Source organism: Seriola dumerili, unplaced genomic scaffold (assembly GCF_002260705.1).
Source record: "Seriola dumerili isolate Sdu_G_001 unplaced genomic scaffold, Sdu_1.0 BDQW01000083.1, whole genome shotgun sequence".
NCBI lineage: Eukaryota > Metazoa > Chordata > Actinopteri > Carangiformes > Carangidae > Seriola > Seriola dumerili.
The window spans coordinates 1-51,067 of record NW_019174338.1 but is presented as its reverse complement, the minus strand read 5'-3'; the positions used below and the strand labels follow the sequence as shown (position 1 = coordinate 51,067).

The following is a 51,067-nucleotide window of genomic DNA, read 5'->3' as shown; positions in this document are numbered from 1 at the left end:
GTGCGTGTCAACAGGCCCATTGCTCTCATGATCTGTCCACTGTGACTAGGTTATGACAGGCTCATTCTTAAAGGTAATACTTATGCCAGGACCCCCCCGCCCCCAAAAAAAAACTAAAAACAAAACCTATATAGACTCTCAATTATTCACTTATGAACTGTGTTGCAGGTATTCATAAGCAAGACCGACCCTCTATTTCCTTAATTTTATTCTTTATTTTACTTGCATATTTCCTGGGCTGCGCCTCTGGCAGGTGTGTAGACCCCGAGGAATAATTAGCACACAGGGTGTGAGGCGGGACCTCGTCGCTGTCTCCTCTCTCTCCTCTGCTCTCCTTCCCTGTGTCATGGATGTATAAAGAGCTCCAGGTCTGTGGTCTGTTTGACACACAGAGCAGGAGAGGGTTTGTGCGGAGTGTGTGCTGCTGTTTTATTCCTGCGTTAGAAAGTAATGCATTTGACACTCAATGAAGTATAAAGTTTTATTTTTTCTCTCATTCAACTGTTTGTTCTTTTGTAACACCGCTCCCTCTCTAATTTTCACTCTGTAGCCACTCTGCCACTGCTGCTCTTCCTTATCTCTCTCTCTCTCTCTCTCGGTGTCTTCGCTCTCTCATATGAGCCGGGGAACAGGTGAAGCCAACTTTTGAATGGTGGTTTAGAAACCAGTGAGAAACAGTGTTAGAAGACAAATCCTGCATAGGTTTACGAGACTGTCCTTCTGTGAAAAACGATGCGACAATCATTTGTGGCAGCAGCTTATTATGATCTCCATAATTACGTTTTGTTGTGTAGGTGACAGCTAATGGTCGTTTAGTAGATGACAGGAGCAGAGGTGGTGGAAAAGTGTGGTGATGTTTAAAGAGCGACAAAGTCCGGTGGTTAGGAGGAGCGTTGGGGGTGGATCGGTGGGTGGGTCAACAAGGACACAGGACATCGTGTGCGATTCTCATCGTTGAAAACCATTACTTTATATTGTTTCAGTACCTGATTAACTGTTGTGACTCCACCTGGTGACTCACATGCATCCCAATGACCGTTCGCTTGTTATTATTTAACCACGACAGCAAAGCGACAACATGTTAGCATGCTAACACTGTGATTTGGTAGGTATAGGGTTGTTTACATGTAAGTGTGTTAGCATGCTAAACACTTTACTAATTATGCCTAAACAAAAGTACAGTCTGAGGGCTTAATGGAACGTCAGTAGATTTTGCAGATAAATCTAGTCAGTAGACCAAAGAAAAATTATATTTAAATTTAAATTTTGATTAAAAAAAGATTTGAACTGATGGTGCGGCTGGATGAAAAGTCAGAGGATCTGATTGCACCCTGTTACTCACTGCTAGAGCACATACCACGAATGCTTATTCCTAACCACAGCAGGGTTCAAGTTGATCGTGGCCCTTGGCTGGCAATCACTCCGTCTCTCACTCCCTTGATTTTTCCTGTGTCTCTCTGTAGCTATCCATATAAGGGCAAAAATGCCAAAAAGAAAAAAACTGACTAAGAAAAATCAGAGGATTACCAATGTTATCAGAGTGTCATCATGAGAGGGGCGTGAGGCGTCTGAGTCAAATTTCACTCGAACCTATCTGGTCTAGAGTAAAAGTCCAGAACAGTTCCATCCTCAGTGTAGCTAAAAATAATCCCCTTAGAGACACAAGTATCAGGTTATTGTATAGTAGGCTATATAGCCACACTTGCGGGATGTACTATATTCACTTGCTGTGTTGATTTCAAAAAACGTCATACTGTTTCGCCTCGATCGTTCTCCTGTGCAGGTGCAGTGCACTTTGCACTTTGCTGCAAATTTGCGTAAATGGAGGAAATTGAGCACACAGCGCAGTAATGCGGACCACCTTCAAGATGAAAATGTGGAAAACTGTCATTTTTGATTATTCATCAGTCATTTTTTCATTTTCCCTCTCCATGTAGGAATAGAAATAAATCTTTATCAAAGATGACATACGGCCCCCATGATACTGATTCTGATGTTTTGTGCGTTACATCTCCCCTCAGCGTCCACCATCACTTGGTGACAGATAAACAGATGCTGGCAGACCAGGGGTTATAATTGCGACTCAGAGGAGATCTTGGAAGCGAGGCTTCAGACAGAAGTCTGTTTTCAACTTTCACCACTTTCTCTCACCTGCAACTGCTTCATATTCATTAATGAATAACCCACAGTTTGAGATATCATCTCCAACGGGTTACAATAGCTCATCCTTGTATGCAGCAAAGTTGACAAAATTGAGAAGTTTTGAAGCTTTAATGGAACTGTTGCAGGTGCAGGACTCAAGTCCCTTTTCTTAGTCATACCCTGATCAGAGAGCTCGTAAGTGTTAATGAGGGGATTTTACTGTCTTAGAGAAAAATGAACATCATTTGTTGCTGGAAAATGTTACACTTTGTTGAGCATCTATGGCATCTATGGGCCTTGTGCAAGGTGCCGTCTCTCCCTCTTGGAGATGCAATTAGAAAGTTTGTTGATGTCAAATGATATTAGATGGGATTTTGCTTGCAGGCACACAGAGGATTGTAGGTAGGGGATGTTCTCCTCCGCATAAAGGATTATGCAATTTTGCATTTAAAAGAAGTAAGCCCCTCTGTGTCTTTCCAGACGGACAATGGCAGCCCTGGAGTTTTCAAACTTAAAACGGTCCAGCAGTGTTTCTCATAAGTCAGCTTTTAGGGGCTCGAAACTGGTAGTGCGGACGCCAGACCTAACATAGCAACAGCTAAATGGTATTAGTGTGGCTGTAGCCTAAAAATAACAAGTAATATCCTGTGTTTAAAGTGTTACTTCAGTAAAACTATGCAAGTATAATTAAGGTTTTAAGTAAAAAGCACCACATATGCAGAAAAAATGTTTTTTTCGCTGCTTCAGTTCAGGATCCTTAGTGTTCATTGTCACCGCCCTGTCATGACTGACTGGGACACGGAAGCCACAGTTATGTTATTAGCAACGCTTCGTTGCTTTTCACACTTAAGACAAATCAAACATTTGTGCTTTGAAAGGTCTATTCACTTGCTGGAATATAGAAAGACCCTTTGACAACTCTCATCCATTCAACTTATTTTATCCCTTCTCTTGGCTTGTGCCATAATACTTGCAGATGCACACTAGAAACAGGAAAACAGTCCACTTGCAACAGCGCCATTTGTCTATCACATATGCCACCACGTGCTACTTTAGAACATATTTTCTGACTTTATTAATACATTTTAAAAGGAAAGAAAACTTCATTATAATTCCTCTTAATGCCATTATGAGCCATCTTTATCTGTTCTGAGATTCCTCAGATGATGATTGTAGCTTTTAAACTTCCTGTGGAGATCAGGGCTGGAAAATCATCTCTCAAATCCAGTCTATATAGGCTGTTTATCCATGCGCTATATGCACACATTATATTATGTATTTTGATACAAATTCAGAAATCTTTATCTGTTAATTATTTACCCCCTTTACCTAATGTATATTTACCCTCTACTACATGTTGCTCCTTAATATTTTCCTTTGTGCACTGTAAACTATATAAAACTATATACCGTTTTCTTACCCATTTTATGTTGTTTACTTTAATCTATAAACTTCAATGAAAACACCTCCTGAATAATAGTCGCCTTATACAGTAGCATGCCCACACTTCTATCAGCCACTTTAGCTCATCCCCTTAGCCTATGAACTCGAGAATTGGTGGGACTGGAGCAGAACAGTAGATTAAACCAACCCACCTTTATCCCTTAATTATTCAGGAACACAATGAAGAATAGCGCGAGAAAAACTGCTGCTGGTTTAAACAAACCAACTATTATCTACTCCATTACAAATATTTACAAAGAAGCAGCTTGAAGAGCAAAATAACAAAGGTACATTTGTGTGACAGCCGCTCGACGACTACAATCATGCAGGTACACAGGGATTCAAATAAGAGCTAGTAGCGCAAGAGAGCGCGGTATGTCTCAGAGAAATTTGCATTATCTGACTCGTAATAAAAAGGAAAAGTCTCACCACAAGGTCAGTCAACAATCATCACGCCACCAGCACTCAGCTTATATATCGTAGTACTCACAATAGTACATATTAAAACACAAAGTACACTCGAGGAATGATGGGAATGCCCGTGCTTTGTGTTGGGACCCCCTACGTGTATTGTTATCATAAAACAAAGGTAGGAGTAACACTAATCTCATTCTGGAGGATACGAGAATGTGTTTCCCGCTGCTAAGTAACACTTTGAGTTCGCACTAGTGCTAACGATCAGGAAAAACGCAGGATCACCAGGTTAATCGTCTCGGACTACTATGAATGTACATCGGTAGAGCCCATCCCCATACTACTGCTGGAGTGTCATTCAGGTGTGGGTGTCGACTGCACCAACACAGTACCAACTCTTCCATCGCAGAGCCCTGCTGCTAGTCATGGCTGCTGACCAGACCCTGCCAACACAACGGCAGTACATGTTGTCAGCTAGCAGACACTAACATGACAGCTCAACCTTAGCACATAAACATCACTTTCGGACCACAGCAGCGACAATTATTAAAAAGAATATTGTCACTATAGCTCACTAAGAAATTAAGCCCGGACAAACACAGTCTTGAAGCTACAAGTCAGGCCAAAAGTGCTCAGAAATTGTCGGTACAGTCGAAAAGCTGCAAACAAGAAATACAGATAGTTTTGTGGAACAGGGCAAAGCTAACCGAGTCATCTTGAAACAGATGACTGTGTGGCTATTATATACAGTCTCTGCAGACTTATACTCAATCTTCCTGTGGATAATCTGTACTACTGACGACCTGTGTCTCTTTCACGCGTGTCGGTCACTTAAATGACACATGCTTGCGACATTGGTGCTATTTGTATTGTTGGCCTTCATTAATATAGTCCTGAAAAATCGTAGTCCTCGGAGTGTTGTAAGGACTAGTGGCTATGAAAAACCTCTAATGAGACCAGGCACTATTGCTCTTTGCATATGTAGGAGAGAGGTGGTAGGACATTGTATTGGTACTGCTTCGCAGTGGGTACTCGTATAATCTACAACAAAAATCTGTTTTGGATCCATCCAGTCTTTCTATTGTACATTCTTATTTATAATATAAATCAATAATAATTCATTACTCTGGTCTTGCAAGTGATGAACCAACAGTACAACAGAAAGTGTTTTATATATTAGTGAGTAATTAGTTTTTTGCTCATTGAGTTTCCCTTCTTCCTTTCAGATGTGTACATTAACGGTATATGTTCTGGGCCGGGCATGTTTTGCTTTAAGCTGCCAAAGGAAATGACTGCAAAATGGAATTCAGATTAGATAGCAGATCTTCAGTCTTTTTGACCAAAGGGACGATTTATTCTTAAATTGCTGCTGTCATTTTCATTGTAAGTCACACGGTCCACTTACATGTGGACTGCAGGAATGCCCGAGCCATTTTCCAGGTGCTTACCTCAGAAATGTTTGGGCTTTTCTTACCCTTTATTTCATGGTGCCAGTTTCATTTAATTGTTACCAAACTTTGAAAAAGTAAAAGCACATCCGCTGGAAAATACACATTTCTGTTATTTCATGAAGAAACAAAAAACAGGGCGACGTGTGTTGTATTTAACACCACTGAAATGATCCTGTATATTTCCCACAAAGATGCTTGGAAATTACATTTTAGCACTTGAGGCACACACACAGGATGTTGCTCTCCATCTTTTGATACTGTATGGCTTTCATGTTGAGTGACTTGAATTTTCAGTGCAGCTGATGCTCGAGGGGAGGAAAGTTTGATATCTGATGTCCAACTTTTGTTTAGAGGTTGGAGTTCTTACGAGCTGCGACAGTGTGTGGCTGGTGTTGTTTTCACCTTGTAACCTTGTGTGTGTGTGTGTGTCATTGACACCTACTGTAGCAGGAACTACCACAAGAGGTGGTTTTGAGACTTCAGCAGGTGTTTATGCATCTGTCCTGTCTGTGGACAGATTTGTCATCATGTTTAGCGCCACAACGGTTGCAAGATACAGTCACAAAACTTTAAAGTATGTAGCTGATATCCAAAATGAGGCATAGTTCAGATGCCCCGGGGGCTCACCTGAGTAAGGAGCATCCCCTGAAGGCTCAAGTCCTTACTGCAGCAGCCCGGTCCAGTTCGGCCCGAGGTCCTTTGCTGTATATCATCCCCTCTTCTCTCTGTCCCTGCAACCTTCCTGTTTCTGTCCCACTGCAAGCTACAATAAAGGCAAAAAAATAGGCCTTGTTCAAAGAATGAGAGGGTGGTATATTATAATTATATATTATCAGAATGTAAAATACATGGCTGCAAATGTAACCTAATCCTACTCCAGACGTGTGAGGTGATCTGTGAGCTGTTCTTCTCATGAGTCCATTGATGCTCAGGACTTCTTTATAAATCCCTTTGTAACTCTTATAAATAAAGATAAATAAATCTGTTAACACATACAGTATGAGTACAGTAGCCTACAGAGTAAATTAAGATTAAGATTAATTAATCAAAATGAGTCCATCTCATGTTTTGTTTAATATCAGTTTTGCTTGACTTATGAATTCACTGCACGGTTACCACACAGCCTCACTGTCCAGCCAGTGTGTGCTGGGTTATCAGATGAATTCATTTGTGACCCTCATAATTTATTCATTGTACATATTTGTGATGTCACAACAAATCAGTCACCACTCTCAGCCACGCCACAAGCCCCGCCCACCTGCACCCAGCGTCCAACCTTGTAGGATTTGGTTTCTCTGAGTGTTTACCTGAAATCTGCTATTTTTTATTTTCATTTAACTTTTATTTAAGTCTGGGATTGGCTTATCAACCTGTTGTTGCTACAGCTCCAGAGAGAAGCCTGAGAGAGGAGATGTAAAACTACATTGAGATGGTTTTTGGTTCTTAAAACCACAAAAAAATAAATATCACCACTTCAAATAAAACACTGGAAAAGTGGAAAATATGTGACCTTTAAACAGCTTGAGCACACCAAAGTGCTGTAGAATGGAAATTAGAATAAATAAAAGTAAGTAAAACAATAATGTATTGAAATACGTAAAAACAAAAGGAAACTAACAAAACAAAAAGGCCAGTGAATAAAACTGTTTTAAGCTGAGATTTAAAAAATAGAGATGGAGGGAGCACGTCAAATTAAAATACTACTAATAAAAAGAGGACACCTAACACCATGGGGGCAATGCCTCACATTGTTCCGACACAATTTAACTTGAATTTACAAGAACAGGGAAATATGTCGAGTGTGTGGATATGTTTTTGTTTCTCTAACCCAACCATGCAACACACCACTGACCCCACAGGGAAGTGGATAAGGAAAAACCATTAGTTAAAAAAAGACATCCTGTCCCACAGTAAACGTCAGCGCAGAGATTAAGTTTGTACTGTACATCCACTTATCCTCAACTGGAAACAGACCAAACTGTGACCAGCTGACGATTATTATAAGCAAGTATCTGCTTTTATTCCTCCGTGATGGCCTGTCAGCCAAAACACATTGAACTCCGAGACATTGGCCCCGGGGCCCCGAAAACACGAAGAGATTTCCTATTTAAGAGGAGGGGCATTTCCTCACTGTGTGAAGAATGTGAACAGCAGGTTGCTGATGGCAGGCAGCGAGATGAGGCTTTATTACAGCAAATAAACACACACCCACACACACACACGCGCTTTAATGTGTCATAGTGACTGTGCGTGCCTGTCCATGCAACACATGATTAATACAGGAGCTTCCAGGCAGGGTTGAAAGAACTGAAATTATATGTATAAAAGAACATTAACTTCTTTAGATGAACCACTGTGTGTTTAACTATGTGTGAAATGTGTGTGTGTGTGTGTGTGCGGGGTGGGGGGGACCTGCTCTGCTCTGCTCTGCTCTGCTAGTTGCTCCTTGCAGTGGCAGCTGTTGTGCAGTAGCCATTAGAGTGATATTTCCTCTGAGCCTGTCCAGTGATAACAACACTGCTCCACGCTGAGACTGGATCATCAGCACTGAAGACACAATCTGAAATGCAGCCTTGAGCACCATTTAATATAGTGTAGTGGGGTCTCCAGCTGTCGCCTAACATTATTTCTTTGCACTTCTGCGTCTGAGGGATTGAGGAGGAGAGAGGGAAGGCTGGTGTACAGAGAGAGAGAGAGAGAGAGAGAAATCAGGGTCAGAGGCGCTATCAAAAGCTGCCACTGCATTTGAAATTTTCATTTTGTTGGTCCTTCGCGTTATTGTTGGTTTCCGAGGTGAAACATGAATGGACAAAGTGGCGATTGCTCCACTCACTGAATGGCTGTGCGTCATCGCAGCAGCGCCAATAGCGAGAACGCCTCCTGCGCTGCCAAATATTAAAGCTGCTCTCCTCCGACTTCCACACACTGAACCTGTTTTACTCCGGGTCATCAATGTCTGCTCAGTCGTATTTTCAGTTTTTATGCTTTCACGTTTAAAAAAAAAGAAGGCGCAATGGATTTAAACTTCACGCTCCTGGGGCGCGATTTGTCCGGCTGGGGCGCGCTGGCGCAGAGACTCTTTGGGAATAACTCACTGTCCCCGTTTGATAACAGCACTGCCGCTTCCAAAACGGACGAGGAAGACTTGGAAGTCAACACGGATGTTTACTCCAAGGTGATAGTCACTGTCATCTACGTGGCTCTGTTCGCTGTGGGCTCTCTGGGGAACTCCGTCACCCTGTACACACTGCTGACCAAAAAGACCCTGCAGAACCTCCAGAGCACCGTGCACTATCACCTGGCGAGCCTCGCCGTGTCCGACCTGCTGATCCTCGTCCTCTCCATGCCCATCGAGCTCTACAACTTCATCTGGTTCCACCACCCGTGGGTATTCGGGGATGCGGTGTGCAGGGGTTACTACTTCCTCCGGGACAGCTGCTCCTACGCCACCGCGCTGAACATCGCCAGCCTGAGCGTGGAGCGCTACATGGCCATCTGCCATCCGTTCAAAGCCAAGAGCATCATGTCCCGCAGCCGCACCAAGAAACTCATCAGCGCCATGTGGCTCGCCTCCTTCGCGCTCGCCACGCCGATGCTCTTTATCATGGGCCAGGAGACGCGTAAAGGCGAGAAGATATGCACCGCTATCGTCTCCCCCGTCACCATGAAAACTGTTCTTCAGGTGGGTGTGGATGAAGTTTTGTATCGCTGGTTTGTTTAGGCTACAGGTTTTTACGCACGCGTCTCCATCGCTGCTCTTTACGCACCGACACGGATTCAAATGCAAATGTTAATATAAGACTCTGGAGTCCTCGGCTAGTAGTAGCCTACATAAGGAGAGTTTGTTTTTTTTGTTTGTTTTTTTGGTCTTTTTTTTATTACCGTGTCCATAGTTGTGCATATTGCGCTTGACAAACCATGCGGTTTTACGCGCGAATGTGTCTCTAGAATTCCTGTCTGTGCATCTGTTGAGTTTCACTGGAAACTAAAACAAGAAATTAAATTATAGCCTCCGCAGAAATGTATTATTTTTAATTTATTAACCTATTTATGCTTAATTCAATATAATAAAACAAATTAAGCCAGCGGGTTGTGAGTAGATCCATTTCACTGCAGGTTAATTTCTTCCAGGAAATGAACAGGGCAGACTCGAACCAACATCAACATCATTGCGCTTGTTTCAGTTTAAATTAATCAAACAGGAAATTATCAGATCCTCAGTTTTCATTTTCAGATAGAAAACATTGGTTGTGGGAGAAAATCTCTGGAATCACAGGGAAACGATCATAAAGAGCTAGAGCAGAGCGAACAAGCTGACAGCTACATGCAGGGTGCTGTACAGGTGTGATGTTTGATGTTTGAGTGTCCTGTTGGCTCAGTTGCTTTTTATATGTGATTAATCTATTAATCGATCATCAATCAGTCATTGAAGATAGTGTTTTCAAGAAAAAAAATTTATGGTTTCAGCTTCTTAAATGTGAGGATTTGGCTTTTGGACTGTAGCCGCAGTTAATGCCTGTTAAAGGTCACACTTTTCCTGAGTTTCATTTGAAGCGCTGATATCCATAAGACAATATATTTCTGGTTTTAAGAACCAAAAACCATCTCAATGTAGTTTTACATCTCCTGTCTCCGGCTTCTTTCTGGAGCTCTAACAACAGGTTGGTGGCTGACTGCTTTGATTAATCTAATAAAAAAATATGTCAGATTTCAGGTAAACACTCTTAGAAACCAAATCCTGCAAGGTTGGATGGTGGGTCCAGGTGGGCGGGGCTTGGTGCATGACTGAGAGCAGTGAGTGCTTTGCGGTGACATCACAGATCTAATGATCTGGATGAAATGGATGATAAAATGTCTCCTAAGTTTCCTAAGTTGCAACTCTTCTTCCTTATCCAAACAAAGATAGCAGTCAGAAATAACGATTAGTGAAAGCACTTTGTAACTACCTCAAGAAAAGAAAAGTGCTATACAAATGAAGTTATAACAACAATGATCAAAAAATCAGGGACGTGTCATTTCTTGCTGCTCACTCCTGTTGTAAAGAGTTTAAAAATAATTGTCTTTGTGCAGCAGACTGAATATTTTCTTTCTTTGAGGGTTTTAGAAATACCTTTAGAGCAGCCTTGTGGGTGTTTCAGAGGAGGTATTTATCTTATAGAAAATGTGATGCTTTGAGCTGAGTAACATGAATGTAATGATGATACATAGGCACAAACTGGGGCCACTTGAACTCTAGGAAATTGTGAGGGGCAATTTTATTTAACATTTGTTTTGACATTTCACAGACCAAATGATGGACGAATTCATAGAGAAAATAATCAGTAATGGAAATTAGTCATAGGTTGCAGCTCTTCAGTATGTGCTTGTTAAAGAGACATATGGCTCAATGAGTCATCAGCAAGTGTGTGGGTGAGAAACAAAGAGACAGACATGCATAATACTCTGAGCACCCCCCCCATTTCTCAAGGCTGTCCCTGCTGCTCCCCAAGATGAATGGTGCTGCTCTGCAGGTCGTGGGTCGTATAAATGATTAGGTCAATCCCCCCGGCTTTGTTTACAATGAACATACTTGGCGTTGACTCGGAAGGCCGGCAGAGTTCTTGGTGTTGTGATTTTGCTCTGCGAGAAACTGGAAATAATTAGGCGAGGTGTTTGATGGACGCTTGGCGTGACACAAAAGCAGGAGGGGATGTGACACCATCATCATCATCATCATCATCATCATCATCAGTATCATCTGCCTCTGCGTTCGCCGTGTCTGGCTTTACTCTCGCCTGCTTTTTGACAGCACAGATTTTGTCCCTGTTTGCCTTTATGTGTCTTCTTTTGTGTGTGTGTTTTCGCCTCCCCTATTCATCACTCCTGCATGACGATAACTAACTGAAGCAGTGCCAAGGTTAACAATTCTTATCTTCTGATGCTTTCTTTGAGTATATTGGCATTCGTGAACCAGCCTGCCACAAATAGTCTGGAGAAATTTTCCCACACTCGAGATCTTCCCCTATAGAAATCACATAAGACATTGTGTTATTTTTTCCACTTAATGTAAAGAAAAGAACAACAAATAAATTGAGAGTCTGAAGAGATTATGTGACACACGCTGACAAAGAGGAAACAATCCAAATTCTCCCATAGCATTTTATAAGTGCATGTGTTTGTTTGTGAATGTACTGTACTGTGCATGTGTGTATGAAAGATGCAGTATGAGCTGGTCCGAGAGGCGACCTGCTGTCATGGAGGGTCCCCAAACACTCTGGCTGTTTTGACAACAGTGTGTGACACTGAAGGGGGAGAGTGCGTATGTGTGTGTGTACTTGTGTGAGAAAAGATGAGGAGGTCAGAGAGTGAGAGAGAGGCGGCGGCGGGGGGGGGGCTGATTATGCGTAGATTTATAGGAGGAGCATGGCACCAACACTACCTGGGTTAGGAGTTAAATTCCCACAGCAGGTAGCCAGCAACTGCAGTACTGTGAGTAAAACTGTACTCTAAACTGCAAACATGAATAATGCAAAACATCTGAAAACAATTTTAACCTCTTAAAACCTTCAAGGCCAGACTCTGTTGGGCTGTAGAAATGTTAGTTTTCTCGTTCTTTCAGTTTAAAGTGAGACTATGCAGCTGAACGTAGGCATGGCTTTACACTGACTAACAAAAGCCACAGCAACAGGCTGTTAGTTAGTTACCTAACACCTGAATATGTTCTTCTAATGCTACGATTGGTCTTCACACTCTATGGAAAATACAATCTAGTGGCTGCCTGTGTACTGCTTAGCTCCCCTGATAACATACTCTTTGTTTCTATGGTTTATGGTGGCTGGCAAGCTATGAAGTGAGTAACAACCGCCACCCACTGCTGTGGAGTGTATCACTGGTGTCTTTGACTTTGCATCAGAACCGTGGTTCATACATTGTTAATTGGGGACACGACGGTGCCTCTTAGTCCTGATATTTGGTCTTAACCGACCACTTTACAAAAAGTAGAATTTAGCGGCATAAAACAAAACACTATTTTGTTACTCGGAAATGTTAATGTTAATTATTTTTATTTCTTGCTGGGAGTGGGTAGTGGTGATTGTCGCTTGAGCTTCGACCATCATTGCATTTACGGGAGGTTATAATCTTCTGAGCCTCAGTGCTGCGTCTTCAATATTATATATATATATTATTGATCAATTAATCTTCTCAGCACATTTTCATGCAAATTTAGACTAAACAAGACATTTGGCAGTGCCACCATTGTGGCTGGCATCTTTAAAGTGTTGATCCATAAGAAGATATATTTGTTTATATTTTTTACATCTCCTCTCTCAGGGTTCTCTCTGCAGCTCTAGTAACAACAGGTCGGTGAGCCAATCAGAAGAGAGGAGGCTCTGAGCCTCTCTTCTGTGTACATTCATATGTGGACTGAACACTTTGATACTTACACAGTATTAATTTAACCATTAAAACCTGCTTTATAATCAAAAAAGAGATGGGAATCTCATTTTACACAAAATGGGGCCTTTAAAAGATTAAAAAATTAGTATATTAAGCAATAATTAAAACAACTGTTGGCTGTGGCCCTAGTCTGATGATGGCTTTCATACCAATGCGAAATTATCTGTACTAAGTAAAATTTTGAAGTACTTTCCATTTTATATTCTGACATTTCTACTGCCTACATTTTACAGTCTTATGGTTCACATTTTTACATAATGCACACAACGCAAGAATCCTCTTATTAACTCTGAATGTCTATTACTGACTGACGGTGTGGTGAGATCATCAACTAGTTTCATGTTTCAATATTTTAGAGTCAAGTGTTATTTTTCTTCATTCTAGAGAAGCTAACTCGTTTTTAAACTTTCTCACACTGATTTCTGGAAAATTCTTGAAACATTTTCTATTAACAATCTTCTACCACAGATGAAAATACAACTGTTACAAATGTTTTACACATCGTCACGTGTGTAAAACATCTACTGAGACACAGGGTGAGTGGATGAGGGAGGAAGTGTGGGTCTGAATGAGAGGCTGAAGGACTTAATGGGGAAGAGGATTTGGATTTGAGTTTAATTTCTTCAAAGTTGCAGGATTTGAGCAAAGTGACAGTGAGGTTAACTGACTGCAGCTGACAGTCAACTCAGATGTTTCCTGTACATTTAAATTTGACACGCTGTGGGTTTAGCCCGATGCTGCTGTGTGCCCTCACCTTGGCCTGTGTATCTGTGAGCTTGTCAGCTGTTGTTGCACTGAGTGATCTCCTGCTGTGCAGGAGTCTCCGCTTGGGTTGCACAGGATCATGTTGTTTGTGCAGCAGGATGAGTTTGTTTGAAGTGCAAACTGCAAAATTCAGCCAGGGGAGAAGGACATTTACGATAGGCTATTACTTTATTTCATTGTCTGCTGCATTGCAAATGCCCCTTCTCTATTTACACCTGCATGATGCAGTATAGTCTATTTTACACACTGTAGGCAGGTTTCATTCTCTTTGCATGAATCAACTGATGGTTCAACTCACATGTGACGTAAACATCTTGGAGAATTAGAAGAATGTCATTAGTATTGATATTTTTCCTTCAGTTGTAAGAATATTATAGGCTACTGACTCCCCCAATGAACTGGAGGACCAAACAAACTGCAGAAAAAACACAATCAGCATGATAAAAAATACTACGTTAGGCTCTTTAATTGTAATTTTGTTATTAATTGTAGTCTATTTCATAATAAAAATTATGCAAAGCAAACAACAACTAGAGTCACAAAAAATAGGCTTGCTTGGCAACCAATTTGTGAATATACTGTTTTCAAAAAATCCATGAATCAACACACTTAATTGACTTCTAACAACAAGACTAAGAATCTACAGACATGCTAGCAGCTCGGTAAGGCTGTTAAGTACAGAGGTGCTCTGAGCTAAATGCTAACATCAGCATCCTAACATTCTCACCATAATAATGCTGAAAAGCTGACATTTAAAAGGTATATTTACCATGTCTGTTACTTTAGCTTAGCATGTTAGCATGCTAGCTAGTCTGCTAAATAGCACCAGACACAAAAGCTTGTTTTGACTATATGATGGCGCACAATGACAAGTCAGAGGATTATCAATGTTATTTCAATTCACCCTGTGGGGAACATGAATGTCTGTAGCAGATTTATTGGCGATTGATCCTATAGTTGTTGAGATACTTCAGTCTGGACCAAAGTGGTGGACCAACTGACCGACCAGCATGGCCAGCCTTATAGCTACGGCATTAGCATGGCTATGAAAGAGCATTTCATTTCACGGCTTTGCTTCTGTCCAGCCTGCACTCTGTTTGCCTGTAGCTAAGCAACTTTACTGGTCAATAGTTCACACTGCCATCGGTAGACATTGAACAGTTCCTTTGTTTCTACTATGTACATTTTAGACATCTGAAAATGTCACGGCATTTATGTAGACTGATGCTACAGCATGTCATTTGAAATGTTACAGTAACAGTAATAGACATGAGTTAGTTTAATTGAAGCTACTGTATATAAACTGATTTTGACCAACTAGCAGAGCGGCCCGATGTCAGAAGGCACGGGTCATAATGCAGCCATACTGACTATACTGCCTATATTTTCATCTCTACAAACCCAACCCCCTACATCATATCCCCACATATACACTATACATTATGTCACATGCTCCCGTAACTATTTCTGTCAAACACTCAGAATAACAACCATGAAAATGCACACAGATACCCTCGGTGCATGACACTGACTGCAGAACTCAACACACAAGCTGCTGACAGACGCTTCAAATATTCACTATTCAGACTGAAGATTGCACCAGGTGCATCCAGCAGCTCAGCAGGTGAAATGACAACTGATGTGTGTGTGTGTGTGTGTGTGTGTGTGTGTGTGTGCTGTAAGGCTAATATGAGCACAACTTTATGTTATGCGTGTTCAGGAATGTGGTGTGAATGTAAGCTTTTGTTCGCCTGCTGACAATAGTGGCTAGTCAGGTCAATTCAGTCGAGCTGATGGACTTAAAAATATCTACTTGGGATTTTTCTGACAATATCCAAGACAATTTGCAATTACTTTGTATCACCGATGGCAGCTCAGGCAGGAGACAGGGAACTGCCTTCACCCACCCTGGATCTGGACATGCAGGACATGTGCAAATGCGCTGCCACAACGCTCAGCATCAAATGGTCTGACGTCCAAGGCAAGGCAGTCCAGTCACGCTGCGACTAGAAAAAGCTACCCAAAGTGAAGAGAATGGGTGAACAGCACCTGCCGATTTTCTTTAAGCTGCTCGAGGAATTTTTCGTTTCCTGGCACAACAAGCCGTATAGAGAGAAACATCCAGTGGCAGGCAGCACCGTGCTTGACTGTGACAGAATGAAGACTAATGGTTTCCATCAGATACCCCTGGTGGAGCTGCCACCTGCACCTGAAGACAGGTTCAGTGGCTGAATCTCACCACCATCTCAAGGAAGAAGACGGAAGACCTCCTCGATACTCCCATAAGGTGCCAGGGTTTCTTTCAAGTGGCCGTTGTGTGCAGAAGAAGTGTGAGGAGAAAAAGAGGGATTAATGAGGCCAATGTACTGAGACGAACGCCCACCACCATAGACCCTCTGCTTGAAAGCCAAACCTTTACCCCGGCTGCAGCAAAAGAAAACAACAAAATTATTATTGCAAAAAAGTTTGGTCACTTGTTCCCCAGACATGAAACAAACCTGCAGAACAAGCTGTGAAGAGCAAGTTGTTCTGCACCTCTGTGACAAAAGACGCCTTATTGGCAGACTAGCCTGTCAGCCCCCTGTCACTGAGAGCACAGAGTTGGTCAGATTTTACAAATTCAGAGACTTTTATGAAAGTGGTAACAAGGGATTGGGGCTTCAGTTCGCTGGTATCCCTCCACAGTCCAGGGGAGTGATTCAGTCACAGGCTGGGGGCCACTCACTTCCTGTGGGAGGAAATTTCCTCTCTGTTAGCGAAAAGGAAGGATAAGAATAATCCCTCGCACAGTCGGAGAGGCTTCTCCTCAAGATGTTTCCTGGACCCAACGGCAGGGTGAGTGAGATACACATGATCCTCCGTGGCCCAAGTAAGGAGTTCAGAAAATACAAAATGTTCAAAATGTTAACACATGGCTCGCTGCTGTGTTTCCTCTACATCATGAGTATCTAGTCCTCCTTTTTGGTCTCTCACTAAACCCAAGAGTGTTTGTAAAATGCACCAAGGCAGCTGTGGGGCCACTCAGGAGGTGAGGCACCTGAGTAGACGACTGCTGCCCTGATGGTTTTGATGAGAAAACTGTGGGACACCAGACCCTTGGTGGGCTGTTTCCCATCCCCAGTAATGAATTCACCTCAAGTAATGAAGGGGGAATTATCTATAGTGGTTGTAGAGTTTTGTACCAGGCAAAAAGTTTATTTCTGCTGTAAAGTTGGGCTTTTTAAAATGGGAGTTTAAAGGCTTAGGCACCTCTGTGTTGGCTTCAACACAGAGCCGGAGGTTGCTGCTTGGGCTAAACCAATGGGGGAGATTCAGATTACACCCCACATGCATCATGTTCTCTCCAGGGAAGGGTGACCTTACAACATAATAGAACAGAAAGCTATACGAAAAGCTTCCAGCTGTTTATGTCTTGGGCAAAGAATCACCTGGTGAAGCCACTCAGTATGTAGCCCTGTGTATAAGATTGGATTGCGCCACAGTTGGTCTTCAGTTTATGTCTGAAGAGAATCCGTATTTCCCAATTAGACATGAAACAAATGCTATGGAAGACAACTGAGTGGCATAAGCGGGAGTCTCACCGGATCACCCTCATCGCTCATTGGTAGTGAAGAAAAAGGTGAGTGGGATCAGGTCACGCTGAAGCAGCTGCTACTGTGGTTATTTAAATATCCCAGAGATTTTAGTGTAGTTTTAGTTCAGCTTGTTGCATCTTGCATAACTGGGATTGTGCATGTTGTATTCTGATAGCCACTCTTGGTTCCAAATGGTTGAGCCAAAATAATCCTTCATTGTTGTAATTGGTAATTTTCACAGGGACATTTTGGCTCAATTACCTCCATTATATTTGGACAAACTCATAGTTAATCCACATTCTCATTAACTCCAAGGGTTACTTGTAATATAAAAGTTAATTGCTGAACATTTTTCTAAATAATTTAACAATGTAAGTCCCAAAATAATTCAAACAAGCCTTAATACACAGTTCTGTACCATTACCTGAGACTGAGGTCATGAGAATCGGTAGCCTCTATCTCCATCTCACAACAGTGGCAGTGTAAGTGCTTCTAATAAACATTTAGCCTCCTGCTTTTTCACAGAGCTTGTCTGTGCCAGTCACTGCATTCGCTGAGGAGAGCATGTTGAAGGGGATTTTTTTCCAACAGCCTTCTCATTTGACTCATTTCACCACCTGCCATTGCCAGACATTTTGGAAAACACAGTGTTTAATGCAGTGCATGGGCCAGAAAAGACAGCAGATGTTGTTTACAGTAATTCCACAGCTACAGTATGCTCCCAAAATCAACACAGTAATGATTTATTGAATTTAAAGTGTCAGGTAGCCAAAAAAAAAAACAGAGGTGCTAGACTGAACATGAAGGAACGGGATGGTTGATAAGCTCTACCCTAATAAACATCTTGACAGCAACTCAAGTGTCTGCTCAAACTCAGTGTTGTCTAATATGTTACTCTGTGATGTGACTCTTCTTTTAAACATCCTTCTTGGCTACAGTACATCCGGTCTCCCTCTTGGTTATCCTCTTCAAAGGGAACCAGTCCAGACCTTGTTGGATCACAAGCAGAACAGAGCCCAATGTTATGTTTACATGCCCAGAGCAGCAGTTGCTGGACTCCAGTGACAAATGGAGCTTTGGCCTCACAGACAAACTCTCTACCAGCCAATCAAGTAATGTCCTGCCTTGAAGCTTCTACATTTATTAGATATCTAATGACTTTTGAGCTACGTAGTTCCACAGTGAAGGCACTTAATGACAGCTGCTCCAAAACGATCTCTCTCTACAACACTGGTGTTAGCATGTCTTTCACTGGGTATTGTGTGAGCAGCAGGGGTATTTTAGTATTTTTAAAAATCAGTAACTTTACTCATGCTTAAGTATTTCTTAACTCAAGTATTTTTCTTTGCTACATTTTAAAAACACAAGTAAAAACACAAGTCACATGAAGTTATTAACTGTGTGAGGATGCAACAAATGAAAAGAGTCAAATCAGCAGCTGCGGCAGAGAAGAAGCTGCTGATTGAATGTGCCGGCGATCACAGCAGGTGTCCCAAATCACTCCTGCCGTGTGGCGTGATTAACAGGTGCATGTTGGGTCTGGCTTACCCTAAATGGAAAAATACTGACAGTGGGTCCTTCAATTGTGACTTCTACATTCACTTTCATCATCACTGAGGTGTGCACCACCTCGCTGCTGCTCCTGATCGTCCCTGTTGTGACTGCGGCTCGTTCAGCTCAGTGTTTGAAGACTTGGAGGAGCACAGTGAGACAGACTGGTTATATTTTGCTTCGAGATCTAGCAGAGAAGATGGATTTACAGCAGATTATGTAGAACTAGCATGAGACGCAGAGTGACATTCAGACAGGTGTGTGCAACACTGTACAGCATCAACAACCGGCGCGCTGCCTAGCAACACAGCATTTTATCTGTCTTTGTCAGCTGCAGCCACTGTGGAGTTTTTGGTGTTTATACCTTTCCACTTTTTCTGCTGCTTTATTCTGCTGTTACTTCCAAGAAGCGGCAGCTGTTTGATTTATGTAGCTTCATATTGCTGCATAAAGTCTATGAACTCCTGCTGTGTTCTGGTGTTTCTATTTTGTCCCATTTATAGAAGGTAGGCTTAATAATAGGAACACCTCTCTGTGTAATGCAATAAAGCTCAAAAGCACCTCACACTACACCTCAAAAATGATCACACAGACAAATCAACAACTCTCCTCCAATCCAACAATTGATAATATTAAAATGTTGTTCCACAAAAAAAAAAGTAAACTGCCTGTATATTTGTATCAGTTGTATGCACAGACTGCTGCAGTCTGCCTGGCTGGAATTTATTGTTTGCTTTCACAGCAAACTGAAATATCAATGCATACACGCCTAGTAGCCCAAAGTTTTTAATAGTTTTGTCATATGTTATTATCACAATATTTTTTACCCCTCCCCCTTTTAATAATGTAACGCAATAACATTTAACAAGTACATTTTAATTAACGTTCTTTGTACTTGTGTCTGAGTACATTTTACTTGTACTTGAATAAAATGTCTTTTAAGTAACAGTACTTGTACTTAAGTAAAATATTCCAGGACTCTTTCCACCCCTAGTGAAAGAAAATACGATATTACAATGTTTGAGTGTGAGAAATGTCCAGTCTTTTAAAAAACTGTGGGTTTGCTGTGAGGTTTGCTAAATCACCACCTACTGATAAGACAAGAGATATTCTTGCATCTGCTGACACACTGGAACCTGAAATCTCATGTAATTCAAACATGACTTCAGTATTTCTGCGACACGTGATGTTCTACTACTCTGCATGTCAAAGACGACACATGACAAGAGCCAGATGCATTTACACTGGTGACTGTTTCTGTTTGCAGTTATAAAACACCAAATGGCACGTGGCATACAGCCTGTGCAGAGACTTAGGTCTAAACAGTGTCAATGTGATACAAATATTTGGATTATTCCCTGCTGAAAGTGAGATGGATGTTTGTTTAGATATGAAGAACTTAGGCTTGGCAATTATGGGAGGAGTGTACCGGAGGAGAAGATGGCTCTCCACTGTTGTAAACAGCTTGCAAACACAGTGGTTAGTTACTTAAGCGTCATAATTATAATACATTATTAAATTGAAAGGCACCATATAAGGTTGTCAAGTTTGCAAAATAGCAAACAACAATGATACATCTGTTTGCAGTATTTTAGTGCCAGATTAAAAAATTGCAAATAAATTTATCGTTGCAAGTTAGGCAGTGTAAGAGATTTTGTTTGCTAATCTGGAGACGGATAGGACACAGCTGCAGCTGATCAGTTTGATACAGAGTCAAATAAGAGAACTCAGTCTCAATATTACCGCCACCGTTTAGATTTGATTTGTTTCTGATTCACAAGTTATAGGATCTGTGTTAACTGTAGATCTGATTAACAAAGGAGTCACAGAACAACTTTGATCATTCATCAGGACGTTTTGACTTTTGTGATCTGTCATCTCAGTGAAGGACTCTTTTGTTATTGACCGATAAAACACTGTCGTCATCTAATGGTGTCATTTCCATTCGGTCACATTTGACTCACATTGTATTTTTTGAGGTGAGGTCTTGAGTCTGGATTATTAAATAGATAAATTACCAACAGAATCTCAGTAAGAGCAGATGCAAATAATGAATTTAAAAAAAAACACATCACTGCCAGTAGAAAATAGCTCATGTACAATCACCATCCCACCAGTGAATCCATCTAGCTGTGGTTGTGCTCATCCCTTCACAGTAGAAACACAGAATTACGTGGGTTTTTTTTTTTTGTCTAACATGTCATTTTAAGAGGAAACATGCAAAGACTAATAGCCCATGTCCTGTTTTGGCAGAGTTGAGTGAAAGCTGATCCGGCTGTGCAGTCGTTGACAGAAACTGACTGTGCCTCATATGACAGTTCAGATTAAAGGTTTCATCTAACTAAAAATGTGTTTCCTCTGTTCCTCTTTCCTCACATCTCCTCCTGCATCTCTCCCTTGCTGCTCAGCAGGAGGCGCAAAGACACGAGTGAGGAAAACATGGGTGCAATTAATGGAATTTAGATGCACCCTTGGTACTTTCCTCTTGTTACTTGTCGTTCGTCTTTTCTTTTATTTCTTATTCCTCTTATCTGCACATCTCCAGGCTCTCCCAATTTTAGATGTGAGAAGGATGCAGGGAAAAGATGTGAGGAATGGGTAATGAAGGCAAACATGTTTTGTGGAATGAGACGTGCTTTTGAATTAATCATCAGAAGCAACATTATGACGTCATTTCTATAAAGGTAACCTTACCTGATGCATCAGATGGTTTGTTACACAGAAACATCAGAAGGCTTAGTTGGAAACTGTTTGGAAAACAGTATAACAGGCTGACTTCAACCAATCAGAGTCTACATCCTTCCCATATGGAAGGAGTCGAGTCAGTTGGTAAATCAAACTCTTGGCTTAAACCTGGATAAAAAAAAGTCAATGTTGAGCTTCTGGCAAGCAACCACAACACTGACACATGAAAGAAACAGACCGTTACCATGATTAAAATCACTGACTTCTCTAGCTGTGAGAATTACTGGGAACATTTGGTATAACAACAACATATTTAACATAGGTCCAGTTGTTTTAATTGGGGAAAAAGGTGGAATATAACGTGGAAAACTCACATATTGTAGCTTTAATAGAACAACATTTCTATTGCGTTCAGAGAGAAAGAAAGAGCTGAAGTGCTCCAGAATCACACGGTGAATACTGAATGGACTTTCGAAAGAACAACACTGAGAAAATGTGTGACCGGGAAGTTCTGAGTGAATATGTCAGTGGTAGTTAATTTATTGTCTCTCGGCCGTTTGGGGGTAAATTGGCTTTGTGTTTTCCCTTCTCTGTTCCTGTGATAGAGAGGTCAGGGGTGCAGCTGTTTATTGTTCCACTGTGGCTCTTCCAATTTAATGTGTAGATGGAATATACACGAACACAAGACTTTATGTGAAGGTCTTGTATAAAAGTGTTCAGGAACTATTATGTAAGCAAGGATATAAAACATTTCTGAGGAATGCACAGCATGTCCTTTCGGTAAATGACTGCCATCACTAAAACTGTATTGTTGAGCAATGGCATTGAGTCCAGAAACCATTTGAGAGAACAACAGAACGTGTGGTTGCAGACTAAATGACACAGATTATGAGCTTTTGGTAAACAACATCAGTAATTTAAAAGATAGTTTAATTGAATATGACAGTAAAAGTAGAAAAACTGAATTATACTTTTGGACTGAATTTCCTCCCTTGCCTTTTTTCTATGACAAAGCAAAGTAATAAATTGTTTAGCAACGGCAGGCTGAGCTTGTGAGAGTGTCTGCTGTTACTTTGTTTCAGTTGTATAAATAAAGATGGATGGCATTGCACTGCCATCAAATTAGTTCTGTGATTATAAAGTAAAAAACACAATGAGGAAGTGCCTCACATGCACTTGAATGTAATTAGAAAATGGGCACAATTTCTCAGGAGGATAATCATACTGTCATCTGCACTGTCACTAATGCCAGTGTGTTTCTTTGACTGAAATCGCTTGTTGTTTTTCCCAGTAGAATCTTGGTAGAAGTTCTGCATGAAGTCATATTTTTTTCTAAGCTTTTGTACGAGTTGTATGGGCTAAGAATGACCTTACACAGGGTTCACTGTGTACCGTGGCAGTATGAACATGACAAATAATGACGCTTAAAATGATTAAGGGCGGCACGGCGGTGCAGTCGTTAGCACTGTCGTCTCACAGCAAGAAGGTTCTGGGTTGGAACCGGCTGGGCGGTCAGGGTCTGCATGTTCCCCTTGTGCCTGTGTGGATTTCCTCTGGGTACTCCAGCTTCCTCCCACAGTCCAAAGACATGCAGTTAAGGTTAATTGGCGACTCTGAATTGGGATATATGTCAGCCGTGTGATACACTGGAGATCTGTCCAGGTTGTACGCCGCTCTCGCACCATGTCAGCTGGGGTTGGCTCCAGCGGTATGGCTAATGAATTAATTGAATAATCTTTGAATCTTTTCATTCGGTCTTTTAAAGATCGAATGAAACTGGATTTTGGATGTTGATACCGGCATATTGACATTGGAGAGTTTTTCATATAATATAAACATATTGTTTGGCCACTTTCAGTTTCAGTTCAACATGTAAACACAACATTGATCTATAATCACCTTATAAAGTTGTTATAATGATTTGTTTTCTCCACATCCACAGTCACAAAGCAACCTTAGCATTCATTTGGAGTCACGTCTCTGACAACCTGTTGAATGAATGCATTCTTATATTGATTCACCAGCTGGTTGCTAACGACGTCTGTCTGCTGTTTGGTTCCTGCAAACCAAAACAAAAAGGTTCCAGCAGACAAAACCAAAACAGGAAACTGAAACCAGCTAAAAAATAAAACAAAACATTTATATCTGTAGGTGCTGCAGAGCTGGAGATAATTCTCTGTGTTTCAGATTACTCGCAATCATTTGATCCATCGTTGATACAAAACTATGTATTAGAGCAATTTTGAAGAACTGTGACGAAGACATTCACAGGATATTTTACATTTCAAAGATAAACCTGGCTCGCTGGTGGACAAACTACGCAGTTGGGCTGGGCTGGGTGCACACTGCTTCGCACTTGTGGCTTGTGTTTGTTTGTAAGCTACTGTATAATCTCTGGTCACCACAGGTGAAGCCACAGGACTCATATGAACTGTGTGCCGATGCTACTAGCTAATGTTAGCTAGCAGCTGGTATCAGGCTGATGTCTGGTCAAGAAACAACAGCAGGAGCGTTGAATTAGCAAGTTGACTTTTCTGATTAACCTGTGCTGACACTGATTATTGAAGCGATTAAGCTGCGTGAGATAACCCTCACCCGTTTTTAAAATATGTCATTTCTAAAAAAATATGATGTTTCAATTATGTTTTTACACCTGGTCAGTCCAGAAAATCATAATTAATCCGTGTATCTTTCCATATCATAGATTGAACTTGTGGGGTTAGTGGTGAATGTAAAAGTGTCTGGACACTTTTTCTATTGTCTCACTATTGATTGGTGAAAGTTATTGAAGAGTGAAACGAAGAAGCCTCCTCACACTTGTTTAGGAAACTTGTTATCTTAGCTTGACGCTACATTCACACAGTTTCCTCAAAAGGCGTATTTGTACTGTTGACTCCCGTCTCATAAATGTCTGCAAATCACAGCAGTTTATACTCTGACCGAGGTGGTTAAATATCATTAATTACTTAATGTTAATGATGCAAGATAATTTTCTGGGTTTTCATTCCCTCAAGACAGCGTGCCATTGTTCAACACTTCATCAAAATTCACAATCTGATGTACTTTGCACCTGCCAGCAAATCCCCTGCCATGTTGAATGCTGGTGTGACCAGACCTGCAGTCTTGCTGCATTTACCAGAAAAAAAACAAAGGTTCAAAATATGAGTCGTCCAACTTTTTTTGTTCTCTCAGCCTTATGTTTGGCGTTTCTGCACTACATCGATGTGGCCATGTACTGACGTATTACACGTATTATTTACAGAGGATACCATAACAAACAATTGTTGATTTTTCTTTCAGTACTTATGTGACACCGTGTACCCATTGTGCTTCGCATTTGAAAGTGTTATCCTTTTTCAAACATACTGTTCCATCTGCATGTGGCATTTAAGAAACATGGAGCAAGGAGAGAATTATAATACCACACATTTTAGAAAAATGACTACACCTTTTATGGCTGTTTCCACACTGTGTTCCTTCTGCACAGTAGTCAGCATTTATCTAACTTTTATTTTCTTTCACCGTGGTTATATTTACATGTATTGCATCCATCATTGTTGGGTATGAGCTTAGTAGCTTGTGCTGCAAAAGCCAAGCTGGAGCCCTGACATCACAGCTCACCATGTATTCACAGACCATTCAAGACAAACCGTAGCTGACAGATCAATTTTAACGCTGCCTTATTTACGCAGACAGCTCACAGGCATGAAAGCAAGTCTGTTAACAGCGACCAAACACCCACCGTTTCCCATGAGAGTTGTCAAATCGATGGAAGGTGAAAGCTGAGCAGTGCGGGAGAAACATCTAAAGAAGGTGTGAAACACAGTGATCAAAACATTATGTACAAGGAGCAAGTGGAGCCCTCGCCTCTTACTGTTGGTGCATGGTGCAATCTCATCTGTGTTGAATGGTCTCAGACTTCAGGACTCCAGTGTTTATACAGCACAACTAACAAGACTGAAAGTGTTCCCAACAAAAAGTTTAATAATTGAAAAAATCTGCAGGGCATGAAGACTGAGGCAAGAAATAGTCGCAAACATTTAAAGATTGTTTTACTCTCATCTCTTGTAATTGTTTGGTCTAGTGCTGCATCATTAAGTGACATCTCATCAGAGCATCGATGCTGGCCTGTATGCTCTGCCCCGCTGTGCATCATTCATTATTCAAACTGAATCAAGCATAAACTTTATAGCAATGCAGCGACTGCAAACAGTGTGAATGTACATCTGTGCATGTGTGCGTGTGAGCGCACTGGTGGTGATTGCTTGAGTTCATGTTCAGGTCGGACACCACAATAAATCTGCTGCTGTGTAGATAACACTTCAGAATACACATTATAATTGCCCAGACACAACAACATTAAAACTTTGTCACATGATTTTCAACAGATGACAAACAGCACTTATTCGTAGACAGTTGAAAGGAAGAGTCAATGGTACAAGTCTCAGAGCACTATTTTACTACTTATTGTGCCATTAGCTACCATGTTTGCAAACTGTCAGTTAGCTAGTGTTGGGGAATAACAAGTTGCATATAACAGGATTACGTAATTGAATTACAAAATAAATGTAATTGCAATCTGTTACAGTTACTGAGAAAATAAACTGTAATTGTCCTCACAGTGAAGCTTTGGGGTTCACACACTCTGTCGCTCTGATCAAAACCAGGTGACACCTGAATGGCAGTGGCTAACATTAGCAAGCAAGCTAAAGGATATAAGTTGTGTCTCAATTCAGGGGCTGCATCCTTTGAAGGACATGGTCTATGAAAGTGTAGCCCTTCGTTGCTGTCATAGACCGCAAAGGCCAAACCGAAATGATCGGGTCTATGGAGGATTTCTGCTTTGCGTCACCAGCTGTGGCCACCCGTACCACAATGTGTGGCTCTTGTCACCTTTACAAAAACTGGCCCTGGGGCCCTGGTTTTTGTTGTACCCCATACTTACATTTTAAAGTGGAATCCAAGGGTTCACTGTTGGTGTTGGAGCCTTCAGGAAAAGAAAGCAGCATTTCTCAGTGAAACAGTCGGACTTCAAATACAACCTGAGAAGATTACGGCCCTTGAATTGGGACACAGCTATAGTGTGTTAATAAGACGGTTCTGGAGTTACCAGGAAGCACTTTTCTTATTAGTCGCTCTGCGAGTTTGCACTGTGTTGTTTTTGCAAAGACATGAAGAGGCTGTGCTTTTTTCTGATGGGATTGGGCCTTTATACATTTATTTCATTTGACGTAAAAACATTTGCAAATTTAGAATATGATATATGTCATGTTTTATCCAAATGACATATTAGAAATAATGTGCAAAGCAAAGTACCAAATACAGTAACTTTTACTAATAATTTATTCTGGCCTTTCTAAAATGCCATCGTGGCCGATTTTTTTTTTTTATATGCAAATGAAGTGAAGAGGGCAGGTAAACAATGCAAATGACCTTAAAATACTGCTCATAAATAAATGCACATGGCTGAAGTTGCTAGGTGACAGGTTATTGATGGCATACAGCAGTAAAACAAAAGAACTCTGGAGCTGTAAGCTGCATGATGAGCCACTAATACAGCACCATGTTTTACTTGATATGTAACTAAATGGTCAGTTTGTTTATTAAAGTGCGGTGAAGCCAAGTCAATAGCACAAGAAGGCCTTTATTTTGTGGTGTGTGCTTGAGGCAGAGCGGGAGAGATGTATGCATACATATACATACGCATATGATGTTTTAGCAACGCCAACAAGCGGCTACCACTACTATATAAGAGATATGTGCTGTATTCTAGTTGTCTTGTTAATTTGGTTGTAACAAACTACTTCACTGCATGTACATCAGGCCTCTTGTTGAGCATTAGCTGGGACAAAACATTCATCTTGTTGCATTTCTCAGAAGCAGAGCTCTGTCCACATGTCACCACTTTCTAAAGTGTAAGTAACTGACATTAGAGCTGATGCCCAAGAAGGATTCTTTTTGCATCTGTGACAAAACACAGGGTGATGATACCACGCTTGTTGCAAACTTGTTATAAACGGGAAGATCAGTGGAGAAAACAACTCAAATATATTGAAAAGAAATTATGATTCATAAGACGTGCAGGACAATCAGTGGAGAAGTGACAAGAAGCATATTTATTTTGAAACTGTGAAAGTAAGATTTCACTAAACAAAGTCTTTCTTCTAAAAGTAAAATCAAAATCACAGCTACTTCTGTCACACAGACACCTGTTGAAGGCCAACCAGGACAGTCACTCAGCACTGTATGATTTTATCCAAAACTGAAATACACATGACCATAAAAAAAGAGCAACTTATATAATTTCAACAAGGACTCCAAATGTTTCACAGAACTGCAACAACCCCAAAAATCTGTTTGCACAGGCAATAATACAAAACTCTTGCTGTCAGCTGTCTTGTTTTGACATGCAGAGGAAAAGTGATTGTGGTGACTTACACATATAGACGTGTCACAGAAGAACTGGAGCCAGGACATGAAGAGGACAAACATAAAGAAAAGCAGCAGTAGGGGCGGCGTACTACAGCAGTTCTTGACAGCCAGCAGGACACCAGCACAATGGACTTATAGCCACACATTCATGGCTTCGAGCCTCAGAGCCACTGTTCAGAGTTTTGTTATTCACTGCAAAAATGCAGTACTTATTTTAAGAAATCTTATCAGGACAAAATCAATTCTTTTTCTAACAAAATAAAGCTCAAATGTTTTTACACCATTTTGATGTAAGTCATGTTTTTCTGTCGGTAAATCTTGCAAGAAGAATATGAAATTAAAGCTGGGGCAATCAAAAGTTAAAGCCCTCCGTCTTCTTGAATTGATTTGAACTTTTGTAATGTTGATGCAGTGAAACAGGTGGATCTCAGCTTATAGTTCATATTTTATAGTATAGTTTTATTTATTACCTCCTATAATACTTTTCTGCTGAGTACTTCGCGCTGTATTACATAAGGCAATGAGGCATGACTGAAAAAAACGACCTGAAAAACTGCCAATATTTCAACAAATTGTCTGAATGTTGCTGATGTTTTCCAGTTGTCTTTATCAAAGTGGCTTTGCTGGATGCTGTTGTGCTCATCCACCATAATAGCCCCAAACACCACGGACACAGAAACATAATGGGGTAATGATGATGGAAACCATGCTAATAGTCAGGTAGCGAGAGCCACCAGGATGCTTCGGTATTCAGGCAGCACTCCAGACGCTCTCTGTTCCTTCCCTGTTCATTACTCACCACATTCAAGCCTCCAGAGGTTATCATATGATGTCCAAACAGAGGGTGTGCTTCAGTGAGAGACGGTGTAACCCATTTTAAGTCAATGCAGTCATAGAAATAACACAACAACACATTTCCCAACTGTTAGCATTAACACGGCTTGTTAGCTAGAGGTTTTCTCAACATTAGAGACACCTCAGACACATCAAGTATAAAAGTTCTATTCACTAAATTAACTAAATTGGTTGGTGTCTGTATTGTTCTTTTTTCTCACTCCTCCGTGCTTCTCATAAACATGGATGATGCTGTCAGCGACACTGTGATGACTAGTGTTGACCATGAGGGCGTGGATGATGAATGATCAATCGCATTCATCTGTTATAAATGCTTTTTTTTCAACCCCAAATTCACTCAGGAGGTAGCAGTACTTTTCTCATCTCCTCCTCTGTGGCCGCAGTAACTTCCACCAGTCGGAGTCTTAAGCTGGGAGCATGTTTGAGTTTGTTCTAATAGGGCTAATAGGTACACTCAAAGGCAGGCTGAAATACCTGGGGCGCAAGATGCCATAACTGCTCAAATGAGGATAATGGCACACACTTTGGACAGTCCGTCCTCAAAGGCATTCCTAGTGTTGCCCTCAGTTGTACCTAGATGTGGAGAGCTTGACAGGCTCCTTTCTAGCCCCCTCACATCTGACCAATCACTGCGTGACGATGGAGTGCTTCGACTTGTTGGTTCCGACAAAATTCTGACAATGGAGAGGTGTGAGGGAAGACGTTTCACTTGCTATTTGACCTTCTAACAAGCACTTCAGTCACTGCTTGAATGTAGCCTGGAGCCTAGAGTAATAAAAAGAAAAAAGTTCACAGTGCATTTCCTGCTAACATGAAGCCTATAGAGGTTTTGACTGCGAGGAGCTATTTTGTGCGCCTCTAATCCCTGAACTAAAACGTCCCATTCGTTTTGTTACATGACCCAGGGTTGGAGCTTTGCTATGGATTGAATACTCAAGAATCATCTTTACAACTGCATTACAAAATGTCCTGTTCTTTGATAATGTTCAAAAAAAAATCTATGGTGTAAGCCTGTCTACACAAACACTTTGAGGGAGAGGTTTACTATGATTTCCAAGAAAGAAAACATCCAATCACAGAGAGCTAAAGGTTCTGCTGTTGAGAAAATTGACAATACACTCCACAGGTTAAATCCAATTTACTTTTGAATTCTGGATCATTTCAGCAACTATGGTGCTTTGCTTTGTTTACCAATTCAAGGACGAAGCATTTTGAACTCGCTCCCTCTCTGGTTCACACTTCTGACTGGTCTTGTCTCCATGGCACGGGTGGCCGAGGTCCATGTGTATTTAGACTTTTTCATCTAACTAAAAGACAAAACATGAGATCTGAGAGGTTAAAATAATTAAAACTGATGACCATTACATAATCCTACATGATAATTTCTTATCCAGGAAGTGTCCCATGTTTTTATGTTAAGTAACATTGATTATATTGTTTAAACATGATACTGGTTGATTGTTAAAGATATGATTAAAAGAAGACAACTAAACCACTTTGTGGAGGTTAAGTGAAAATCAGCACCATGGCTAGAAAATAAAAAAATCTGTTGCTGTCTGTTGCTGGCACAGTATTCCCATTAAACATTGGCACTGGACTGAATAATGATCCAGTATGAGCTGGATGCCTCCAAAGCTGTATGTAAATTGTGGAAGTCCAAAGTGAGCCAAAGCTCAGACTGGAGGCAGTAGAGTACAGCAACTCTGCACAGTCACCTGCATCTCATGCATTAAGAAAACAACTGGCCACTGATGCTTTCTCAAGCAGAGTCCTCCCTCACAGGACACAGTGTATTTGGATGGAGGGCTCCTCCATCAATCAAACACGCCCCTCAGTACACTGTGTAGCGCTGCTTCACCAAATACAAATAACTTTGGTGGTCGAACAAATACTGTCCCTGTTTATACTAGAACTACATAAATATAGTGTCTCCTTGACAAGATCAACAAAACCAAACAAGGATATGAACCGAAGTATTTGATAGAAAGTATTCACACGCCTTCACTTTGTGTTGTAGATTGAACTTTAAATGGATAAAACTACCATTTTTGCCCATCTACACTGCCCATCTAAACATAAACTGAAATCTGTCATCCACAAAAGTATTCAGAACCTTAATTCAGTCAGTTGGTAGTCTCTGTAAGCTATGCATATGATTGATGTAGTTTATACATCTGTGGATAAACTGTCCAAGCAACTGTGAACTGCCATCTTCAGGTCTCTCCACAGATGTTTTATTGGGTCTAAGTCTGGGTTTGGCTGGGCCACTCAAAGACAATCAGAGACTTGTCCCAAAGCCACCCCAGTGTTGTCTTGGCTTTATGCTTTGGGCCATTGTCGTGCTGAAAGGTGAACTGGCTGCATTCATCCTTCCCTCTGCTCTGACCAGTCCCCACGTCCCTGCTGCTGAGAAGTTTTAGTGACATGTTTAAAAGTAGTTATGTTGCATGCATTTGCCACTAGTTCGTCACACTCACATATTCCCCTCATGCCTGTCCTGCAAGTGTCACTGTTGCATTTTAATCAGAATTTCAATTATGGATTTTTTTCCAAAGGAGAGAGAAGATTTGTTTTTTTTTAATGGCTGGGATTTGGTAATGGTTTATTTACCTTTTATTTACTTACACATACAAAATGCCTCAATTTTAAATTTTTGAAGAAACAACCTTATCTTGTTTATTTCTGTATCGTAAAGATCTAAGACCGAAATTTTGATACATGTCTGTTTTTGACGAGTTTGTAGTTAATCATGGATTCTGTATTGGTGGAGAGCATTCGGTCTCCTTTCAGATACAGATACAAATATGCGCACCCCTGGCACACATGCTTCCCTGCACAAACCTTTAGAGAATCTCAATGTGTTCATATAAACACCAATGTTCTCAGAGAGCACTTTGCTGCAGAGCTGCTACGCCTCGACAGCTCTGTGTCCACAAACATGGCAGGATGGATTTTTTAATTTTTTTTTTTAATTTGCTGTTAAATTCAAGCACCAAATTTAAAAAAAAAAAACAACATCTCATGTAAGTTAATCATATAGTTTTCATCAGGGTGGGAAGTCACCAGTAAATAGACTCACCACGCTCTTTCAGGCACATCCCACAGAAGTTGTAAATCTCTGGTGACAAGGAGGTAAATTGTAAAAATGGCTTCTCAACACTCAATAAGAGTTGTAGTCTACACCGCTGGAGCTCTGGTATGAGTGAAGGGAGCCTCCTGCAGTCATGTAGTTTGTGAAAGACTACGACATTCATTTATTTTAGGATTTTGTAACCTTACACCTACTGTAGCTCATGCATCCAAAGGTCAAAATGAGACACTTCAAACTTCACCAGAGTTATAATTTACACTGTTATTTTGTCTTTTAGCATCTCAATTTCATTGCATCTCGGTCCCAATTATTAGCAGTCGCTCTGCCAGTTTTTTTTGGCTGTTTTTCTTTTTCTTTTTTTTTTTCTTTCTACCCAAGCTGGGGTTGTGGTCATCAATGTCTAGAGGGCAGGGGACCCTCAGAAGTCAGCCAGCCTGTTCATTAAAGCCATTAACATTTTTCTTCACCCATGATTATCCTTTAGAAAAACAACAGCACTGGATCCCCCCACCTCCCTCTGTGTGTGTGTGTGTGTGTGTGTGTGTGTGTGTGTGTGTGTGTGTGTGTGTGTGTGTGTGTGTGTGTGTAGGTGGAGAGAAAACGCTGTAAGGAGAAACTTACATCTATTGAGCGAGTATCTGCACAAATGAACACCTCACACATCTACGCACGTTTCCTGTCTTCAGCAGCCTCTCATACAGTTACACAGCAGCTGGAGTAAGAAGTCAGCTGTCATAACTGATGTCTGGCAGCACCTCATCTCTCTTTGTTCTTTTTTTTTTTTCTCCTCCACCCTCACTCCATTGTTCTTTCTCATTAATCTTCACTGCTGACTTTATTTTCCTTCTTTTATGTTCTCTCAGCAGCAAGGCATCACAGTGTGAAGAAAATGATTGGTACAAAACTTTTCATTATGACTCTGATCAAAGTTGGCACCCATGAAATATAATTTCAAGTGTTTCTTGATGGAACATTTGAATTACTAAAAAAAAAATAAAAAAAAGAGAGAGAGACCAAAATGTCAGTATGTTTTCATGATTCTTTTGCAAGTGAAAACAAAGAGTTGAAAAGAATGACCTCCTGTGTCCGCTAGATGAATTTAATTAAAGTTCAAAGTATCTTTATTGTCCCTTACAAGAAACTGATGACCAAAGTGATATGTAAGATTTCATTCATCAGAGTCAGAGCGCAAAAGTCAAGTAAGCAGTCTGTGTAAATAAGCCATCTCCAGACAACAGTAAAATACTGTTTTAGCAGAGAAACCAACAACCTGAGCGTAACAGCTGAAACGCTGTCTGAAGAGGGTGAACTTGGCACTCCTGAAGGGAAGAAGCTTTTCTCACCACCTGCCTGTTATGAAGGTCTGTAGACTGGGCTTGACTCCTCCCTGAAAGCAGGACAGCATTATGTTAATTATGAAAAGGTTCAAAAGCACAAAAAGCTGTCCACTCAAATTGCCTTGTTGCGATTCTAATCTACTTACTTACCTGTTTATGATTCCTCCTACTGTCACCTGGTTCACCTTTCACAGCCTCTCTCCCTACACATCTGTCTCCACCACTCTTTTTTGTTTGGACCGGCCACAGTCCAATGATAGATCCACGAATGTTCGTGACTGACTGACTCAACACTTCTTGTAACCACTTCACATTAACAGCCTTGTAGCGTTTCAGTGGACAGAAACCCCTTTACTTCTTTACAGGGTTTTATTGCTGTGCTGCAGTAAGAGTATTGTCTCACGGTTGCTCGTCTTTCTGTTGTTTACATGCTCTTCAGATCTGCTAGTTTCTTTAGCTTAGCAGTTACTGATGGCTTCTCTCTCTCCCTCCCACTCTTCTGCTGTCTCCTGCTTGGTGTGTCTTATGTTTAGTTATTGCTTTGCCTCCTTTAAAGATAATGGTACATACACTGTACAGCCATATGTTTTCATCTGGTCTTGTTCCACCCTGTCTGTCATCCCTCTCTCTCACTGGATGTCTGCTGTTCTAATATTCTTAAATTTTCTCATGTATTTTTCATGATTCAAAACGTTGGTTGCTTTCAAGTAATTATGAACAGTATTTGCATGTAATTACCTTTGTTTTGAGATGAAAATATTCATTCTCTCTGACTTAAAAAGCTGAAGTAAAAAGACAGACAAAAGGTTATGAGAACAATAACATGAAAAGAAGTGTTTAATTTTATTTATGCAGAATCGTTATGGCTAAATGAGCCACTGAGCCAACAGGAAAGAAATAACATTGTTCCTGTTGTTGCAAACTATTAAATAATAGGTTTGGGACTTTTCAAACTGTCTTAAAACATAAGCTGAGGCTTATATGAAGCCTCTGCAGTCCCACTCAGCTAAATCAATATATTTAAATTCTCTAAGTTATAATATATTCAGGTCATTTCCCTGTTTGTTTCCCCAAATATTAGTTTCCTGCTGCAGAAAGTCTGGAAGTAAGCTGAAATGATTAGTTCAATCAAGGGAAACTTTCTGTTCAAGCTGGAGTACGCAGTCATTTTTTGGCGTCAATGGGGAAAAATTCCATAATCCTCTTTCTGCATATTTTAATTCAAGTGGCTGAGAGGAAACTAGACGTCTGCACCTCCTCTTGGCTCTGATTTCAGGCTTTAGAAAATCTTTTCAGAGAGAGAGAGAGAGAGAGAGAGAGAGAGAGAGAGTTAATATTTCCTCTTCCACAAATGCAGATGTGTGTGCACGTTCCTTCAGAAGAATATATATAATATCAGTCAAGGTGTTTCAGAGATGAAGACAACTTGCAGTAGTTCCCCCGGACAGCTAACAGGCTGCTAACTAAATTTTTCCTGCAGTATGTAAATGTGTTGTGGTTGGTTATGTAGGTAGATTCACCGTGAAAGCAGGCGATGACTGGCTGTGTTGAATCGTTTAGCCTTCTGCTAACTGTATCCAAAGGCTCGTGGTTGTGTTGCTTATGTTGAATGGAGTTGGATTCATAGCAATTTTGTTAGTTACTTTATGAACTTTAAGGTCTTTCTAACTCTAACACATGATAAGGAAGTTCATAATATGTTGTGTTGATGTTCACTGTGCTGGCATGAGCAAAATCTTTTTTTCTTTTCTTTTTATTGTCTGCACTGAAAACTGCAAACACGTTACTGCTGACTTACAGCACATGGCCATGGCATATCAGGCTGAGTTTGTTCTCCTTAAGCGTGTGCATACGCCCGTGAGAGGGGAGCTGCAGGAGGGCGGCTGTAATTTCAAACTGTTCATTTCTTTTTTCGACATTTCTGCCAAACCTGGCTTTAATCAATTATTCATTTGGTCTCTTTTTAAGCAAAAATCTAGTTTTTAAATGGTGAAGATTTGCCACTTTTCTTTATCTTGTATAATAGTACACTGAGTAATATACTCTTTGGATTCTGGACTGTTAGTTGGAGAAAACAAACTATCTGAATATATCAGCTTAGGCTGTGGGAAAGTGTAACAATTAATCAAGAAAATGATTGGCAGATTAATCCATAATGACAACAGTCGTTAGGTGTAGCCCTATTTTATACCCTTTGTCACAATTTGCATATAAACCTGAGTGGAAATGTCAGGCCTAGGCTGAAAAGCTGATGGATCGCCAAAAACAAATTTCGCTGGAACCGTTTGACTTAAACAAGTCAGACATTCGAGCCTTTCACGGAAAAAAATCAAAAATATTGCAATTAGCAATTTGCACTTGCTCTTTAACTTTGATTCTTGTTGCGTTAAGAGGTAAAACTAAGTGGAAAAAGTTTGCATTTACATAAGATAACCTAAGCATTTTACTATTTGCCTCTCATTCACACACAGACACACACACACACAAACACAAACACACACCAATGGCATTTTGTAAAATCTTTTCCTCTTTTCTATCCTGTTAATCACCTTGTGATGCTTCGAAGTTTGGGACCCATTACTGTTGAGAACCACATAGTTGATCAAAATTTTTTTACCTGACTTCACCAGTGTGTCAGCTCTAAACTCTAACCAGTGTTGTCGGCCCTCTGCCTTTCCCTCCTGAACAGGTGAATGCGTTTCTGTCCTTCGTGGTTCCCATGGTGGCCATATCTGCGCTGAACGGGATCATAGCCAATCAGCTGCTGCGAATGTTCCGCGAGGCAGAGCAAGACAACCGGGTGTGCATCATCGGGGGAAATCCCACCATGCTGAACGTCACCGTGGAGCCAAACCGCGCTCAGTCGCTTCGCCATGGAGTTCTTGTCCTCCGTAAGTGACCCCCACCTCCCCCACCTTACACACAGACACACACACACACACACACACAGACACACACCTACACACACACTTACACCTACACACACACACATACACACACACACACACCTACACCTACACCTACACACACACACAAACACACCTACACACACACCTACACACACACACACACACACACACACAAACACACCNACACACACACACACAGAAAGAGAGCCGGTTATTTGAAGGTTATCTTTTAAAAGACTGTGATTAGAAATATTTTCCAACATAGCCCACATCATATCTTACTAATACAGAGAAGACATTTTTAATGTCCAGGTCATCATCTACAGTAAGTTGCTTTTGTGCCTTAGTCATTCACCCATTCACTTTCAGGTTCAGGTTTATTGTCATTTCCATATACTGTAGATGCTTGACATACATCAGCCTGAAAAAACCTCAGCACAACATAGAACAGACATACAAACACCACACAGTCTTGGGTAAGAGAGAGCACTCTCACAACAGCAGCAACAACTTGGATGTTTTCATGGTCCGGTATATTTTCTTGACATGTTGGAAAGTCTTTAAACGTCCCCAGCATTGTTTGTTGATCACTACAGCTCTGGCAGATAGAGCACTACAATAACAATAGAGGTGAGCTCCCTTGTTCTCCAGTGGAGAACAGTCTTTGGACACAACCACAACATTTTCGCACCTTTCCTTGTGAATATAAGCACACAGTGTATTGGCCATGAATCCCAGCAGACGGAGATTCCAGTAGTGAATTAGCCCGTCCAGCTCGATGACCATGTCCAGAATGTTGATATTCTGATTTTTTTTTTTTTTCCAATCTTACAATAATAATAATAATCGAACTGACAGCCCCACATTTAGCTATAATGGTCAAATAGAGAATCCACCACCTCCTGAAGAATGCATATTATACTTTCATCTATGTTGAGAGTGAATGACAAACAAGCTTTAGCAATTTTGCCTGCAAAATAAAAGCGCAAGAAAGTATTTGAGTTTCGCTTCATAATAGCTGCCTTTTTTTTTTTTTGTAAACGACAAAAGCATTGAAATATTTGGTCTGCTAGATGCATACGCTGCCATGGCAACCAAACAATTCATGTTACATGTTTGCATTACCTCAACCTGAAGCCTTCCTGATTTTAAATCCCTGACACCAATGTTTTGTGTGTCTGCCAGTGAGTTTGTTTGATTGCGTGCCTATCGCTAACTGTGATGCTTTTCTCACACCAGAAAATCACATAGTAGAGTTCGTCTGAGCTTCAGTGAATATTCGCAGAGCTGCCTCGTGAACTTCTGTGTGCTACTGCAGCTTGTAAATCAAGTGATTTCACTGCAAAATGTTGCTGTTTTCAGTAGAGGTTACACTTTGAAAAATTTTGCAGGAAAGAGCCTTTTGTGTTTGGTCTTGAGTCCCCACCACTGTGCAGCAGCAGACACACACAACACACTCAGTCAGTGTAAAAGTAATTTTAACTAACCATGGGAATTAAGCAGCTGATTACCGGATATATTTTATGTTTAAACCAGTTCTTAAAAACGAGTTATTTGTTCACGCTCTCTCTCTCTCTCTGGCATTTGCAGTAAAACATATAAGCTGTGTCCCAGTTCAGGTGTAGCATCCTTCGGAGGATGTGGTCCATGAATGTGTGGCTCTTCGTAACTGTTGTAGACAGTGAAGGCCAAACTGATATGAGACAGTCTAGCCTATGAAGGATTTTGGCTTTGGGTCATCAGCTGTGTCTGCCCTTACCATTGCCTCCTGTCGCCTAGCAACCTTTAGAACAAGTAACTTTTTTTCACAAAAACCTGACAGTTTAAGGCCCTTGGTTTTAACAGTTATTCTGTTAGCTGTTGATCTGAGCTGAAACCTAATACTTACATGAAAGTGTAAGTAAGTGTAAGTGTAATCCTTGGGCTCTCTGTGTGTGTTGTTTTCTACCATATTATTTTCATTACCAGCGTGTAATGAATCTTGTGATAGATTGGGCCACTAAGGATCCACCCGTTGGAACGTTCGTTGCCCAGGAAAAGAAGGCAGCATTTCTCCGCCACATTTGAACAAACCTTCGAAATGCTGTGACGCAGTCGATTTTCAAATGCAGCCCTGAAAGTATGCAGCCTCTGAATTGGGATAAAGCTAAAATGTCTTTCTATAATGATTCCCTTCTCGTTGTTCCGACTTACGTCATCATATCACAGATTGAATTTAAGCTTAATCGGATCAAGGTGAATCTGGTTGCCAGATGTGGTCCGGTTTGGTCTGTAACAGTCCCACTTAGAGCAGGCGCTGCTGAGACCTGTCCTGGTGTATGATGAGTAGTGTTGCACTTTAGTGACAATACAATTGGTTTGATAATGCCAGGCAGCTTCAATTATGGAAAGAGCACTTTGAAATGATTTCTGATCCTACTCTGACTGTGACTGCTTCCTTTGTCACACACAGAGACAGACTAATCTTCACTGTAATGGGCCTCATGTTCTGTATTCATCAATTATGAAAGCAGCGTGAGATATTGACCAGAATTGAGAAGAGATTAATTTCGCCTTTTCCCGTCTCAATCCCCCACCAACTCTGTCTCTTTTTCTCTGTAACTTCATTACACCTGCTCTTTATGTGTGCATGTGTGTGTCATAATTCCAATTCAGTGGCTCCCCATTCGAAACCCAGTTAGTCATAATTATCCTGCCTTTGTCCAGCAGTTTCATTTGACAGCCCAACATTGGCTTTTAGTAATCGCTCTACTTCGCTATGAAACCATAGAGTATTAATTAAAGGTGTCCACAGTGACTCGTGGTTTCTAGAAATAGCCAATAAAAAGACTTCAATAAAATAGCTTTCCCACACACCTAGACAGTTTTCACAGTAAAGCAGTGTGGTCATTTAGTCTGCTTAATACCAGCTGTGCGCTGCAGGGAAGTCTGCTCACTGTGTAGCATGTGTTTGATTCTCCAACAGTGTATAAACACACAATGACCCCTGCCTGCTTGAAATGTCTTCCTTTTCTTCTTGAATGTTTACCTCATCCTGGAAAAGGTCCAGAGTTAATGCATTAGGCCTACTCATACCAGCTCCACATACACAAATCAATCAGGGGTAAGACTCTTTAAAACCAGACCCTTTAAAATGGTTTACAGGAGTGCCGGTATGTTTTAAAGGTTAGAGCATTTATGTAATTTACGGCACACAAGATGGAATTGTAAAATCTCTTCTTTCATTGATTACATAATGGTTGTAGACTGTAAAAACAACCATCATATTACACAGGTACATACATTAACAGCTTTTTAAAAGTCAGGCTTTATGATTGAAGCCATTTCTTCTTTTCACACAGTCAGCTCCCATAGCAGCAGCACTAAGGTGGCAAAACTTTAAAGGTCCCATATTTTACTCTTTTACTGTGTTTTATTTGAAGTGTTGATATCCAGAAGAATATATACTGTATATGTGGTTTTAAGTACCAAAAACCATCTCAATGTAGTTTTACATCTCCTCTCTCAGGCTTCTCTCTGAAGCTCTAGTAACAGCAGGTTGGTGAGCCAATCAGAAGACAGGAGACTCTGAGCCTCTCTTCTGAGTGAGCGAATAAAAAAATAGCAGATTTCAAGTAAACACTCAGAAAAAACATTTTTTTTCATTTTTAAATATTTTTTATTACAGTACAACAGAAGCTTCTCACAACTTTCTGAACTCATTCACTTTTGTTAAGAGACTTGGTTAGTTTGTTGGCACAGCTGCAATTTATTCTTCTACACCATATCAACCTGGACACAGTCGCATTATTTTGCTTTGAGACTGTAAGAAAATTTAAAGTTGGTTGCTAGTCCATGGCCATACTCTTATATATATTCTTTAATGTTGAAGTTGCAGTGAAGTCACTGTTCAGTCATTAATTACCAGACAGTGACTGTCATATGTATGGATCCATATATTCAAAGAGCTGCGAAAGCAGAGGATGGATTACCCTGGTTTCAGAATAACTTTCTGATAAATGTGTGTGTACAGTGTATGAGTGTGTGCATGTGTGCGTGTGTATGTGTGTGTGTGTGTGTGTGTGATGACCGACTGACTAATTGGGACCGACTGACAGTGACAAATAGCAACAGGCACAGAGCTGAGGATGGAGCTGCCATGCTGGAATAGACTCCAGACAAATGAGAGCCCTGTCTGCCTCGATGGACTACAGGAGTGTAGTCCAACACATACACACACACACACACACACACCCCTCAACACATTTAAAACCCACGCTGTTGTCCTCTATCGTTGTTTTTGCAACTTGAGTGTGTCTGTGTCCTGTACTGTATGTATATCTGCTGATGTTCGTTGATAGTTCAAGGTAGCAAATGGAGAAGCAATTGCCTTTTGAGATGTGTTGGCGTTTCAGCAAACAGTGCACTAAATTAGTATGTCCACCATGGGATAGAAAACAATCTGGTGACAGTGTGGGCTGAGAGTGTTTCTTGGTGAGATCCAAAGTGTCGCCTGAAGAATACCTGAGCTGTACTTAACCACCTGGAGAAAATCACCACTGAGCTACGAGAGACAAGAATTGAAAATGGAAAGGTACGTCAGACTCTGATGTAATCTCTCCTGACAGGCAAGACAAAGCGGCACTCAAATATCTCAGCCGAAGAGAAACAAATGACACTCCCATCAGCCACAGCTGACTTCGCATCTGCTGTAGCCCAAAAAACACTACCACCATAGACGACCATTGTAAAATCAAACTATTGACAGGACGCCTCAAGCTTTGGTCAAATGACACAAAAGCAAGCTTTCTTTTTCATACTTCATAATATTCTATATTCTATTTTGTGGTTTTACATCTCATTTATAGGTCACTTGTTAGTTACTTCAAACCTTTCCATTGTGATGAACACATTTATTGTGAATTTATGTGGAAACATGATAAGACATCTTCACATATTACATATGATTTGATATTTAACTAAGTGACTTTGATGGATCAAAGTGGTAAGGTGATGAAAAACAAATGATCAAAGACAAAATCAATCAATCAATCAGACAGTCATTTTATTTGTCCCCAGCGAGGCAATTGGGTTTGCAGCAGTGGGATATATGCATTGAGCACACATCAAAACACAAAAACTTAAAAACACGGGGCTCATAAATACAACACCAAGACCAAAAGAAAAAGGACAATAAGTTAATACATACAAAACAGAAACAGTACATTAGACAATAAGTTAGCATCTACATTTACCTTCTAGAGTTTAGGAGGGGGATGGCACAGGGAATAAAAGAGTCTGAAAGGATGGATTTATGGATTTAGCTGTGTAGAAGAATGACCAAAATCAACACATTTTATTTAACAACACTTATTATAGATAGGTAGATTGAGAATCAAATCCTGACAGGCATCAACTGGAGGGACTGGGACTTTAAGAGAAGACAATGTTGCATTGTGGAGAATCTAATGTGATTTTAGGTTCTAATAAAGCTTCCAAATGAATGTTGACTCGTTTTCCCTATAACATCACAAGTAAGAAGAGAAGAACAGCCAGGCAACGTCAGGTGATGTGGACAAGGCCAATGAGTTCAACCTGTTCTACAACAGGTGTGACACAGCCTCACCTGTTCTCTCTCCCACTGCTTCAGCTGCATCTTCTCCTACGGCATCTTCTCCTCAACCTGACACCGCAGTTGCAACTCCCTCCACACTGGGGTCAAGTCTCCTGTCCTTTACAGCGGAGGAGGTGAGGGCGGAGCTCAAGAGGCTATGTCCTGGACAGGCAACAGGCCCGGATGGTGTGTGTCCGAGGCTGTTAAAGGACTATGCAGCCCAGCTGGCTGAGCCTATCCAGAGGATCTTCAACTTCAGTCAACAAACAAGGAGGGTCCTGGTCCTGTGGAAAACATCATGTCTTGTTCTGGTACCTAAAGTAAGGCGACAGGCTGAGATAAATGACTACAAACCGTTGGCCCTCACATCACACATCATGAAGACCCTGGAGTGGCTGCTTCTCCACCTTCTGAAGCCACAGGTTGAACATGCACTAGACCCCCCCCCCCCACAGTTCGCCTACAAAGAACATATTGGAGAGGATGATGCCGTCCTTTACATGCTCCACACATTCTTAGCAGCATGTCAGACATGAACACAAAGAGACAAGCTGGTAAAAAAGGCTGGGTCTGTGCTTGGCAGGAGTCTGGACTCACTCAGGACTGTTGTGGAGAGACAAATGCAATGTAAGATGGAGGCCATCTTGGACAATATCAGCCATCCTCTCCACAACATTCTGGCAGGACAGAGAAGCAGCTAACGTCTCATCTCACTGTGCTGCAGAACAGAGAGGTTCAGGAGAGCCTTTGTTCCCACTGCCATCGGGCTATACAACACCTCAGCCAAAGGAAGTGGACTAATCTAATTATTATTATCATTATTATTATTATTATTATTATTATTATTATCAACAATGAGCTAATAGACACATGAATTTCCCCTAGGGGATATATAAAGTATCTATTTATCTATCTATCTATCATCTATCTATCGATCTATCTATCTAAATTAATGCTCAAATTGAAAAAATATTTACAGGTCAGCAAAGATTGTGATGTCTGAATACTTATGTGATACTTCATTTTTTTCTTTTTAATAAATCTGTAAACATTTCTAAAATCTGTTTTGGCTTTGTCATTAGGAGGTATTGAATGTAGTTTGATGAGGGAAAAAATGTATTGAAATGATTTTAGCATAAGGGTGCAACATAGCAAAATGTGAAAAAAGTGAAGGGGTCTATATTTTCTGAATGCACTGTGAATGCACACTTTGAAAACATCTTCTGTAAACTCTTGTAATCACAATTTTAACAAGTAATGCACTGTTAGGCACAATTACATATAATACGCCTTAATTTGTAAGTAACATGAACTTTTGCCATTCCCAGCTGAATTAGTCAATATCTGCTCAGCATCTAAACTATTTGATTACATCTGTTCCATTCTATATATAGCCTATATATAACAAAATTATAATATTTATACTACAACCGTAATAATATTGTATGGCATCTTTGGTTCAACATTCACTCTCAGAATAGCTGTATTTTGCCCAAAAAGAAATTCTAAGACTCCATATTTTCTAATTATGAAATGTACTATAAATATGATAATGTGTATGTAGAGATGGGAGGCTTAATTTAATCATTAAAATCTCCTGCCCACAGGCACAACCACTTTCTCCAAGAAACCCCCTGTCTTCTGTGGCTGTGTCCATCCAAACTAGACTTTAATTTTATCCCTTAATTTATATTTCTATAAGGTATCCCATGGTTTTATTGATGTCATTTTTTGTTTCCAGGTGCTTTCAAGGCTGTGGCCGGGAAGCAGCTGATTTATTTAAAACCTCTGTCATCATTAAATTTGGGGCTATGGCACTGATGAATAGTATAAGTTTGGCCGAATGCTAGGTCTGCAACGAGTGTTTTTCTCAAGTTTCATAATGTTTTTTCTTACACAGCAGGTAACCTGGACTAATTCACTTTTGCAGTGACTGTTGTTCAGTTAAAAATACTGCAGAAGATACAATCCAATACAGACAACACATGAGGGTTTTGATACATATATTCATATGTTTAGCTACTTACTCTAAGAATACATACAGTTTTTACTTCAGTATTGCTTTACACCTCAAGGACTTGTAGAAATGACATGTTGGGCACTTTGCCAAAGAACACTTTGTCATTGTTTGCACACACAAAGAGAGTTCTGCAGATTTTATAGCCAAGATATTCACAGCTGCTATGGGGAACTATAAATTCAAAATTTACACTGTTTTCAAGACATTAAAGGTCCTATATTGTACAAAGTGAGATTTTTATGTCTTTTTTGATTATAAAGCAGGACTAGGTTCTATTTTAACACTGTGAAAGTATCAAGGCGCTCAGTCCAAGAAATGCACACAGTCTGTATTCAGAAACTGAGCCTCAAAGTTACAGGACTTCTGTAACTTTGTGATGTCACAACAAAGCAGTCACCGCCCTCAGCCATGACCCAAGCCTAGCCCGCCCACACACATCGTCCAACATTGCAGGATTTGGTTTCTTTGAGTGTTTACCTGAAATCTGCTATGTTTTTATTCTGTCACTTAAAAAACAGCCGTGACGCTCAGAGCCTCTCTTCTGATTGGCTCACCAACCTGTTGTTACTAGAGCTCCAGAGAGAAGCCTGAGAGGAGATTTAAAACAACATTGAGATGTTTTTTTGTGTTTAATACCGCAAGTATATCTTCTTATGTATTTCAAAACATCAAATAAAACACTGTAAAAAGTGTGAAATATGGGACCTTTAAAACATACTGAATGATGCAACACCACTGCAGATGTTTCAAACAAGTGCTAAATTACGGAATGGACACCAATTTGAACTTCACTTGCGCTGTTTTGTGCCCATTCTTCCAAATTTGCCACAGAAAACACAGTATATTGAATGTAGCCGCAAGTGCAGTTATGAGATGAAATTGTATTGACAGAAGCTTATTGAGAAGGAACAAAGAGGATGTAGCTCAGGTTGAAAGGACTACAAAAGCCTTTGCAGGGCAGTTTGTATTGCCTCATCATCCAATCACAACAGTATGGATTCAAATACAGAAGAGATAAATGAAAGAGAAGAAGGATGAGGAGACGAGAGAAGAGCTGAACAAATCTTGTTAAAAAGTTGTTTGAATGAACCATTGATTTGTGCCATTCTCAGCTGAAACTGCTCTTTTCTACCTTAATGAAAAGAGCTACTACTTTTTATCTCTTTCGAACGGGTCAAGTCCCTGTCTAATTCATGTTGTGTGCTATTTCCTGGTGTCATAGATTTTTGTCTAAGATGTGTTCTGTTTTAATGAGGAGTGCTGTCATGCATGCGAGCATCTATACTGAATTTAAACAGTTACTAATACCATATGGTATGAATGTATCAGGTATGAACAGCAAATAAAATAACAATATCTGAATTTTTTGTTAGCTGCTTGATACAATTTGTCACTCTACTTCCTCTCAAAGTATCAGTCAAATCAAAACACACATACACACATCATACACACACTGCTTCAACCAGCTGATCTAACTCTGTCCACTGGTGGCAGGAACATTAATACAGAAATCATATAAAAGAGGCTCTCTCTGTAACTCCTGATAATCAGACTTTTCAAAGGTAAACCAGGTGGCTATTAGAAATAACATGATGTAGATTTACAGGCACCTGCATAAAGGTGTGAATAGCTTTGAGTTCAATATTCAGACATCCAGAGAGATTCATTCCCAATAACCTTTCATTATTTCACCAGATTTGCTAGTAAGTGATGTGCCACAGGTGTTTTTTTTATCTCATGAGCCGATATTGAAGCCTGTCCCTCTCTGACTTGACAATAGACAGAAATTACTCAGCTGAAGTTTGGGAAAATTGCCAAGACAGATTTTCAGATGTTTTTCAGTGACTTTCAATTATAATTTTTTCACACAACCAACTTTATATTCATCTGGAACTTCTCTAATTATGTGCACAATCAAATTTTTTTTATATCATGTAATATGACCCAATGCACTTTTAAGACCTGTTTCATTACAGTTTTGAAATCATGCAATATGGCCCAATGCAAACTGACTTTTTAATATTCTGTCCCTAAAAACATTCTGTTCTATCTCCACCAGACCATTAACACTTACACAGCTTTTATTTAGGTTAACTGTTAATGTCAAACACAAATCATGCTTTATTGGTTGATTAATACATCTTTTTCATGGCGTCATATTCATGAGGCCCAGTGGGGAAAAAAAAAAAACTTTCATCACAAGAAATCAACAGTCTCAAAATATTTGACTTCACAACTCCACAGAATGTAATGATATTTATTGACATTTTAACATATAAGCAGTGTTCATATAAACATAACCAGTGACGTATTAATATTTTCATTTAATCTACATTTCATTAATTTCTTACATCTTTAAACAGTTCAAAAATTTCCTCTTGAAAGTTGGTTTGTACAAAAACCCACTAAATTTCACAAGTTCTCATGTGCTCTGCTGTAAGTACTGGTGGCTAATTTTGCAGCACTGATCATTGATGGGGGTGGCTTCCCTTGAAATATGGCTCCAAGTCTGCCACTTAACTATCATTTAAGATGGCAGCATTCCCTCAAGGGCTAGGCTGTTTCTTCTTTTTGTTCTATTCAGTCCCACCAAAGAAAACACATGCTCTGCATCACCATTACAATGTGGCAGGAATAACACTAGTTTTGCAGTGTTGGAGAGTCTCTCACACCTGCCCACCCCTCACCTGGAAAACATGAATAACAGGGTAAGTTGCACAATAAGTAGGCTACATTTAGACAAGTCACTGAAAATTACTTAAACACTTATGTCTGACCTAGTGTTTCAAGCTTGCCATGTTGGCCCAGAAGCCCACAATATCTGTCTACTGCCAAGCTAGGCTTTGGCATTGTCTGATAGTATAGGAACTCCTCCATAATTGTGTCATGTTCCTGTGGGCTGTGGTAAGGGAGAAGGTCGGTATACCTTTTTTTTTAAGAGAAACACGTGTAGAGTAACAAACTTGTTCTCACTGCATATAGATACTTCAAAGAGTCAAGTGACACTAACAAGTTGTTCAGAGCAGTAAGAGTTTTTATTTCTTATTAATCTGAATAAATTAATGTTAATACTTCAGAAGAAACTAATATGTATATTGTTACCTCTCCACAAAGTAAAGAGCATCCTCCACCCCACATTCAGCCCTCTGCTTTACATCCACAAGGTAAGGGAAGCCGAGGAGTGCTAAAGCGATTCACTCATCTGATCTGCAGCTGCGGCGTAATACAGTGTGCACCGTGGGTTTGGTAGTTCAGCAGTTGAAAAATGGCGTTCCAAAGGAAAGTGCTGAAAATATTCTATATGAAGCATACATTTGAACGGTTATTGAATTGTTTTGGTGGGCATTTTTTTTTAAAAAAAGTGTATATTTTTCTGCTGAGTCCATGCACTGTTTTTTGTACCAGGCTGTGAACATGTTTATTTTTATTGTAAAGATGGGCATTTTAACATGGGAGTCTATGGGGACTGACTCAATATTGTATCCAGCTTCAAGTGGTCATTTGAGGAACTGCAGTTTTGGCACTCGCATGTTGGCTTTGTTTTTCAGCAGTAGACGTTGCTGCTTAGCTCCAAAAAGTGTCCCACTGAGAACCATGCAAGGGAGCCTGCATGCACAATAGGACCCTGGAAGAACCTCACCTAAATGTACTGCGGCGATTTTTAAATGCTGATATGACAAAGTATCTGCTGCAAAACAATTTATTTTGGTCAAAGTTAATGCATCTGACTGATGCAATTTACAAGGAAAAATAAAAATCTTCGTCTCAGAGTCATTACTCAATAAAATCTGAACACACAGAGATTGATATATGTGTTTTTATTCTAATTTTGATTTAATATACATTGAAATTCAATTGGAAATCATTTACACTTTGATGTGCTGGGGAAATTTAAGCACATTGTCACTGGGATGTTGAGCATGATTGGATGGTGGAACATAACTTCTACTGTGTGTCCTTGCAGTCAAAAATTTCAAGAAAGGCCGTAGGTTTGGTCTCAATACTGGTAGGGACAAAAAAAAGTGAAATATCATAGTATAGTAGGACATAAAAAGTCATAATATGCCAAAATACCACATAGTCTAGTAACGTATAAAAAGTGTGAAAAGACATCATAGTGTACTAAGACTAAAAAAAGTCAAAAAATGTCATAGTATGGTAAAGCATAAACAAGTCATAGTGTAATAGGGCATAAAAATGTCATAGTATAGAAAGGAATAAAAATGTCAAAAACAAGATAGCATAATAACACGTAAAAAATGTCATACTATAGTCAAGCATAAAAATGTTTAATGAGGCATAAAAAAGCGAAAGAAATGTCATAGTAAGGCATAAAAATGTCATAGTGTAGTAAGGCATAAAAAGGACATGGTATAGTAAGGCATAAAAAGTTCTAAAAAAGACTTACTATAGTAAGGCATAAAAAGTAAAGAAAATGACATAGTAAAGTAAGGCATAAAAAGTCATTAAAAAAGCTATATTATAGTACGGCATAAAAATGACCTAGTTTAGTTAGGCAAAAAAAGTCAAATAAGACATAGTATAGTAAGTCATAAAAACGACANAATAAAAATGACCTAGTTTAGTCAAATAAGACATAGTATAGTAAGTCATAAAAACGACATAGTATAATAAGGCATAAAAATGACAGTATAGTGAGGCAAAAAAAGTCATTACATCCTCATAGTATAGTAAGGCATAAAAAGTCATAAAAAAGGACATAGTATAGTAAAGGATTAAAATGACCTAGTATAGTTAGGCATAAAAATTCATTAAATGACAGAGTATAGTACGGCATAAAAGGCATAAAAAACACATTATTATAGTTAGGCATAAAAAGTCATAAAAACAACATATTATAGTAAGGAATTAAAATGACCTAGTAGAGTACAGCATAAACAGTAATGAAATGACACAGTATAGTAAGGTATAAAAATTAAAATAAAAAACAACATTGTATAATAAGTCATATAAACAACATAGTAATAGAAAGGCATAAAAACGACATAGTATAATAAGGCATAAAAACTACATAGTAGAGTAAGGCATAAAAGTCATAAAAATGAAAGGCCATAAAGTCCCAGATTGGGCTTGAAACCTCAACCGTCTAGTCAAAGACATCATAGTATAGTCAGGCATAGAAAGTTAAAAAACGACATAATATAGAAAGACATAAAAACTCATAAAAATTACATAGTATAGTAAGGCATAAAAACGACATAATATAGTAGGGCAAAAAAATGTATGTAATATACATAAAAAGTCATTAAAATGGCATAGTATGGTAAGGTATAAAAACGACGTACTATAATGAGGCATAAAAAATCATAAAATCTCCATAGTATAGTAAGGCATAAAAATGTCATACAATAGTAAGGCATGAAAATGTCAAAAAAAAGTCCTTAAGTACCTTAAGCCATAGAATGTCAAAAATAGACAAAGTATAGTAAGGAATAAAAATTCATAAAAACGTCAAAGTATAGTAAGGTATAAAAACGTCATAGTATAGTAAAGCATAAAAAGTCAAAAAAACGACATGGTATAATAAGGTATAAAAACAACATAGTACAATAAGGCATAAAAACAACATAGTATTGTAAGGCATAAAAATTTATAAAACGACACAGTATGATAAGACATTAAAACGACATAGTATAGTAAGGCAAAAAAAGTCATAAAAACAACATAGTATAGTGAGGCATAAAAAGTCATAAAAACGTCATTGCATAGTTAGGCATAAAAAGTCATAGTAAAGTAAGTCATAAAAAATCATAGTATAGTGAGGCGTAAAAAGTCATAAAAACATCGTAGTATAGTAAGGCATAAAAGGTCATAGTATAGTAAGGCATAAAAAGTCATAAAAACAACATAGGATAGGAAGGCATAAAAACGTCATAGTATAGTAAGGCATAAAAAGTCATAGTATAGTAAGGCATGGAAAGTCATATAATTGACAAAGTATAGTATGACATGAAAATTCATAAAAACGTCATTGCATAGTAAGGCATTAAAATTCATAGTATAGTAAGGCATGAAAAGTCATAAAAACGTCATAGTATAGTATGGCATAAAAAGACATAAAAACAACATAGTATAGTATGGCATAAAACATCATGAAAACGTCATAGTATAGTAAGGCATAAAAAGTCATTGTATAGTAAGGCATTAAAAGTCATAGTATAGTATGGCATAAAAAGTCATAAAAACGACATAGTATAGTATTGCATAAAAATTCATAAAAACGTCATAGTATAGTAAGGCATGAAAAGTCATAGTATAGTAAGGCATGAAAAGTCATAAAAACGTCATAGTATAGTATGGCATAAAAAAGTCATAGTATAGTGAGGCATGAAAAGTCATAAAAACGTCATAGTATAGTATGGCATAAAAAAGTCATAAAAACGTTATAGTATAGTAAGGAATAAAAAGTCATAAAAATGACATGGCATAAAAAGTCATAAAAATGTCATAGTATAGTAAGGCATAAAAAGTCATAGTATAGTAAGGCATTAAAGGTCATAAAAACGTCATAGTATAGTGAAGCGTAAAAAGTCATAAAAACGACATAGTATAGTATGGCATAAAAAATTATGAAAATGTTCATAGTATAATAAGGCATAAAAAGTCATAGTATAGTTAAGGCATAAAAAGTCATAGTATTAGTATGGCATTAAAAAGTCATAAAAACGTCATAGTATAGTGAAGCCAAAAAAAATGTCAGAGTTATAGTTAATGGCATGAAAAGTCATACTATAGTGAGGCATAAAAAAGTCATAAAAAACGTCATAGTATAGTAAGGGCATGAAAGTCATAAAACGTCATAGTATACGTAAGGCATTAAAAGTCATAAAAAAATCATAGATATAAGTAAAGGCAATTAAAAGTTCATAGTATAGTTAAGGCATGAAAAGTCATTAAAAACGTCATAGGATAGTATGGAATAAAAAGTTCATAAAAACGACATAGTATAGTATGGCCATAAAAAATCATGAAAACCATAGTAAAGTCATAAAAACGTCATAGTTATGCGCATAAAAATTCATAGTCATAGTATAAAACGTCATAGTATAGTAAGTCATGAAAAGTCATAAACGTCCATAGTTATAGTATGGCATAAAAAAATTCCATTAAAACGTCATAGTATAGTATGGCATGAAAAGTCATAAAAACGACATAGTATAGTATGGCAAAAAAAATCATGAAAATGTCATAGTATAGTAAGGCATAAAAAGTCATAGTATAGTAAGGCATTAAATGTCATAGTATAGTATGGCATAAAAAGTCATAAAAACGACAGTATAGTATTGCATAGAAATTGATAAAAACGTCATAGTATAGTATGGCATAAAAAATTATGAAAACGTCAT

At 39.6% G+C, this 51,067-nt stretch overlaps 1 protein-coding gene across 1 annotated transcript; it reads left to right on the top strand.

Annotated features, from left to right (window-relative positions):
* Nucleotides 1-8,412: 8,412 nt before the first annotated feature.
* On the top strand, nucleotides 8,413-41,783 carry LOC111221301 (neurotensin receptor type 1-like; the record flags this gene model as incomplete). The annotated part of the gene is made up of 3 exons (XM_022744655.1): nucleotides 8,413-9,132; nucleotides 35,868-36,069; nucleotides 41,717-41,783. Coding segments are annotated over exons 1-3 (938 nt in total), but the record flags the coding sequence as incomplete, so codon positions are not given.
* Nucleotides 41,784-51,067: the final 9,284 nt, after the last annotated feature.